This window comes from Bos mutus, chromosome X (assembly GCF_027580195.1).
Source record: "Bos mutus isolate GX-2022 chromosome X, NWIPB_WYAK_1.1, whole genome shotgun sequence".
Classification (NCBI taxonomy): Eukaryota; Metazoa; Chordata; class Mammalia; order Artiodactyla; family Bovidae; genus Bos; species Bos mutus.
Window position 1 is genome coordinate 3,194,416 of NC_091646.1, and position 72,089 is coordinate 3,266,504.

Sequence of the window (72,089 nt, forward strand, 5' to 3'; positions counted from 1 at the left end):
TTATATTTTTCAGCTTTTGTATGCTGAGTTCTTTGTCTCATAGTGCCTTTCCATCTTCAAAATAAAAAAATGGATAATTGAGTCTCCCTCATACTTTATGACTCTGACTCTGATTTTCCTGCTTTTGCATATAAGAACCCTCGTAGTTACATTGCCTTCCCACCCCATCCTGGTAATATCACTTTCATCCTGATATAAAAGTATAACATTTCCCTCTCAAAGTCACTTGATAAGCAACCTTAATTACCTAATTTAAGTTCAAGGGAATAGAAGTTGGATGTTTTGAGAGAACAACTATTCTGCCCACCACACTATAGAAAGTAGAATTACCCTTTGTTCATCAGAGATGCATATTTTCCCATATTTTTCATAAGTCTGTTCAATGTTCATAATAAGAAAATAAGGTGCCTTTTATTTCCATTTAAGTTATTATCAAGTTTAATTCTAAAGTGTCTGTACAATGTTGGTGTTATTCTCTCTGTAAGAAAGCAGAGACTGTTTATTAATTTTAATCACATTTGGATTTCATCATGTATAACTTTGTGCTCAACTTGCTAATATTTACTCATGTGCAGAGTATTTTTCTTTCCTTGGAAATGAAAATAAGTCAAAGGATGTTGACTGGATTATATTGATTTAATTATATTTTTCTTACTATAGTCAAATAAAATTTTTTAAAATAATAACTTAGAAGTCATATTGGGGGTTTTAATTATAAAAGTTTTTGCAAAAGAAAAGTCAAATGTTTGTCTTGGTCTATGGAAATGGAAATGGGCCGAATTTTTTGTTTCTTTGTTCTATTTTTATTTTCATGCTCTTATTAATGGTAATCTTATGTTATTCAAGCAAATGTAATTATTACTGGTGTTGCTGTTGATTTTTCATAGCGTTATAGTTCATACCATTACATACCATTTTTTCTTCCAGTTTTATTGAGATACAGCTGACATAGAGCACTGAATAAGTTTAGGGTATACAGCATAATGATTTGATTTACATACATTATGAAATGATAACCACAATATGTTTAGTGAACATTTATCATCTCATATAGATAAAAGATTAAAGAAATAGAAAAACATTTTCCTTGTGAAGTTCACTCTTAGGATTTACTCTCTTAACCATTTTCATACGTACCACACAGCAGTGGTAACTGCAATCATCATGTTGTAGGTTACATCCCTAAGTACTTGTTTATCTTATCCCTGGAAATTTGTGTTTTCTGATCACCTTCACCCAATTCCCACTCCTCGACCCCTCTTTCTGGAAACCACAAATATGATCTCTTTTTCTATGAGTTTGTTGGTTTGTTTTTGAAGAATCCATTAGTGATCTTTTAAAGGTAGAATTTTAAAAACTCCTGGACTAGGTTTACTTCAGTAAATATGGAGTTTGATCATTTAATAGAATTTTATATTCTACTTATAGTATAATGGGAAATATTCAAAATTGATTCACTGAAATATTTTTCTTAAGTTATTTCCTGCATTTTATTAATCCAAAGTATAAAATTTACTGATGTTATCAGTTTAACAATAATCTAAAAAATTTTTTTGTAAAATCAGGTATGTCTATAATCAATTACATTGAATGCATGATGATGAAAATAGATATGAGATATATGTTTAATCAATAAAGGTGTATTTCCTGATTTAGTGATATCACTCCAAAATGCTGAGCACCAAATGAATCATAAATCTGAGAAAGATCAAGTCACAGTTGAACATATATTACCAAAACACAAAGTACATAGAGGATGAAATAATAAAATAACTAAGTTAGAATCATTCAGCAATCTATTCAATAAATATATTTTGAGCATGTTATGCATGATGGGTATAATAGATCAAATAAGCAAATAAATCTAATGCAGTTTGGTATATGCCACTGTAGAAGATATGCAAACTCCTGAGAGTGTACATCTAAAGCATTCTAATTCCTAGAATATGAAAACACTGTAGAAGATATAATCCTCCAATTTTTTCTTCAATAAGTTCTATAAAGTTAAGTGAATTATATATGTATTAGCATACAAACACAACAATAAGAAATCAAATACTATACAGGATTTGGAATATAAATGCTAAAAAGATTTTGAAAAAAATAAAGGTCACTGGAGCAGTGAACTAAAAGAATTTGAGCAGGACCCTGATGAAAAAGTTGGCCTTCAGTGAGTGGAAGTGTAGTGCAAGAATATTATAGTCAGAGTATACAACATGGAATAGAGGAACAGCAACGAAAATGGCAGCTAAGGGGATGGGGAATAAGAAAGAGGCCCAGTGAAGACTAGAACAAGAATTTTGTGGAAGGGGATAGTATGTGATGAGCTTGATTTAAAAAAAAAATAGTGGGCCAATATTGTGAAGTGTTGGAGATTTTTGGTTTGTTCAGGTCATTTATAATGAGCTCTTGGGTCGACCATAAAAATACAGCTCTAAGATCTCGTACTACAGAGAATGTAATAGAAGATTCCAGGAGCACCTAAAGGTGGCTGCCAGTGAATGACTGAATGCCACAGTGATACTAAGGCAGATCCATTCCTATGAGATGTAGGACTAATCTCACAGGGCAACTTTGGTCTCAGGATACTGTATCAACCTGACCTTAATTTTCCTAAAACTGTGTTGCAGTCTGAGACTCTTCATAGCTAATTCTTTTCTTCAAAAAGGCCAGACTTGCAGTGAAGAGTAACAGTTCTTTCCCTCTTCTCTAGCTTCCTGTCTCAACTTCCCCATGCTCCCACAGGACTTTATGGCAACAAAATTTCTTGCCCTTTGGATAACATGACTTATAAATTCTTAACCTGGAAAGTGCAATAATGAAAATGAGATTTTATTAGGACTAAAATTGTAATGCTATACCAAAAGAAGTGAAAAGTAAAGCCCTGGAAATTGGGAAAGTATGGATTTATTTAAGAGCTATGTGAGATGATAGGAAATTCAAATTTGACAACACATATGGCAAGAAACCTGTGTTATGAAGATTCCCCAGGAGGAGGGCATGGCAACCCACTCCAGTGTTATTGCCTGGAGAATCCCCATGGACAGAGGAACCTGGCAGGCTACAGTCCATGGGGTTGCAGAGGCAGACCAGACTGAGCAACCAAGCACATCACAGATGGCAAGAAAACAATAAAACAGGTATGATGTAGAACTATTTGCTCTGATAAAAAGAAGCAATACATATATCCAATCAAGGATTTCCTTCCAAAATACATAACGAACTTCTTCAAATCAGTTTAATAAGACTGTTCAAGTCAGATTAGCTTGAACAGGTTCTTCCCTATAGATGATTCCAAATCTCCAATAAACATATTAATATGTAGTCAGCATCAATTAGTTATCAAAGGGATGCTAATTAAAATCTGAGGAACTATTAAATGCTTGTAATAATGCTGAATTTTTTTAATTTAAATTTATTTATTTTAGTTAGAGGCTAATTACTTTACAATATTGTATTGGTTTTTCCATACATCAACATGAATCCTCCACAGGTAAAAGCAGATAGATAGTATCAAGTTTTTGTTAAGATGTAAGACAATCTGATTTCCTGTATACTCCTGGTAGTGTAAACTGGTACATTCACTTTGGCAATGGCTAATATAGTTGACTATATGTAAACTCGCTAGTCCAGGATTTCCATTTCATTCCTGGTATATTAATTCTCATTGCTGTGTAGTTTCTATTATTTTAATATACTAAAGATTATGTATTCATTCTACTGTATGTATATAAAGGCATATAAAGTTTGAAACCAAGGGGAACTAATCTGTGAAGCTAAAAGTAAACACAGTGGTCATTCTTGGTTGAGTGTGCTCCAATGCTGTTGAAAATATTATATTTCTTGGTTTGAATGATGGTTATCCATTTATTCACTTTGAAAATTCATATAATTATATGCTTATGATTTATGCATCAATAAAATATTGTATGTTGTGTGTTATACATGCATATTGTACTTATATATAAAGGGAAATTTTAAGATAACAAAAAGTTATAGTCTTGTGGATTAGACAGTTAAGAATTTGCCCGCAATGCGGAAGACCCGGGTTCGATCCCTGGGTCAGGAAGATCCCATGGAGAGGGAATGGCATCCCACTCCAGTATTCTTGCCAGGAGAATTCCATGGACAGAGGGGCCTGGTGGGCTACAGTCCATGGGGTCGCAAAGAGTCGGACACACTTTCCAAACTAAAATGTTCACATTATTCTTGTTCTATCGATCTTACTGTATACAGTTTTACTGTTGGATTTGTTCAATGTTTTTTTATTTTATAGATTTATCAGGTTAAATAGGATTTGACTTTCCCATTATAGAGCAGAATCCTGAGCACTAGGATAATCTTCATATTCATTCATGGATCTCTCCTTAAACAGAAGATACCTTGGTCCCAAAAACTTTGGTCATTGCTCTTGTATCTCCATTTCTTGTATGAAGGATGCACCAATACACACATATTCCATGTTTGTGTGTGCTAGGTTGAAAATTATATGTATTTTTAACTTCCCAATATTATCACCTTAAATTTCCACTATTATGTTTTAATTAATAAGACTTTTAATTATTTAAAATTTTTATTAACAGGTGCTTACAGTTTGTTGACTTTTTTGAAAAAAATCAAGCGGTAAACTTTTATTACAAATTAGAAATGAGGTTTTTAAAAATATCAAACCTTGACCAAATATTAAACAATATTAAACAATTAAAAAACCTTTAAAGGTATATAAAGAAAAACCAGGCTCTTGGAAAAAAAAAAAAAAACACCTTTTTTATTAACAAAAAGAAATGTCTTTATCTAAAAATAATAAAAACTCCATGCTAAATAGATAATGCAGACAGTTCTAGTTATCTGTTCAATGGACAAAAAGCAAGAACTTATGATCTTCTGTTGCAATATTTTGTTCATTTCTAATTGCTGGAATTTGATGTTAATTACTTCTTGTAGAATGACTAAACTAAACGATGGTAGAGATGATAGACTGTCATTGACTCAGCTCCGTCCTGCTCAGTCTAGAAAGCAGACAGATTCTTAGCTTATGGGTCAGCTGCTGTTTCTTTCCCATCTCCTGGTTGAGTGTCTGTATCAGTAACTGAGGTTGTGGCAGTACCAAGGTTGAGGTGGCTGCTGACTTTGGGCCTCATCTTGATTTTCCTTATTTTCTTCATTGCTGTCCTCTCTGGTCTGTGTTTGGCGAGGACAGCCTCTGTAGAATTGTGATCTAGGTATAACCCCATAGTTTATTCTGTCTCACTGGTCTACCTTGTTCTCTTGCACCCTGGTTTTCAGCAGCCTCCATCACTTCTCCCTGCACAGGATGGTTGGAATGCTGTAGTCATTGTCCATAGGGTCTCCATACGTACTAAAGTGGGAACCTTCGCCTGCCATAGGGCCCTGGCATTCAGGAGCATTCTCCAATCTCTCATTCTCTTCCTCATTCTCACTGTTCTGCTAATTCTGTTGATAACTGGGTGGACATGGATAGCTTCCCTAATGGTTATGGTCTGCTATATTTACTGCCTGGTGATGGAACTCCACCAGGACCAGTAACATCTGCTGCCTCCACAACCTTTTCTCCTTCAACAACATCAGACTCCACACTCTCTCCATTTCCTACTCTGCAAAGCTACTTCCTGGGGCTATTTTTCTTTATGGGGTTTGCTGTACTAATATTGATACATTTTCCTTGGTGGCATTCCTGTTGGTGAAACCATATCTGTTTCTTACATTGAACCATTTAACAGTTCCTTCAACCTTCATTGTGATGACCTTGTCGCCACTGATATATGAGCCTGCCCAGGCCACTGCTTCTTGCATGACTGCCCATTTGACATGGTTTGTGTCCTCTGTGCTGAGGGCAGGGCAGCAGGCAGCTGTTGGGTCAGCCTCTCACTGTTCATGGTTGCGATGATGACTAGGACCAACTGTGGCAGCTGGGGTTCCTCCCGGTTTGTTATGATAACAAGGTGGCAATGTGGGCTGCTCAGGACTTTCTGGGGTCGTGCTCTTCAAATTTCAGTGAAACAGTTGTCACTACACTGTCATTCAAGGACTCGCCATTTGCCCTAATGAGCCATTTTCACATCTTTGCTATGAAGGTTCTAGATATAATTTAGATTCTGACAATGAGCTGCACCAGAAATAGACTTATAGAGCAGAAGAGTAAAAGAAGTTGTTTGTCTTTATTGCAGTAGGCAGCAACTGTTGATATTGCATTCACCAGACCTGCCTAATTGTAACAGTCAGCAAGAGTTCTTTCCTCCCTGTAAGTCACAAATGTCAGAGCTCCAGGGAAAGTGTGACATTTTCAGATGTTTCCTACACTGTCCTTACCAAATTTATTTTCAGTTCAGTTCAGTCACTCAGTCATGTCCGACTCTTTGCAACCCCATGAACTATAGCAGCCAGGCTTCCCTGTCCATCACCAACTCCAAAAGCTTGCTCAAACTCATGCCCATTGAGTCGGTCTCATCCTCTGCCATCCTGTTCTCCTCCTGCCTTCAATCTTGCCCAGCATCAGGGTCCTTCCAATGAGTCAGCTCTTCGCATCAGGTGGCCAAAGTATTGGAGTTTCAGCTTCAGCACCAGTCTTTCCAATGAATATTCAGGACTGATTCCCTTTAGGATAGACTGGTTGGATCTCCTTGCAGTCCAAGGGACTCTCAAGAGTCTTCTCCAACACCACAGTTCAAAAGCATCAATTCTTCAGCACTCAACTTTCTTTATAGTCCAATTCTCACATCCATACATGCTGCTGCTGCTACTAAGTCACTTCAGTCATGTCCAACTCCGTGTGACCCCATAGATGGCAGCCCACCAGGCTCCCCCGTCCCTGAGATTCTCCCGGCAAGAACACTGGCATGGGTTGCCATTTTATTCTCCAATGCATGCAAGTGAAAAGTGAAAGTGAAGTCACTCAGTCCTATCTGACTCTTAGTGACCCCATGGACTGCATCCTACCAGACTCCTCCGTCCATGGGGTTTTCCAGTCAAGAGTATTGGAGTGGGTTGTCATTGCCTTCTCTGATGACAACTGGTAAAACCATAGCTTTGACTAGACAGACCTTTGTTGGCAAAGTAACATCTCTGCTTTTTAATATACTGGTCTAGGTTGGTCATAGCTTTTCTTCCAAGGAGCTAGTGTGTTTTAATGTCATGGCTGCAGTCACTATCTGCAGTGATTTTGGAGCCCAAGAAAATAAAGTCTCTCACTGTTTCCATTGTTTCCCCATTTATTTGCCATGAAGTGATGGGACTGGATGCCATGATCTTCATTTTCTGAATGTTGAGTTTTAAGCCAAGATTTTCACTTTTCCTCTTTCACTTTCATCAAGAAGTTCTTTAGTTCTTCTTCACTTTCTGCCATAAGGGTGGTATCATCTACCTATCTGAGGTTATTGATATTTCTCTCCACAGTCTTGATTCCAGCTTGTGCTTCATCCAGCCTGGTATTTCACATGATATTCTCTGCATATAAGTTAAGTAAGCAGAGTGACAATATATAACCTTGATGTACTCCTTTCTCTATTTGGAACCAGTCTGTTGTTCCATGTCCAGTTCTAACTGTTGCTTCTTGACTTGCATACAGATTTCTCAGGAGGCAGGTCAGGTGTTCTGGTATTCCCATCTCTTTAAGAGTTTTGCACAGTTTATTGTGATCCACACAGTCAAAGGTTTTAGCATAGTCAATAAAGCAAATGTAGGTGTTTTTCTGGAACTCTCTTGCTTTTTCTATGATCCAGCGAATGTTGGCAATTTGATCTCTGGTTCCTCTGTCTTTTCTAAATCCAGCTTGAACATCTGGAAGTTCATGTACTGTTGAAGCCTGGCTTGGAGAATTTTGAGCATTACTGTGCTGCACTCAATATGCCAGCAAATTTGGAAAACTCAGCAGTGGCCACAGGACTGGAAAATGTCAGATTTCATTCTTATCCCAAAGAAAGGCAATGCCAAAGAATGCTCAAACTACAGCACAATTGCACTCATCTCACACGCTAGTAAAGTAATGCTCAAAATTCTCCAAGCCAGGCTTCAGCAATACGTGAACTGTGAACTTCCAGATGTTCAAGCTGGTTTTAGAAAAGACAGAGGAACCAGAGACCAAATTGCCAACATCCACTGGATCATCAAAAAAGCAAGAGAGTTCCAGAAAAACATCTATTTCTGCTTTATTGACTATGCCAAAGCCTTTGACTGTGTGGATCACAATAAACTGTGGAAAATTCTGAAATAGATTGGAATACCAGGCTACCTGACCTGCCTCTTGAGAAATTTGTATGCAGGTCAGGAAGCAACAATTAGAACTGGACATGGAACAACAGACTGGTTCCAAATAAGAAAAGAGTACGTCAAGGCTGTATATTGTCACCCTGCTTATTTAACTTATATGCAGAGTACATCATGAGAAACACTGGGCTGGAGGAAGCACAAGCTGGAATCAACATTGCCAGGAGAAATATCAATCACCTCAGATATGCAGATGACACCACCCTTATGGCAGAAAGTGAAGAGGAACTAAAAAGCCTCTTGATGAAGGTGAAAGTGGAGAGTGAAAAAGTTGGCTTAAAATTCAACATTCAGAAAATGAAGATCATGGCATCTGGACCCATCACTTCATGGGAAATAGATGGGGAAACAGTGGAAACAGTGTCAGACTTTATTATCAGGGGCTTCAAAATCACTGCAGATGGTGATTGCAGCCATGAAATTAAAAGACGCTTACTCCTTGGAAGAAAAGTTATGACCAACCTAGATAGCATATTCAAAAGCAGAGACATTACTTTGCCAACAAAGGTCCGTCTAGTCAAGGCTATGGTTTTTCCAGTGGTCATGTATGGATGTGAGAGTTGGACTGTGAAGAAAGCTGAGCACCGAAGAATTGATGCTTTTGAACTGTGGTGTTGGAGAAGACTCTTGAGAGTCCCTTGGACTGCAAGGAGATCCAACCAGTCCATTCTGAAGGAGATCAGCCCTGGGATTTCTTTGGAAGGGATGATGCCAAGGCTGAAACTCCAGTACTTTGGCCATCTCATGTGAAGAGTTGACTCATTGGAAAAGACTCTGATGCTGGGAGGGATTGGGGGCAGGAGGAGAAGGGGATGACAGAGGATGAGATGGCTGGATGGCATCACTGACTCGATGGACTCGAGTCTGAGTGAACTCCGGGAGTTGTTGATGCACAGGGAGGTCTGGCGTGCTGCGATTCATGGGGTCACAAAGTGTCAGACACGACTGAGCAACTGAACTGAACTTGCTAGCATGTGAGATAAGTGCCTCTGCCAGAGACTCCTGGACCCTCACAGTCTTGAGGGTGAGGGACCTTCACAAAACTTGACCCACTGGAGAAGGCAATGGCAAACCACTTCAGTATTCTTGCCTTGGGAACCCCATGAACAGTGTCAAAATTTGCTTTAGTAAATCTGAAATATGCTGGTGCTCTGCAACTGACTTCCAAGCCTAGCAATGGTTTTAAGCACTTAATTCCTTGTATTAAATCCCTTTTCAGAAGAAATACCTAGAATGATTTTTATATCCCATATCATGCTGATATAGTCTCAATATTATAATGTTGTAGGAAATAACTATTTTTAGCAAACATAACTACTCCAATTACATTTTCTTAGGTGAATTGTTGAATTCAGCAAGTACATGTGCTTTTATTGTTTTTAAAGTTCATTTTTACCCTTATATCAGCTTACATTGGGGCTTCCATGGTGTCTTAGTGGTAAAGTATCTGCATGCAATGCAGGAGCCACAGGAAACACGGGTTTGATCTCTGTGTCCTGAAGATCCTCTGGAGAAGGGAATGGCTACCCATTCCAGGATTCTTGCCTGGAGAATTCTATGGACAGAGCAGCCTAACGGGTTGCAGTCTGTGGGGTCACAAAGAGTCAGACACGACTGACTAATACTTTCACAGCTTATGTTAGGGCACATGTAAATTAAAATTATTCATTGATCATCTACAGCCATGCCTCTGAGTATTATAGGTTTAGTTTCAGACCACTATAAGAAAGCAAATAGTATAGTAAAGTGAGTCAAACAATTTTTTTGGCTTCCCAGTGCATATAAAAGTTATGTTCATACTGTACTGTAGTCTATTAGGTATACAATAGCATTATGTGTAAAAAATTTATATACCTTAATTATAAAGTAATGCTGAGGGGGAAGGATAAACTAAGAGTTTGGGATTAATATATACACACTACTGTATATAAAATAGATTACCAAGAAGGACCAACTGTATAGCACAGGGACCTATGCTCAGTTTTCCATAATAACCTATAATGAAAAAGATTATGAAAAGGAATATATTTAATAAAAATTATATGTATAATTGAATCACTTAGCTGTATATTTGAAAAATAACACAATGTTGTAAATTAACTATACTTCAATAAAAATAATACTGCTGTTGGAAAAATGGTCCTATACACTTACTTGAGGAAGGGTTGTCACAAACCTTCATTATGTAAAAAGCACTATCTATGAAGAGTGATAAAGCAAAGTACATTAAAACAAGATACGCCTGTTCTATCTTCTTAACATTGTTCTATGTCCTGGTGTTATAAGAATATTGTATAACATACTTTATGCTTACAATATATTATAAATTATAACCCTTGGTTTGGCAACTAAGACTTCTTTTGTTATAAGGACACTTGGATTAGGTAAAAGATTGTCTTATTTTATTCCACACTATAACCTGTCATATTGTAAGAATTGATTGCATTATAAACTTTACCATTTACTTAATAAACATAATTTCCTTCTATGTACAAAAATATATATTTGTTTGCAGAATTACAAAGAGGAATGCAAAGTGGTCTATTTCCCAATGCACACACAATCCAAATGACAAGGATAAGCATAGTCATGGCAAATTATAATGAGTTTAGCTTATGTTGAACTCAACATAGAAGTATTAAAAAATAGCAAACTATGATAGCATAACCAAAGGGTTTCTTTCTGCATCAAGAGTTTAATAAACCTTGACATTTGAATAGAAATGTTGTCTGCCCCTAATTTGAATTCAATCAAGGCTAACAAGGAAGAAGGACATTTTGGATATACAGAATAGCTAGAAAATAATATAAATGCATCAAAATAAAAGCACTCTTAGGTAATTAAAAATATTACATGATACTGGAGTATAAATTTTATGCTATCAGGATGAGTTTGAATTTTATTCTCTAGGCAATCAGAAGCCAACAAAAGAGAGTTCTCAGTGGAAAACATGATCAAAGTTGAATTTAGAATTTCAGTGGTAATAGGAATTACGGAATAGAGGGGAGAATAATAGGTGTTCTGAAAATACCAATATCCTTCCTTTTCCTTGTCCTTAATGTCCATTTTGCAAAGGTGATGCTGTGTCTTTGACATAACTGCTGGAGTGTAAGCGCTTGACATTAAACTTTTAAAATTATTGATTGTAATGTAAGTGTCTGATGTTAAGTTTTTGATTGCCAAGGAATCCATTTCAAAGGCATCCATCTCAAACATATTGTCAGCTATATGACATAGCTCAACTAAATGAAAAACAAGGCTGCCCCACCATGAGATTTTCCTTTTAGAAAACTTTGAGTAACCTAGGTTTACCGAGAGTGATCTCTATTTTTCCTTCCCATGCTCTAATTCCCACTCTTATGCTTAAATTCTCCAATAAAGAGTGAACATGTGAAGTCTTAGGCATCCCTCTTTTGGACACCAATAAAGGCAAAGCTCAAGGTTGGCATGCTTTCTCTCTCTTTCTCCATGACTTTGCTATGTGGCCCTTGAGTGTGCCATGTACCTTCCAGGACCTCTGTCTGAGTAATACATATCTTTTTTCCCAGAAGTTCCTTGATGGCTTTTTTGCTGATGTGCATCTTGCAATCAAAACAAGAACTGCAAGAGCCTGTCCAGCCACAACACTGACTTTGGTTGGGAAGCTATCTGTGGGAGATCCCATAAGTACATCAAACATTCTTAGCCAATAGTGTCACTATTGATATGCCGAGAATGACAGTAAAAACCTGGCTTATAACAAAAATGAGGTACTTAACAACTGAAGTTCTTCAGAAGTGAAAATGAAAGTGAAAGTGGCTTAGTCATGTCCGACTCTTTGCGACCCCATTGACTACACAGTCCATGGAATTCTTCAGGCCAGAATTCTTGAGTGGGTAGCCTTTCCCTTCTCCAGGGGATCTTCCCAACCCAGGGATCGAACCCAGGTCTCCAGGATTGTAGGCAGATTCTTTACCAGCTGAGCCAGAAGGGAAGTTCTTCAGACAAGGGTCCAAACCAATCTTTCAAAAGTTATATTTTTTTGAATTCTGCTATGTATAATAAGAAATATTAATGCATGACTTCATGAACTCATACCTGGTTAGTTACCTTAATATTATAATTTTAATGTTTTGTTTTTTCAAAAAAGCATGCCCATAATTTGTATAGTTGGTCTAAATTCTACCCATTTTTATATTTTGTCTAATGATATTGTTGATCAATTTACTTTTTGAATAAATTTGGCCTATTATCAAATCCCCAATAAGCAGTAAGAACTGAGAAATCCTCCAAGCTAAAGTGAAGCATTAGCAATAGGGTTTCAAACCTAAAATGGTTTATGACAGACCATTTTATATTTAAGAAAATCAATGTAAAAGTGTCTAGTAAAAGCTAGCTCATTACCTATATTTCTCCAATTTTTCAAGGACAAATATAATGTCTCTGATATTTTTCCCTTATTATTCTTTCTTTGGCTGTCTTTTTTGTCATTGAACAAATTTTGCTGGATCCCAAGGGATGAAAAGTTCATTTTAAAGTCAAATATATAAGCTGTAATTAGGTTCAGAACTTTATTTCTTTAATGAAAAAACTGAGGTCACAGTATAGTTCTGGTTTATCCTTATGGATAAAGATGTTAAGATCCCTTCTTATTAAGTTTTGTGCTTTTTTGATCACATTCAAGAAACAAACAAAAAATTCAATTATTTAATCACTGTGTCTTTTTCTATGATGGAGTAATGGAACCATCATATTATTCCTGTTTTTATTATCCATCTTCCTATGTTCTATTATGACTGAATAAATGACAAAGTTAAAAACAATACTTTTTGTTCAATACCTCTGAGTGTCTTTGAATGCCATACTTTTGCACCAAACTAAACATTACTTTGGCCACCTCATGCAAAGAGTTGACTCATTGGAAAAGACCCTGATGCTGGGAGGGATTGGGGGCAGGAGGAAAAGGGGACAACAGAGGCTGAGATGGCTGGATGGCATCACCGACTCGATGGACATGAGTTTGAGTGAACTCCGGGAGATGGTGATGGACAGGGAGACCTGGCGTGCTGCAATTCATGGGGTTGCAAAGAATTGGACACGACTGAGTGACTGAACTGAACTGAACTGAAACATTACTCTTAAAATTTATTATATTCCCAAAACAGGGAAGTTTCTCATAAGGAAATATTTAAAGAGTTCTAGTTTCTCAAATTACCCTTGGATTGACTAGTGAGTAAAAACCAATGTTCTTGACTCACTGGGTTTTAATTCTCTGTCAGAGTTATCTCCAGAGAACTGCATTTCTACATCTAGGGAGACTCTTGCTTGTCATTCTTAATTGAGAACAGCAGCCCAAGTAACACAACAGTGTAAAGAAAGAGCATCAGTAAAAACGTCATATCACTATGAATTAAAGTAAATGGATTTACTAGCTATCAGTGCATCTGTCAGGACATTGCCAGTCTTGACTCACATATCATATGTATGAACTGTTGATCATGGTTGATTTTTCCTGATACAATATGTACACCAACAATTATAGCAATTGCCTGCACAATGTAAAATCAGTTGGCAAAAGCTGTAATAAAAATTGTGTTATACTACTGTAAGTATGTGCATACAGATTAATTGGACAAAACAGCAATTATAGAAGGACAAAGAGAAGTTAATTATTTATTATATGATAAATAGAGCATACCAAATTGGAATGAAAAAAAATTATTATCCAGTCAAGTATCTTAGGATAAATAGTGATTTAGGAAACATACATTTAATTTCTATAACTGCATCTGTACGTTTACTTCATTTTTTTTTTTTTTTACTTCAATAGGTACTTGATGGACTAAAGCAGTACTTTAAAGCTAGGAGATACATGTCAGAATAACTTTTTCAGCTCTCTCAAAATATGCATTACAGCTGTATTCACTTGAAAAATTTGGGCAAACTAAAATATCAAACATAGAAGATGTTATATATTGGTACATCAAATTAAAAGACTGTAATGGAAAAGATATAAGAATAACACCTAATTTTATTGATATGAAAAAACATCATAATATGGTATTGAGAAAATTGACCAGGATACAAAATTACATGTGTAGTATACCAGAGGTGGGAAGTAAAAGAGAGAGAAGAATTAGAGAAAATATACCACAAAACAATAACAATTATTCCTAGATACTGGAATTAAAATAGATTTTCCTATTTCGTTTACTCTGTTACCTTTGCTTATCTATATTTTCTAATTCGTCTTCCCTTGGTACATACTTATTTTGCATTAATAATATTATCAAAGTTAGAAGAATGACTGAGTTATGTATTATGTGTTATATATAATAATTATACATAAATAGGGCTTCCCTGATAGCTCGGTTGGTAAAGAATCTGCTTGCAATGCAGGAGACTCCAGTTCAATTCCTGGGTCAGGAAGATCCCCTGGAGAAAGGATAGGCTACCCACCCCAGTATTCTTGGGCTTCCCTTGTGGCTAAGCTGGTAAAGAATCCACCTGCAATGAGGGAGACCTGGGTTTGATCCCTGGGTTGGGAAGATCCCCTGAAGGGAAAGGCTACCCACTCCAGTATTCTGGCCTGGAGGATTCCATGGACTGTACAGTCCGTGGGGTCACGAAGAGTGGGATGTGACTGAGCAACTTTCACTTTCATACATAAATAATGCATTAAATTATATTTAATGTGCAATTTCATATTATGTATTAGGGTTTCCCCAGTGACTCAGATGGTAAAGAATCTGCCTGCAATGCAGGAGACACAGGTTCAATCCCTGGGTTGGGAAGATCCCCTGGAGAAGGAAATGGCAACCCACTCCAGTATTCTTGCCTGGAGAATTCCATGGAGAGAGGAGCCTGGAGGGCTACAGTCCATGGGGTCACAAAGAGTCAGACAGAACTGAGCGACTAACACACTAATATTATATATTATTTATATTCTGTATTATATGTTATATATTTCTATACTACTGTAAATTTTATTCTGTGTTATATATTATAATTTCTAAATTGTATCATATAATTTATATAATTTCTATATTATATATAATATATGTAATTTCTACAACCAGTTCTATCTCACCTAACATAATTATTTTTACTTACCTTTCTTTTTACTGTGTCAGCATGATATAAATACAACCTGTTGAAAAGTGAAAATTGAAAAATCCAGTCAACTGTGCCTCTTTTCCACACATTTCTTTCTGTGAAGTGAATTAACTGAAAGATTGGATGACTTGTAGAAATAATGATAGAATACATTGAATGGTAAATGAAAACTATATCTGTCAAACTATAATCATTATAGATCTTTAGAATTGCAAAAGAATTTAGACATCATATACTATAATCCTATCTTCCAGGAAATGAGAAAACTGATTAATCAGTAGTCTTTTTGAAATATAGTATGGACTTTGAACATGTATTTCTCAAAAGACTGTATAAGAAACAGTGGAAACAACAAAACAAGCCATACAAATTAAGAAGCAAACCACTGAAACACCAGCTACAATGTTCTGGCAATTCTTTCCAGGTCTATGTAATTTTGGATTAAACTAAACTGTCCCTTTAGAGATAGGGTATAAATCAGACCTAAGGAGTTGTTTTCAAAAGGAAAGGCTGATCATCTTTTTCTCCATGGCTTATCCTCATTCTTAAACTTGTACAAAAATTTCTGAGCCTCATAGAAAAACTGTCTTCACTGATACGGTGGTCAGATTTCCAACAAATTAAAATTCTCAAGTAATTCACTTGGAACTAAGGCAATGGGGAAAAAGAAAAGATCCACAAGTTCCAAAATCTTATGGAAGAAGACTCTGCCCATAAAACAGAAAGAAGCACAATGTACTGAAATTTCATTGAGGTGGTAGATTGAAGGCAGAATCACCATGATGATATCACAGGCATGCAGAATTAGAATAGAAAGTAAAATCAATATAGAAAGTTTTGTTGTTATAAAACAATTGTCACAGTGGTAAAGAATCTGCCTGCAATACAGGAGACAAGGGTTCCATCCCTGATCTGGGAGGATCCCACATGCCAAGGAGCAACTGAGCCTGTGTACCACAACTACTGAGTCTGTGCTCTTAGTGCCCAGGAACTGCAACTACTGAAGCCCAGGCACCCTAGAGCCTGTGCTCCACAATAAGAGAAACCACCTCAATAGAGTAGCCCCTGCTTTCTGCAACTAGAAAATAGCCCATACAGCAATGAAGACCCAACACAGCCAAATTAATTAATTAAAAAAATTGTCTATTACCATTCAAACTGCATCCATTTTTGTAATCAAAATTTATGATTATTTTTAAATTTTATTTATTTATTTATTTATTTATTTATTTATGTTGTTGTTCAGTTGCCCAGTCATGTCCAACTCTTTGTGACCCTATGGGCTGAAACAGAGGCCTCTCTGTCCCTCTGCATCTCCTGAAGTTTGCCCAAGTTCATGCCCTTTGCATCAGTGATGCCATCCAGCCATCTCATCCTCTGATACCCTCTTCTCCTTCTGCCCTCAATCTTTCCCAGCATCAGGGACTTTTCCAATGAGTCAGCTGTTCACATTAGATGACCAAAACACTGGAGTTTCAGCTTCAACATCAGTCCTTCCAACAAGTATTCAGGGGTGATTTCCCTTAAGATTGACTGGTTTGATCTCCTAGCTGTCCAAGGGACTCTCAGGAGTCTTCTTCAGCACCACAGTTTGAAGGCATCAGTTCTTCGATGCTATGCCTTCTTTATAGTCCAGCTCACACAACTATATGTGACCACTGGGAAGACCAGAGCCTTGACTATAGAGACTTTTGTTGGCAGAGTAATGTCTCTGCTTTTCAACATAATGTTTATGTTTGTCACAGTTTTCCTGTCAAGAAGCAATTGTCTTGTAATTTCATGACTGCAGTCATCATCTGCAGTGATTTTAGAGCCCAAAAAGAGGAAATCTGTCACTACTTCCACCTTTTCCCTCTCTATTTGCCATGAAGTAATGGGGCCAGATGCCATGATCTTCTTTTTTTTTTTTTAATATTTAGTTTTAAGCTAGCTCTTTCACTTTCCTCCTTCACCCTCATCAAGAGGCTCTTTAGTTCCTCTTCCTTTTTTTGCCATTAGAGTGGTAGTATCTGCATATCTGAGGTTGTAGATATTTCTCCCACCTATCTTGATTCTAGCTTGTAACTCATCCAGCCCAGCATTTCTCATGATGTGCTCAGTGTATAGATTAAACAAACAGAGTGACAGCAGACAGCCCTGTCGTACTCCTTTCTCAATCTTGAACCAATCAGTTGTTCCATACAGGGTTCTAACTGTTGCTTCTTGACCTGCATATGGGTTTCTCAAGAGACAGGTAATATGGTCTGGTATTTCCATCTCTTTCAGAGCTTTCCACAGTTTATTATGATACACACAGTCAAAGGCTTTGGCATAGTAGATGAAAGATAAGTGGATGTTTTCCTGAAATTCCCTAGCTTTCTGTATGATACAGCGAATGTTGGCAATTTGATCTCTGGTTCCTCTTCCTTTTATAAACTGAGCTTGGACATCTGGAAGTTCTTGGTTTGCATAATGCTGAAGCCTAGCATGCAAGATTTTAAGCATGACCTTACTAGCATGGGAGATGTGTGCAATTGTCCAATAGTTAGTACATTCTTTAGTACTACCCTTCTTGGGAATTGGGATAAGGATTGATCTTTTCCAGTCCTGTGGCCACTGCTAGGCCTTTCAGATTTGCTAACATATTGAATCCAACACCTTGATGGCATCATGCTTTAGGGTTTTGAATATTTCCACTGGAATTCCATCACATCCACTAGCTTTATTAACAGCAATGTTTCCTAAGGCCCACTTGAATTTGCTCTCTGGAATGTCGGGCTCTGGGTGGCTGACCACACCATTGAAGTAATCGGGTTCTTTAAGATCTTTTATTTATACCTGATTTATATTCTCACTAGACTTTCTTTCATATGATAACTTCCCCATTATTTTGTTTTATCTCTCAGTTTATATTTATGTCTTCAATTTTTTTTCAAGATAAGTAGATAGCTTATTTTCAAATTTCTTACATATTACAACTTCATTTCTGTTGTCGTCATTCATTAAAGCAACTTGGTTGGTAGAACTGCTTGTGCTCCAAATTTTATCGGCTCACATTCTCTGAATATTTCTTTGTCTTGCCCAGAATGTTTCAAGAGAATAAATCTGATGACAGCTTGATTCTTATTTTTTTTGGTTTGAACCAATTTGCTTTTCAGGTCTTAATGCATAAACAATTGTTTTGTAAATATTTGAAATATTTTATTTTTCCCATATGTGTCCATATGTGGGCCATTTTCTCTTGAATCCATGGGTGTATGGTGATTGTGGCTTATTGATTGTAAAGTATTTTTGAGCACTGTTGAAGTAATTCTTGTATGAAAACAAATAAATTAGGATGTAGCCTTTAGCCATTGAACGATGATCATTTTTTCTGGGAAGGATTGATGCAAGGTTAGAACCCTATTTTTATCAGTTGCATGTGTGAGTCATCAACTCATTACATGTGCCTAGTGACAAAGGATAGTGAGGAAAAATGTTTATTTTTAGTTTTTATTCATGTAAAGCTCAAACTGGGAGTTTCTTCTCACATTATCTTCATTATTACTACCGTATATCATCTCCACTGCATCAGAAAATATTTTCTCTTAGGCATTTTTAGCTTTTGAAGTTTAAAGATTGACTTTGGAAAGAAGGTGCTGTACTGAGGCTCTGTAAATATTTAGAGTTTACTGTTTTAGGTTGAGACTAATTCAGTGATTTGATGTTGCAGGTATGAATCTGTCTGATATCCAGTTAGTGTCTGTCTGTCTTATAATGTGTCAGGGTAGATAAGTAGGCCCATTATAAAGACTGAAACATTAAAAATGTCAATATTAATAAAGTCCAGAAACTGAACATATGTCATTATTATGTGTATTCTGTATACCCTAATTTGTATGAGTCTGATAGAAGATGGATGATGGGAACTGGTTGCAAAAATCTACAAGTTAATGAAATTAAACTGTATTGTTTGTGATGGATGAAGTCTCAGTTACCAGGTGTTTAATAATAATATAGATAATGCAAACACTGAAAAGGGATTCTGGTTTAATTATGTATTTTCTGTGTAGCTTTACTAATGAATTTAATTGGTCTCTGGGAGATAGCACAACTGAAATGTCAAAAAGCACTTTTTAGCCTCCCAATCCAAAGTAGAATGGCACTTTAAATAACAATCCTGAGTAATAGTAAAAGAAATAATATTAGAAAGATTTATTGAGATAAATATATGCAATTGTAACTGAAGCATCATATCATATAATTCTGTACATCATCTGTGTATATAAACTATGAGAATTAATTATTTGTATTTACTTTTCTTGATAATTCCCTGTTTTGAGTTTGATATATTAACACTTAAAAAAAATATCAGGAGTATGCTGTTTGCTGTCCTCTAAGCCATATGCTTTTTAAACATCCCTATTAATAATTTTTACTTTTTTAAGTTTGATATATGCCAGCTATCTTGGTTGTTTTGGGTTGCTGTAACAAAAATTCCATGGAAACACTTATTTCTTTTTTTTTTTTTTCTTGTTCCTGATTTTATTTTATTTTTTAACTTTACAATATTGTATTGGTTTTGCCATATATCAAAATGAATCCGCCACAGGTATACATGTGTTCCCCATCCTGAACCCTCCTCCTTCCTCCCTCCCCATACCATCCTTCTTATAGTTCCAGGTTAATTGTCTGGTGACGGTTAACTTCCTGGTTCACAGATGGCCGTCTTCTTGCTATATCCTTACATGTTGAAGAGGGAGAACTCTGGTCTTTTCAGTCTCTTATAAGGGAGCACTGTTCCCATTTTTGAGGGTTCCGCCCTCATGACTTAATTACCTCCCAAATGTTCCAGCTCCAAATACAAGCACACTGGGGACTTAGGCTTAAACATATGAATATTGGGTGAAAACAAACATTCAGAGCATAGCACCAGCAAACTAAGGTATTTCATAAATTATGATTGCTATATTACTTTTTTCTAAAATTTATACATAAATGTTGGGACAAATGTAGAGGTTTTTCTCTACTTACATGCCAATATTGGAAATTTTATCCATATTTTCACCATGATTTGGGCAATAGAGGATTTTTCCCCTACCTTCTTAAATGTTGTCTGTGCATGAGGCTTGAAGGAATATTGATGCTTTCTGGGTTAGACTTTGTATGAGAGATGATTACTGAAAATCTGACAGACTGATTTTTAAAAATTCAGCAGATACATCAACATGAATCCACCACAGGTGTACATGTGTTCCCCCAAAAAAATAAATTAAAAAAATAAAATAAAATAAATTAAATAAAGAGAGTTGGAACTGGAAAAAAAAATTCAGCAGATAGAAACACCAAGCAAAAATCAGTGGTATATATATATTTTTTTTATTCATTTTTGGTTGTGCTGGGTCTTTGTTGCTGTGTGGGCTTTTCTCTAGTGGTGAGCTGGAGTTACTATCTAATTGTAGTGAATGAGTTTCTCATTGCAGTGGCTTCTCTTGTTGCGGAGTGGGGACTCTATGGTGTGTGGGCTCAGTAGTTGCAGCTCCTAGGCTCTAGAGCATAGGCTCAGTAGTTGTGGCACACAGGCTTAGCTGCTCAGCAACACGTGGGATCCTCCCGATACAAGGATCGAACCCATATCTCCTTCCTTAGCAGGCAGACTCTCCACCACTGAGCCACCAGGGAAGCCCCAAGTCAGTGATCTTTTACATGCAATAAAATATTGCCACATTTGTGCTATAGAAGGCTTTCCTGGTGGCTCAGCTGGTAAAGAACCTGCCTGCAGTGTGGGAGACCTGGGTTCGATCCCTGGGTTGGGAAGATCCCCTGGAGCAGGGAAAGGCTACCCACTTCAGTATTCTGGCCTGGAGAATTCCATGGACTGTACAGTCCATGGGGTTGCAAAGAGCCAGACACGATTGAGCAACTTTTACTTTCACTTTGAGCTATAGAAAGGACCTGCCTGATATAGAGAACAGACTTGTGGACACAGGCGAGAAAGGAGAGGGTGGGACAAATTCAGAGAGTAGCATTGAAACATATACATTATCATATGTAAAATTAGATAACTAGTGAAAATTTACTGTATGATGCAGAGAGCTCAAACCCAGTGTTCCCTGGTGGGATAGGGTGAGAGGTATGAGGAAGGTTCAAGAGGGATGGGACACACATATACCTATGGCCTGATTCATGCTGATATATGGCAGAAACCAACACAATATTGTAAAGCCATTATCCTCCAATTGCAGAGGAAGGTAAACTTCCAAACTCATTCTATGAGGCCACCATCACCCTAATACCAAAACCTGACAAAGATCCCACAAAAAAAGAAAACTACAGGCCAATATCACTGATGAACATAGATGCAAAAATTCCTTAACAAAATTCTAGCAATCAGAATCCAACAACACATTAAAAAGATCATACACCATGACCAAGTGGGCTTTATCCCAGGGATGCTAGGATTCTTCAATATCTGCAAATCAATCAATGTAATACACCACATTAACAAATTGAAAAATAAAAACCATATGATTATCTCAATAGATGCAGAGAAAGCCTTTGACAAAATTCAACATCCAAAAATAAACAAAATTTTTTAAAAGTAAGTGTCTGCCTTACTGAGACACTGATATCTGAGTTGAAAGGGAATGGACAGATCTGCTTTCATGGGATACAAATACATTCCAAACACACGTTACTCAGAAATGCAGTTATTAAAACACTGAGCCAATTTTGTATCAGGACAATAGTCCAGTTTTTTACAAAGCAAGTCCACTCATTCTGTGATAGAAAAGGTTGAGAATGAAAATCTGGCTTGGCTAAGACTTGTCTAATGCCGCCTTCCTTAGTATGCACATCACATCCTGCCAGCTGTAGCAGGGAGCAAACAGTTATCACACAAACGAGCATCCTTGAAGCCAGAATAAAAACGCTGCTACTCTCCATCTAAACTAGTTTTATAAACGGAAGATAAAATAAATAGGGACAAGAAAAAAGACAGACGGAGAATGAGGAAAGGGGAGAATGAAATAACCCTTTTCTAAGAAGGCAACAACCAATAGAATCTTTTTTTTTTTTTTTTTTACCATTTTCTACTAGAAAAAATAAAATAAGTGTTATCTCAACCACTAAACAGAAGAGCCAATGACTAGGGTTCCAAGCTGTGAAAGGAAGTAGCAACTTATACCAGGTACAAATTCCTTTCTGTCTCCTCTTTAATTTTTCTAAACCATGATTTCTCTATTAAAATCCTAGTACTGACTTCCAGAGATCTGGTGTCTGTCCTCTACCTGTTCCTGAGTGAAAAAGCCCTTGGGGAAACTTCATTACTAATGACCTTCAGGATATTTATTGGAAAGGAGAGGAGGCAGTGCAATAAAAGGAGGCAGTCTCTACTTCTATTTTCTTGAGCAGAGGTCTGTGGAACATTAGGATGCAGCTGACAAAACTGCAGCTGTTGCCTATCTATGAACTCGTGTCCCAAATTAGTAAAAATTAGCTGTTTTGCAATTATAGAAACAGCTGTTCTGCTTATTTAGGAATACTGTTGCAATAGCTTTTATAAAACCTATCACCATATGTTTTGTTCTGTACAATAGGTGAAAGTGGCTGAGGGTACTCAGACATGCTACAACTTAACATATTGTTTTTGTTTTCTGAATACGTTACATGTATTTCATTCACAGTTTTTCAGCACTGAGTTTCTTTAGTGGCAGTTGTTTTTCTTACAAAAAAATCGGTGTCTTTCCCTTTTTCTACTGTATATATTTAACAATGTATGCTTTTTCCATTTCCTGTACCTATTGGGATTTGAATGTGGAAGGCATTCTTGAATTTATTCATTTTACTGTGCTTCATTTATAAAATTCTTAGATAGTGAATAATTTATTAAAATTCTTAATTTGAGAGATTTTTTTTTTTTTTTGAAAAACCCATCTTTCGGTTTATTGAAGGAGGAAAAGGGGGTAAGATGGGGGGGCAATAAAATGCTTTTGCTTCATTTATAAAGAGCTAGATTTCAGGAGGCCCCTTCTCAAGGAGGAGGGGGCCACCTCTCCCTCAACTACAAGCAGCAGCAAAGCCAAGCCAAGGAGGGGAGAGGGAAACCAGAGGGGTCAGGGGACCCCAAACACCCCCTCGGACAGAAGGTTTCTCCCCCCACCCTCAATGCATCTACCCCAGGGGACCCATCTGGGATAAGGAAGTGGGTATGTACACAGGTGAGGGAGGCACAGGCCTGGGTAGGGGAGGGAATAATTTATCCGCAGCAGCGGTGGGTGGCAAGGGGTGGAGGGGGGCGGGGGTGGATGGGCAGTAGACTGGTGGCAGTGGTGGCCTAGGGGTCCCGTTCTTTCTTAACCTTGATGTCTCCAGCAAGGATGGTGGCGATCTCTCCCTGCATGAAGGCCCAGGGGACAGAGGAGCCCACTAGCGGGCACTTGTCTCCACTGGGGCAGTAAACCTCTCCAGCAGGGCCCTGAGCCTTGATGAATTCGCGGGAGCAGGGAAAACAAAACTTATGTCCCGGCACTGAGGGGCACTGGACAAAGTGGGTGTCTTCCAGACGCTCCCGGCAGAGAGTGCAGCACAGGGGGGCCCCAGGGGTTGCCCGGGCGCCACTACCACCCCCGCTAACAGCTTCCGCCCCTGCTGTGGGGCTCACTTCTGCCTCACCGTTGCGGGCCACTAGACGATGCTGGGCTGGAGGCGGGGCCGTGGAGGAGGCGGCGGGGCTGGCACCCCCGGAGCGCACAGGGCCCCCACTCCCGGCAGGGTCCTTGGGGGAGTGGCCCAGGGCCTCGGCCACGTTCTTCAGGGCAGCAATGGGGGAGGGCACACCAGGGGTATCAGCGGACAATGGGCCACCGGGTGCCACCCAGTGCCGCTGCTGCTGCTCTCTGTGGTCATCTTCCCAGCTGCCTCGCCCCCTCGGGCTCAGGAGGCCTTGCGACGGCGTGGAGTGGGAGCCAGATTCCGGTATGGGGCTCGTGGGGGAGGGCCGCAGAGGGCTGCAGGGGCCGGCTCTGGATACTGCTGGGGCAGGGCCTCCGCGGGAGCTGGCTCGCGGAAGCTGTGGACCCCATCCGTTAGCAGCTCCCCCAGCTGGCGCCATTCCCCAGAGCCGTGCGGCGTTCATATTCGCAGTACTTTGAAGCCTGATGAGGCCAGCGCCTTGCCCGGCTCGCGCGCGAAGCATCGTGAAACATCTGGCGGCGGCGGCCAGGACTCCCGCGTACGTTGCCAGAACCACAGGGTATTCGGTGAAGAGCTTCAGCTCGAACTGTAGCCTGGCGGGCGGGCAGTAGCATCGAAGGCGAACACACGTCCCCACCAGCCCATGATCCTTCTTGAAACGGACATTGAAAGGCGCGCGGGCGGACAGCGCCAGCAGTTGTTCCCGGACGGCTTTGGGGCGCCCGTGCCATTCCTCTGCCCGGCCCCTCATGGCCTCGTTCAGTTCTGCAAGACAGTCCGCATTCCTCTGTTGCTTCTCCTTCTCGAAATCGGGCAAAGCTGGGCGGGCAGGACTCAAGCGGGTGCCAGCGTCAGGCCTCGGCTTCCCAGGCCAGACACTGCAGCTGCTAGCAGCCAGGGGCACCAAGCCGGGCATGGAGCCAAGCAGGACCCTTCGCGCCCCCTCCGCCACAGCCTCTTCACGGCCCAGCCCATTGGCCAGGCGGGACCCCAGGGTGTACTCCAGGGCGGGCGAGGGCAGGGGGAGGCGGCCCGACGATGTAGCCCTGTCATAGCGGTCCTGGCGGAGACAGCGCCGCCTGTCCCCGCGGCTGGGGCTGGGCCTGTGGAGGCGGCAACTGAGGGCCCTGTCTGTGGCGGCAGCCAGGTCCTAGTGGCCGGGTGGTTGAGGCGGGGCCCAGGCGAGCGACGCCCTCGGGAGCACGTGGCTGTGCTTGAGCTGGCGGGCGGCATCAATGAGCAGCTCGATGCGATCCGCGCCCCCAAAGTTCACGCATCCGCGGCACTAATTTGATAATTTGATATTTGATTAATTTGATATTCATTTTTTTCTTAGCTCTCTTCTTATTTCTCATATTTAACTTGATTTGTATACTTAATTTCGCTCAAGCCTTCACTTTCTGTATTAGATTTAGGTTTAGATTTAGTAAATTTAGATTTAGATTTAGTAAATCTGCATTTACTAAAATGGAATCTAAAAAAAAATGATACAAATGAACTTATTTACAAAACAGGAACAGACTTAGAGAACAAAGAACTTATCATCACCAGAGGGGAATGGTGGGGTAGAGGGATAGATAGGGAGTTTGGGACTGACAAGAAAAGAATTGTAAATTACTATATTGTGCACTTGTAACGTATATGATGTTGTATACTACACATCAATAAAAAAGAAAGTGAAAAAAATTAATAAAGTTATGCTTCCTCTCACAATGAGTGGCTATTTTATGTTAAAATGTCTTTGAATTGAGCTTAATAAGATCCCTGTTTTCAAAAGTGGGATTTCAAACACAGTCATGATAGCTCACCCAAGTACTAATATAAAAAATTTATAGTAATTTAATGCATTATTATGAATGATCCATCTTAAAGAGTCTAACATCATGTTTGCAGTGTAACTGTTTTGATTCATATGACTGTAGAGAGATTTATACCATATATAAAGGAGGGCAATCCATTTAATGTGTGAATAAAATTAAGAATAAAATTCTATGTGAGGGAAATTCTCTAGTGGACCAGTGGGTAGGACTCTTGTGCTTTTACTACCATGGCCCAGGTTAGATCCCTGGTCAGGGAACTAAGATGCTACAAACCACGGGGCACAGCCACACAAAAAATTATGTGTGTTTTGTGATAGGACTATGAAGTGAGGTTTTTGTTTTTATATTTGTCTTTGTAACTCAAGAATGAAAGTCAATATTCATTTTGCTACAAATTTTGTGCATACATAGGACTTATTTAGATGCATACAACTTTTAAAATACACTTAGGCTATTATCACCAAGAAACCAGTCAGTACAAGCAGTGCAGCATTAGTTTTTTTTAGTTCATTGTGATCAATTAATGTTTTCAACACAATGATTGCTAAATAAAGTAGCAGTATCCCCATAGAGGTGGCTTTTACAATTGAATTATGCATGTGCTATAGTCCTTTCTCCCAATAAGAAACAGAGAATTTATAAATTTTAAATGTAAAACATAATTTGATAAATAAACATCTCATATTTGGTGTATTTAAAGGAAGCAGCACCTAGCATATGTGTGTAATAGAAAGATATAGCATTCCACGTGACTGTTTTATTGTTCTTGGACTGTTCATTTATTCTTGCACTGTTCATTTATTTATTTTTGAATTATCTGCCTTAATGAAAGATAGTGATGGCTCATATAAAATTGGATGATGGATGTTGTTCATTCACATTGTATTTGGTGCTGGAAGGGCCTTTTATTCTTCTGTTCAAATATGGATTCTGGGAATTCCTGACAATGCAGTCCAAAAACCAATCTCACAGAGAAGAAAAAAAAAAAATCAGTAGATAGCTTCTGCATCTTTTGTTTTTCACTCAGCCTCTTCTCTTGCCCTTTCCTTTATGCAGGACCTGATTTCATGTCCAGTACAAGAGAATCTCACAATTTGTACAATACCACATATACTGCTCTAATTGCCATTACATTTCTGTCAACTAGTCAGGAAACCTCAGTTGTAACATTTCAGGTAATAAGGATCATTATCTTCCTTTGGACTCCTTTGAACCTTTCTGACTACAAGTCAATTGTTCTATGTTGAGAAAAGTCAGATTGCATAGCATATTAAAGTGCTTTGGTTCTAAAATCAGAAAAACCTAGTTATGAGTATTAACTCTCAAAGATACACAAGTTGCTTACTTTCTGTGAGCTGAGTTTCTTCTACACAAAATGGGAGTAATAACAGCATTACCTCCTATGGTTGTGGCAATTCACTGAGCTAATGTACCCACAAAAGCTAAGCTCAAGTGACTTAAGAATAGTTCAGTTCAGTCGCTCAGTCATGTCCGACTCTTTGCGACCCCATGAACTGCAGCGCGCCAGACCTCCCTGTCCATCACCAACTCCCGGAGTTCACTCAAACTCATGTGCATCAAGTCGGTGATGCCATCCAGCCATCTGATCCTCTGTTGTCCCCTTCTCCTCCTGCCCCCAATCCCTCCCAGCATCAGGGTCTTTTCCAATGAGTCAACTCTTCGCATGAGGTGGCTAAAGTATTGGAGTTTCAGCCTCAGCATCAGTCCTTCCAGTGAACACCCAGGACTGGTCTCCTTTAGGATGGACTGGTTGGATCTCCTTGCAGTGCAAGGTACTCACAAGAGTCTTCTCCAACACCACAGTTCAAAAGCATCAATTCTTCAGCACTCGGCTTTCTACACAGTCCAGCTCTCACATCTGTACATGATCACTGGAAAAACCATAGCCTTGACTATACAGACCTTTGTTGGCAAAGTAATATCTCTGCTTTTTAATATGCTATCTAGATTGGTCATAACTTTCCCTTCAAGGAGTAAGCGTCTTTTAATTTCATGGCTGCAATCACCATCTGCAGTGATTTTGGAGCCCAGAAAAATAAACTCTGACACCATTTCCACTGTTTCCCCATCTATTTGGCATGAAGTGATGAGACCAGATGCCATGATCTTCGTTTTCTGAATGTTGAGCTTTAAGCCAACTTTTTCATTCTCTTCTTTCACTTTCATCAAGAGGGTATTTAGTTCCTCTTCACTTTCTGCCTTAAGGGTGGTGTCATCTGCATATCTGAGATTATTGATATTTCTCCCGGCAATCTTGATTCCAGCTTGTGCTTCTTCCAGCCCAGCGTTTCTCATGATGTACTCTGCATAGAAGTTAAATAAGAAGGGTGACAATATACAGCTTTGACGTACTCCTTTTCCTATTTGGAACCAGTCTGTTGTTCCATGTCCAGTTCTAACAGCTCCTTCCCGACCTGCATACATGTTTCTCAAGAGGCAGGTCAGGTGGTCTGGTATTCCCATCTCTTTCAGATTTTTCCAGTTTATTGTGATCCACACAGTCAAAGGCTTTGGCATAGTCAGTAAAGCAGAAATAGATGTTTTTCTGAAATTCTCTTGCTTTTTCCATGATCCAGCAGATGTTGGCAATTTGATCTCTGGTTCCTCTGCCTTTTCTAAAACCAGCTTGAACATCTGGAAGTTCATGGTTCATGTACTGCTGAAGCCTGGCTTGGAGAATTTTGAGCATTACTTTACTAGCGTGTGAGATGAGTGCAATTGTGTGGTAGTTTGAGAATTCTTTGGCACTGCCTTTCTTTGGGAATGGAATGAAAACTGACCTTTTCTAGTCCTGTGGCCACTGCTGAGTTTTCCAAATTTGCTGGCATATTGAGTGCAACACTTTCACAGCATCATCTTTCAGGATTTATAATAGCTGAACTGGAATTCCATCACCTCCACTAGCTTTGTTGGTAGTGACGCTTTCTAAGGCCCACTTGACTTCACATTCCAGGATGTCTGGCTCTAGGTGAGTGATCACACCATTGTGATTATCTGGGTCATGAAGATCTTTTTTGTATAGTTCTTCTGTGTATTCTTGCCACGTCTTCTTAATATCTTCTGCTTCTTTTAGGTCCATACCATTTCTGTCCTTTATCGAGTCCATCTTCGCATGAAATGTTCCCTAGGTATCTCTAATTTTCTTGAAGAGATCACTAGTCTTTCCCATTCTGTTGTTTTCCTCTTTTTTTTTTTTTGCATTGATCACTGAGGAAGGCTTTCTTATCTCTCCTTGCTATTCTTTGGAACTCTGCATTCAAATGGGAATATTTTTCCTTTTCTCCTTTGTTTTTCACATCTCTTCTTTTCACAGCTATTTGTAAGGCCTCCCCAGACAGCCATTTTGCTTTTTTGCATTTCTTTTTCTTGGGGATGGTCTTGATCCCTGTCTCCTGTACAATGTCATGAACCTTCATCCATAGTTCATCAGGCACTCTATCAGATCTAGTCCCTTAAATCTATTTCTCACATTCACTGTATAGTCATAAGGGATTTGATTTAGGTCATATCTGAATGGTGCAGTGGTTTTCCCCACTTTCTTCAATTTAAGTTTGAATTTGACAATAAGAAGTTCATGATCTGAGCTACAGTCAGCTCCCAGTCTTGTTTTTGCTGACTGTATAGAGCTTCTCCATCTTTGGTTGCAAAGAATATAATCAATCTGGTTTCGGTGCTGACAATGAAAATAGTTACAACCCAATAAATGTTAGCTATTTTTATTATTATTAACTCTCACCTACAAATCCTAATTCTAGCTTTCATATTGTGGCAAAGTTAACAAAATCCTGAATGAAATCATGTATAAACGTGTTGATAAAAATTTGCAATTAAGGTTGGTCTTCAGAGCGTTCATAATGGAGATAATCTAAATTTTCTGCATGCAATCAAAAAGTCATCTATAGGATATATATTTGCATATCTATATACATATGCCCATATATACAAAGGTACTTACAAATACCAGAACGAGAGGATATAATAAAGTGGAAAAGTCAAGAGAATATATTGTTGGGGGACAGAGTGAGGCACTCCACCCATGGCAAAGGTCATGAGGAAGGAGGCTCGACATACGCAAAGGTGGGATCGAGCCTCAGGAGTCCCCCTGGAAATCCTCGAGCATCTACCCCCATAACCAGAGCCTGCCTGCTTTACTACATTGTGCTCCCACCTACACCTCTGACTTTACAGGGGCTGTCCCCCACCACCTCTTTCAGAGAAGGAGTTAACCTAGAGCTCCAGTTAATAAAAACTCGTGGGCGTGACAAGAGTGTTTTAACCTACAAACTCCTCTGAAGTTTCTCTAGCCTGCCTGACAGGCTTGTCTGGCCACATGTGATTGCTCACAGCCTCCCAACCGTGAGAGGCACGAGATGCTTTAAACCCTCTAAAAACAGGTTCTTTAGAGAAGTTAGAAAACTATTAGTATAAGTATAGTGGGCTGATTAGAAATTGTATTGATGAAGGGTTTTTCATTTGTTGAGCCAATGTTTGTTGCTAAGTCTCCACATCCCCTGCCCTTACACACATTAATGAATATATAGAAGAAATAAGTATTAACCTTTGATATTAATCACGTTAGACCTTAGGCTAAGTAAATTCTTTCCTTAACTAAAACCCACTACACCCTCACCCTATAGGAATGTAACTTTATTTGGGTGGCGTCTGTTTTGAGAATAATCACCCCTGGAGAAATAAGTGTCCTGGTTGACTGACCACTGTCACAAGGAGAGGGTCATAAATTGTCAGCAGGCCCCCTGGCCAGAAGATGATGTAACACCCCTAAGACCTCTGTATACATTTGTATGAAGCACCTGACTTTGATAAAAGTCAGGACTGCTGACCCTGCGTGACTTTTGCATAACATCTCAATGTATAAAAGTAGACCATGGAAAATAAAGAATTGGGATCAGTTTCTCAAAATACTGGTCTCCCCATGTTGCTCTCTCTCTCACTCTGGCTGAGTCTCCATCTGGAAGCGCGGAACCCGCCATGCTTACTAATTATGCCTGGGCTTCTAAGATCCGACCAGGGAGGCCTCAGTGTCTCCTCTCCTTCGGGAGAACAGAAGAACGCCTGCGGCCTACGTAAGTGGTGCAAACTTCTTGTCTTGAAGTTTTATTGGTCTCCCGCATAAACCAAGCTACTCAGCCTCTTTTCTCCGCTGAATTTTCCTACTGAGCTATCCTCATTCTATTACTCTTTACATCTCTAATTAATATCTAATTGAAGCTATTGTATCCTGATCCTCGCCGACGCCGTCCCCGCTTCAAATACCCTGGATCAGCCAGGGCTGGACCCTGGCAATATACCATCCCGTATCTATGAATTTTAGTCTTCTTTGACATTAATTTATTGAGAAATAGCTAAATATCTGTGAAGTTTTCCTGTACCTTGACTTCATTTGCTTGAAATCTAGGTTCTCTTGGCTACTGATCAATTTGTGCTCTTTATTACTAATTTGATGTATACATTCCAACTGAAGTTTAACTGAATAATAAAGCATATATACTAGTTGCACTTTTAACAGTGGTTTTTAATGAATTGGTCACAGTATGTTAATAATCAGGACAATTGCAGACCTCCAGGTAGGGTGATGGAGGAGCTTTGTGAGATCTGTAAGAAGTTTTTCAATTAATATCATGTAAGTCATTGGAAGGACTGATGCTAAAGCTGAAACTCCAATACTTTGGCCACCTCATGCAAGGAGTTGACTCATTGGTAAAGACTCTGATGCTGGGAGGGATTGAGGGCAGAAGGAGTAGGGGATGACAGAGGATGAGATGGCTGGATGGCATCATTGACTCAATGCACATGGGTTTGAGTGAACTCTGCGAGTTGGTGATGGACAGGGAGGCCTGCAGAAGGAGAAGGGGATGACAGAGGATGAGATGGCTGGATGGCATCATGGACTCAATGCACATGGGTTTGAGTGAACTCCGTGAGTTGGTGATGGACAGGGAGGCCTGGCAGGCTGCAATTCATGGGATCGCAAAGAATGGGACATGACTGAGAGACTGAACTGAAACAATGGACCAATACACTTATATACATGGTCACATATACCTATTTTATCTGTAGGTGTGCCATCTTAATATGTTAAATTGCTTAAATAACATATAGTAAGGTAGAAGTAATGCTAGTATATTTCTTATCAAACAATTGGAAATATTCAAAAGAAGATCATCAATTTTTTATTTTTATTTTTACTGTTTCAGATGACAAAAATTTTGGAATATTGAAGAATGGTATAAAATAGAGAGATTTAATAGCTTCATGTTTTGGTAACTATGTCTGATAGATGCTCTTCTGTTCTCTGTTTTAATGCCATAAAAAATAGGCAGAAAAGCTGAATTATGACATTTGGGGGACCCATTTTATTCTTTAAAAAACTTGCAATATCAGGTAAAATATTTCGTCTGATAGCTCATGCAAGTTTAGCTAATAAAAGTGTAATGAAGAACTCACTAGGCTGAATGGACTTTCACAGTCTATATTATTGATCAATAGGAAGTAAAATAGTGAAATTAGTTTTATCTTTGAGGAAGCCAAAGTTGAAAACATGGGACATATTTCACTTCCTTGAAAGGAGAAAAGTGATGTAAGAATAAAGAAGAATTTATATATTGAGAATATTATTGTTTAACTTATATGTTACCTGATTCTTTTGAAAAAATAAATAGATGCAATGGAAGTGCTTATGCATCCTGAAAATGAACAAGTATGATGTTTTTTCAATATTGTTTCATGCACATTTATGAAAAAGGCATTGTATCTCTTGAATGGAAATTGTTGTTTTTTCAGATTTGCTTTTGGAAAGAACTTGAAAGTTCTTCTGGTAGATTTTCTTCCATGACTTAAGTGATCCATTGCTCTACATGCAGTATATATATTGGTTAATTTTCCTAAGCATGTACTGCTTTTCATAATGAAGTCACTCAGTTTATCTACCAAATTCAGTGTAACTTTTTAATCCATTATAATTGTAAAAATTCCAATTAACTTGTAGATAACTTAAAATATTCTCTAAAATTCAATTGCCTAGAATTTTGCAAGATATATTACCTGTATACTGAGGTGATATGTCTTCTAGTAAATAATCATATTGTGGTGCAGAAATTCGGCAATAGAGATTGTCCTGCTAGGTTCCCCATGTTTGAAGAATTATATTTATTCTTTCCTTTACATATATTGGACAATCCCTTTGATGCAGACACAAACTACTTGTGCAGTATAAGGGGAAAGCATAGCCCTCACAAAGTTGAGTATTTTGGACAAATTTATTGAAGCAAATGTTCCCATTTCCATGTTCCACCTCTTCATCATTTAAGTATGAATTAAGTTTAAGTAAAAAGTATGTTTGTACTTAAAACATAAAGTAAGTTTGCCCCATATGGGCTGAAAGATTACATTATCTATTTGTTAAACGTGAAGCTGGGCTTAAAATAGGGTACATTGCTGAGAATCATGAATCAACTTCTGACTGGTCTACTTTCTCACACTGAAAATTAACATTCTATTTCACTACTCTAACGGTAATATTTATGTTAATAAAAACAACAACTGGCTTTTCCCCGTGATCACAATTCTTATTCAAGAAGGATTAAAGAAGAGTTCCCTTAATTTTCATATTGCTTGTATCTATTTTGTATAATAGAGGAGAGTCCTATAATACAGCTTAAATGAGACCTAGGAGAGAAATTAATTGGGCTTGCTGAGTACCTTGTAAAACATAGATAGAAATCTAAGACTCAAAGATCCATATCAATGACATATTTCCATGTAGAAGGCTCCATGTTATAAGTTTTGCCAGTCAAAGAAAGAAATGACATTGGAATAATTTTTAAATGACTAATAAATTTATTAGTAATCATTTCTCAATCACTCGATATAATTATACTATTGTGAAAGTAAATAAGTGTAGGGCTATTTTTCTGCACACCAATCTACATATAGGAAAATCTGAAAAGCATTGATGTTCAAGGAAGAATGCAGTATTCATCACTGGTTTTTAAGTATTTCCACTGTTGATGATAATATACGAACCCTATCATTTGTCTGAGTATTTGAAAATAATTCTGTATATAATGTTATAAAAGTGACAGAGATAGAATTGCTATAGTTTTTGAAAAAGGAAAGTAATGATGCTGGCAAAGACATGGAGAACCTGGAACCTTCATATATTGCCAGTGAATCCTCAATAAGTTCAACACAGAATTTACATATGACTCAGCAGTTTCACTTCTTCTTTCCTATGTTGGAGTCTTAACCACCATTACCTCCAAATGTGATCTTATTTCAAGAAACAGTCTACACAGGTAACCAAGTTAAAAATGAGGCCATTAGGGTGGACCTGAATCCAGTATGACTGGTGCCCTTATGAGAAGGAGAAACATGGACATGGACATGCACATAGGGAAAATGACATGTGAAGATGAAGGCAGAGATAGGAGTGATGCTTCTATAAGCTAAGGAATGCCACAGATTACCAGAAAGCCACCAGAAACTAAAGTAGTCATGGAATAGATGTTTCTATTTTTCAAAAGAAAACAACTCTGGTAACATCTTGATCTCTGACTTCTAGCCTTCAAAACTGACAACACATTTTTTTTTATTTGCTGGAGCCATACAATTTTTAATACTTTTTTACAGTACAGCAACCCTAGAAAACTCACACAGCACCCAAGAATTTAAAACATATATTCAAACAAAAGCTTGCATAGAATGTTCAGAGCAGCAGTATCTACCATAACCAAAAGGTAGTAAGTGTCAGTAAACCAATGAATGGCTTAAAAAGATGTGGTATATCTACACAATGGAATTTTATTCAGTCATAGAAAGAAATTAAATACTGATACATGCTAGAATATGGATGAACTTTCAAAGTGTTATTATGTTAAGTAAAGGAAGCCAGGCACAAAAGGTCACATGTATGATTCCATTTGTGTGAAATATCCAGAATAAGCAAATCCATAGAGACAGAAAGCAAATTAGTGACCACCAAGGTTGGAGGGAGGAATGAATGCAAAATGTCTGCTTAATGAGTATAGTTTTTGTTTTTGTTTTTTTTTGGGGGGGGGGCGGATAAAATTATTCTGGAATGTGATAATAGTTGCATAACATTGGAAAATACTAAAAGTCACTTGGATTGTACACTTTAATATTGTGAATCTTATGTGAATTTTACCTCAATTAAATAGTGAGAGCTATATTTCAGGCATGGGAATCTGAATTTTATTGTTTTTCTGAGGCAGGAAATAATATAGATATTGCAATTCAAAAATCAAGGTTTTAGCACTGCAATTTAGGGAGACAATCATCCTTTTACTAGTAAACTGAGATAATTTTATATGAAAGTCATTGAAGAAAAACATTGAATCCCCTAGTGTCATTTTTATTATCATTTTTCTCATCTTAAGAGCAATTATAAAATAGAAGTATGAAAAATTATGTTTATGGGTTTCTCATTTCAGTTGACTTAGTATTATTTATGACTTTTTTGTGAGATGACCTTTGTTTTCTATGTAATATGTATGACAGAATATTTATTTTATAGCTCAGATGAGTCATAAGAAAGTGAACAACAGGAATTTATTACATTTAATTGCTGGGCCCTTAGCTATTCTTGCCTAAAAATCACTCTATTCGAAATCCAAGTTTTGTCAGTGGTATGGATTGTCAGTAAGTTTCTTGAGTTAGTCAACTCCTACTATGTATCTAATTCATGATTGAATTAAGTCATCCCTGAACTAAAGTGTGTGTATGAAAAACTACCACACACTATCACACCTTATTATTCATCTTTAGCTTGAATACTTCCAGTGAAGGGAAACTCATTAGCTCTTGAAAAAAATCCTTATTATTTTTGATAGTTTAGGCTATCAGAAAGTTTTCCCCCTTCAAATTCTATTAATTTGTCATAGTTCTGTTATGTAAGATAATATGGAATGCATGTAATCTTTATTTCATACATAATTAGGAGTGAGAAGCAGTCTGAATTTTTTACTAACTTCTTACCTACTTCATTACTCCATTACATCCTAGAAATATATTCAGAAACGCTGCACGCCACCCTACTTGCTGCATTTCCCTTCAAGTATTCCTCTATGCCACTTGACAAGGAGATGCCTACCTCCTTCATAGATTTTCTCTGTACTTGCTAAGACATATGCTGCATCCTTACTGTTCCGTGTAAAGTGAGATGTGTACTTTGAGTCCATTTCTATGCAAAAGTCTGAGGAGTTTTCTCAGTTATCTTCAAAATGAATTGGACCCTTTGATAGCAGGGAGGGAGGAATACTAAATTATTCAAAAATTAAATGTGTGATATTACGCAACCAGATAAATAATTATAAGAAAAGAATTGGGGCTCGTGAAATTGTTTTTAGTCATTAAATACCAAGCATTGCTTTATAGCATTCTGTTTCAATTATTTAATAAATCTATTGGGAAAATTTTTAAATAGTATATAAAGACTGGATTTGAAATAATATTATTGTATCATGAGTGTAGAGTAGATGGTGATATAAATGATAGAAATGCTGTGTTTATAGTTTATTGTGTCAGCAAATTTCCTAATAGACCTCAGCAACTTCTCAGAGTTGTTCTAGCAATCATTCCGATTTTACAAAACCTTCTCCTAGCACTTGATGAATTCCAAAATTGGTTTTATCATTGTCATTGTCATTGGCTTGTTGGTTGCTAACTAATATGAGACATATGCATTTGGATTTATATGCTATTGAATCATGGCATTAGAAGAAACCCTAAAATTCCACCTTGTACTTTTGCTTGCTCCTAGACATCAGATAGAACAAAAGTAATCTTCAGAAACAGAGGATTCAAGGAAAAAGATTTAGTGAAAAATCACAAACATACATTGGTTTTGATTTTTAATAGATTCATACATTGTTAACTCTGTTTTATCCACAGGCATTTATCCAATTACATAGAAATTCTCTTCTCCACAGATAATCCAAAGCAAGGACAGTTCATTAATGGTAGCCAAATTTGGTTGTAAAAAAGCAGGAGGTAGTTTTCAATGTAGATTTAATTGACTAAAGTCTCCTTTGTGACAGCTTGATACAAAATTTAATAATATTTCATACACTTTTCTTATTATTCATTGTTGGCATTTTAATAATGTCTTTTGTTTCCTGTCTCTCCCATGTACCTTTAGACTCAATTAAATGCATTCATCAGCCTATTCACCTTAGGGTTTACTCTTTCAGTTTCATGCTTTTTTAGCTGGGAGCTTATGAACTATCATTTATAATTTTGTTTATATTCTCTTCACTATGCTGCTGAGCTTTGTTTACAGCTTTCAGTAGTTTCTACACCTACTCAACACTTCATGCTCTTACTGTTTCTTTTCACCATCTTTATCAGTAATTTACCATAAGTGTCATCACTTTCAAATGAGACATGTATTAGGATAAGTGTAATTTCTATCTTGTTGTTTCTATAGTTACTCAATAATTTTTATCAATAATCACAATAATCAATGCCATAACTATAACTTATAATTTTTGATCATGCTAAAAAATCTACATAGTTCCTCATGTTCTATAAGCTAGTTGATGACTTTAAAAGAAATCAAACTCTGTATCCAAAATTCTTTAAACTTTTTATTTGAAGCTAAACATGGGATTTCTTACTCAGCAGAAAGGCATTACAATACTCATTTGTTTCTTTCATTATTCCATTAAAATTTATTTAGTGTCTTCTATAGTTCAGATACTGTACAATACAATAAAGATTTATTGTGAGCAAAACAGACATAGTCCCTGTAATCACACATGTCATCTTTTGCTTGGAAATAAACAAGAAATATATGTGGGATATAATAAATATTAAGATTCAAATATGCTGATGGTAGTATATAGGAGGACTATGTAAGTTTTAGATTATAGAATGAATTTACAGTCATGAGTGTATAATTTGTATACAGTAGTAGGCTAAAAATTAGCCATGTAAATATGTGTGTATGTGTGGATTTGTGTTGCCTTGCATTTATCAAATTGCTCCTTCTAAACCAAAAAACCATAAACTAAAAACTCACCAATAATAGCTAAAGCACACTACAGCTAATCCAGAAAGTTTCCAAATTTTCATGAACTGAGTATGATTGTACTATGTAGTTTTGCATCAGTGAAGCTTCATTTTATTGCATTCTATTTGCATTGTTTTCCCCTCTGTACAAACCTTCACTGATTCTAGTAGTAGTAGTGTCTTACATTTATATAATGCTTTCAAGAATTTCAGAATATTTTAATATCTCTGATCTCATTTTACTCTTAAAGTAACCTTCGTATATGGTAGATTGTGTTATCTCCATTTGATAAATGAGGAAATAGCAACTCAGGAGACTTATAGGGAGGACCAAATAAATTGATGGTGGAATTGAGATTTGGTTACTCACATGCATTGAGTATTCATGTACCTAGGGTAGCTTTAGATGTATGCTTTCCATAATGTGCAAAGCCCATAACTCTTCCCCTTGGAGAGTTCTTATTAGAAGAGTTAGATTTTTTCCTTTTTTTGAAATGAGAATCTTCCATGACCTGGAGCTCATAGTACTTCTGTGGCCAGAGAGTGAAGATGATCCTTAATCTCATCACAGCTAAGATACAAGTATATTAGCAGCTGCTGATATCCTCATCATTGTACATACATGCATGATTTTCTGTGTTCTCTTCTTTGATTTGGGCTTCCCAGGTGGCTCAGTGATAAAGAATCTGCCTGCCAATAAAGGAGATGTGGATTTGATCCCTGGGTAGGCAAGATTCCGTGGAGAAGGAAATGGCAACTGACTCCAGTATTCTTCCCTGGGAAATCCCATGGACAGAGGAGCTTGGTGGGCTACAGTCCATGGGGTCGCAAAAGAGTCAGATGCAACTTAGCAACTAAACAACAACAGCAACAATATCCTTTCCTTCATTAAACTATCTGGATCAGGGTTTACAGTCAAACAATAAATGTTACCAAAGCATGAGTATACTACTGATTCATAGAAAGCTAAGGATAGCTTTTTAAAAAAATGAGAACTGACAGTAGAGGACAATGCCCCTTTTAGAAGCTGCAATAAAACAAAGAGGATGAGAAGAAACCCATATCAACAGAGAGAGTTAATGCTTTTACATTTAAGAAGAGACCCCTTCTGTACCCATGTTACTAGCAATACTAAGTTTGTGCTTAAGCAGAAACAGTCTACCAGTGTTAACACCTTGGACTGTGAAGGTAAAGCTGAAGGCCAAGGCAAAGTGAAGGTTAACAAAATTAAATCCTGATGAATCAAATATCTTCTTACTATTTTTAATGCAAATAAAATAAATTAACAATAAATATTAAAATGTTTGTAATAAGAGAAAATTCTGCACCATAAGGTGGAACAACCCCAAATACATAGAATTTGTCAGCATTCAACATGAATGACATACATTTACTATGGTTGATAATTCTAGTTGCCATGAAGGTCATTTAGTGTGTCTATTCTCAAGAAAATGTAATGCATAACAATTTTGAGGCTACTCCTTTCATTCTTAAGGGAGAATCCTTAGATAATTTATGTTGATTTAATTATCACTTATATGTGCCCTAGAATTGGAATTATCCAGGGTTACCTAACACCATTGACATATTCCATCACCACTTGTAATTTTAAGTAACAACTTTATAGGAAATTACTCTGCCCAAAAGGAACTTAGATGGGATATGATACAACAGGCTTTCTTTCTTCTGCTACAATGACCTTTCAGCCTATATAAGACTAATGCACTTGTTTCAATTTCTTTAGTATAGAAATAGAAATAGGAAAATTTAATATCAAAATTATGATGGGATGGGGAGAAAAAGAAAGTATGCATTTTTACTTCCCCTTCAGTTCAATGTCATTGTTCAGTCGCTCAGTCATGTCCAACTCTTTGCAATCCCATGCACTGCAGTATGTCAGGCTTCCCTGTCCAAGTTCCCTAAGTTCATAAGGGAAGATATCTAATAATTTATGCTTTCTCAGTGAAAGCCTTTCCCATGAATACTTTCTCCGCTCCAACTGTGGCTCTCCTCCTTTCAGTGTTGTACTCATATCTTCAAAGCATTCTTTTATTCAAGTATTTCAGTCATAAACACTATCCCTATCCTTGAGAAAATCCTGCCCCTTTCCAGAGGCAGAAAAGAATGTCTCTGATCCTGACCAAATCCTACAGTTTGAGGTTTTAATCGTGTCTTACTCTGTTCCAGCTACTGTAACAAAATAACACAGACTGGGTGGCTTATAAACAACAGAAATTCTTTGCTCACAGCTCTAAAGGCTGAAAGTCTGAGGTCAAGGTGCCAGAGTAATTGGGTGAAGGCCTTTTTCCAGGTTCCAGACCTGTCATTGTGTCCTTGCATAGCTGAAGGAGCTAGAGAGCTCAGAGGGTCCCCTTTTATAGAAGCACAAATCCCATTTATAAGGACTCTACTCTCATGACCTAATCACCTCCCAAAGACCCCGCTTCCAAATACCATCATATTGGGCATTAAGATTTCAGTATATAAATTTTGTAGGGACACGGACATCCAAACCATAGCAAGCAGTAATCCCATATTCCTCAGATGGCTTTAGCTGGATGGGAATTAGTAGTTCTTTCTGAGATTCTCAGTGATTATTTTATTTTCAGTACCTCAAGCAGTGAAAATTCTTAGCCGGATAGTTATTTTATTATTTGGCCTATTAAATGTGTACATCTCTGAAGGTAAACATTTTTTTCTTTCTTTTTGTAAGAAATAGCCCAATCTTATAACATGTTGAAGAAAAAAATATCCTATAAGCAAGATTTTGGTTCTGTCATGAAGTAAATGTCTCTCTTACAGAGCTAGGAAATAACTTTTTTGCCTGAAGTAATCAGAAAAGTGTCATACAAGTTTCTTTATTTCCTCGGGGAATGCTGCTAGCCTCAACTCAGTGTTTTTCATAAAACTGAGGAGTGGCAAGTAGAGTTCTTTGCGATCGTTCTTACCACACATCATCTCTAAAACTCAAGTACCTATAACAATAAAGAAGAATCAGCAAATCTATGTTATGCCTAATTTTACAGACCAGTTCAGTTCAGTTGCTCAGTCGTGTCCTACTCTTTGTGACCCTATGAATCACAACAGACCAGGCCTCCCTGTCCATCACCAACCCCCAGAGTCCACCCAAACCCATGTCCATTGAGTAGGTGATGCCATCCAACATCTCATCCTCTGTCATCCCCTTCTCCTCCTGCCCTCAATCTTTCCCAGCATCAGGGTCTTTTCCAATGAATCAGCTCTTCGCATCAGGTGGCCAAAGTATTGGAGTTTCAGCTTCAGCATCAGTCCTTCCAATGAACACCCAGGACTGATCTTGTTTAGGATGGATTGGTTGGATCTCCTTGCAGTCCAAGGGACTCTCAAGAGTCTTCTCCAACACCACAGTTCAAAAGCATCAACTCTTCGGTGCTCAGCTTTCTTTGTAGCCCAACTCTCACACCCATACATGACCACTGGAAAAGCCATAGCCTTGACCAGATGGACCTTTGTTGGCAAAGTAATGTCTCTGCGATGGCACACGAGCACACATGGCTGCGACAGCGCACGAGCATGGCCGAGAGGAGCTACCCCACGCCTGAGGTCAGGGGTGGCTGCCAGGAAGAGCTACCCCACCTCCAAGGTAAGGAGCAGCAGCTGCAGTTTGCTGGAGCAGCCGAGAAGAGATACCCCACATTGAAGGTAAGAGAAAGCCAAGTAAGACGGTAGGCACTGAGAGAGGGCATCAGAGGACAGACAGACTGAAACCACAATCACAGACAACTAGCCAGTCTGATCACATGGACCACAGCCTTGTCTAACTCAATGAAACTAAGCCATGCCATGTGGGGCCACCCAAGAGGGAGGGGTCATGGTGGGGAGGTCTGACAGAATGTGGTCCACTGGAGAAGGGAATGGCAAACCACTTCAATATTCTTGCCTTAGGAACCATTTTACAGATAGACTCACCTAATTAAGTCCTTAGATTAACTCTAAGGACTGTTAGGGCTAGAAAGTTTTTCAAGAGATAATCAAGTCCCAAATTATCTTTAGATATAAAAATGCTGAGGCTTAATGAAGAAGTGACTTGTCCAGTTGTCTCAGCCAGAAAATTTTATATTTCACAAGCATATGCTAAATTGTAAGTCCTGAATTTACTACCAGGAGCCCATTTCATCCAAACTATATTCTCACCTCTGTTAGCTAACTGTAGAAGTGTGCTTAAATTTCTTATTTAATCAGTAAGTTGTGACTGCAACTATTTTGCAACCCCATGGACTATAGTCCGCCAGGTTCCTCTGTCCATGGGATTTCCTAGGCAAGAATACTGGAGTGGGTTGCATTTCCTTCTCCAGGGGATCTTCCCAACCCATTGATCAAAGGTATGTCTCCTGCATTGGCAGGCAGTTTCTTTACCATTGAGCCACCAGGGAAGCCCCAGTGTGCTTAAATAAACAGTTTTAAATGAATGGTCCCACAGCACTACCATAAATTACTTGACACTTAATATTTTATAGCTAAACACACATTTTCCATATTCCACATATACTTAAGGGTAAAAATGTTGAGAAGTTTTCAAGATGGACATTAAGTGAATTAAAGATATGCTGATGAGCAATGATTTTAAAAATCATCTAGAGAATGGGAAAATAATGGGAACATTTGAATTTATTACGTATTTTCATTCTATAGAATAGCGATTACCAGAAGAAAGTACAAATTTATTTCTTCCATTGTATGTGATTTAAATTTAGTTTACAGAAATTTATGCTTTAAATCTTACCTATCTGGAAACAAATACAAAATTAACCCATGAATTATATAATTATAATGAGTGCTCATTTAATACCCATGGTGACTGTGATGAAACTTAAAAATATTTAGAAAAAATAGAATTTTTATGTTTAGAATGTGATCTCAGAGCCTTGATCAATGATCAAGATAGAGAATAAAGAGGGAATAAAAGACATTCTATTCTTTAGAACAAAAGAGAACCATATGGCTATATGTTAGGAAGGTAGTCAGTTTGCCAAAGAGCTGTATTATTTGCTGAAGGAAATACCTTTTTAAGTTCATTCTTCACAACTTAAATTAATGGAGTTTATATACAAGAGCTCATAATAAATTCCATTTTGGAAGAGCAATAATTTCATGTGGCCATTTTCTTAGTATTTTTGTTATGGTAAAATATTGTTCTAAAAATATAAGCCAGGCTTAGGTGACTAAAAAGAAAAAAAAGTAGAGTAATCTTGTAAGTAGTAGGACATATCCATTGCAAATTTGAAACTGGACTTTAAAACAAACATTAAAGAAATTCATGAAATTCTAAAAAGATTAAACTCATGCAAAGGTGGTAACTGTAAAAAATAATTTTAATATACTACCTTATGAATATGTATCTTGCACTACAATCTCTCAGTCTCTCATCCTTTCTGTCTCTGTCTCTCTCCACTCTCCTTTTTTTTCTCTTTTTTTGAATATTCACTAGGTTAAACTGGGTTTTTTAAAGGGTTTTGGCATATCTTTTTAATATCTTCACTGCTGCATGTAGGCTTCCTCTAGTTGCAGAGAGCAGCGGCTACTCTCTAGTTGCAATGCATGGGCTTCTTATTGTGGTGGCTTCTCTTGTTACAAGAACACAGATTCTAGGGCACACTGGCTTCAGTAGTTAGTGCACATGGGCTCAGAGGTTGTGGTACACAGGCTTAGTTATCCCGTGGCGTGTAGGATCTTACCAGAAAAGGGATCAAACCAGTGTCCTCTGCATTGCAAGGTGGATTCTTAACCACTGGGCCACCAGGAAAGGCTTTTATATATCTTTTTAAACTTGAAATCATTAGGGAAATTTGGTGTTTTCATGCAGTGCATTTAAACCTCAAAAAAAAATATTAGAGCTGCAAATCTATAAAGGAAAAAGAGACAAATATATGCAGTATGTAAAAAAAGTTATAAGAAAATTTGAACTTGGAAGGCATGATAGAAATAGGAAACCAATAAAAAGAAAAAGATTGGTTGATTAGAGTTAGTTCCTGAAGATTAAATGCTGTATTAGAATTATTTCATTTACATCCTTCCAACATGGTTATGTGTGTCCAAAAAAAGTAACATAGTTTGGTTTCCATGTAAGATGTATAAGGCAGAAGGACTACTGCTATCATAATTAACAAATAAGAAAATTCAGATAATCTAAAATATCATTTATTTTCTTGATCTCATCAAAGAGTTGATGACACAGGGCAAACATGGAAAATAGGGCAGAGGTCTGAATTCCAAAGAGACACAAACCTTTCCCAAAAAAAGGGACCCAGGACAGAAAGTCTATCCCCTGAGGGAGAGCAATCCTGCTCAGGGGCTGGAAATGTAGGTTGTAGGTAGAAGAGAGGGCTGACTACAAAGTAGCAGAGAGACCAACTTGTGATTATGAAAGTGTTCTAAATCTTGACTATGTTAGAGGTTGCATTATTATATGTGCTTGTCAAGATTCATAGAATTATATCTAAGAAGAGTGAGCTTTAGTACATGTAAATTATACTTCAATAAACTGAGTTTTGATAAAATGTACTAAAATAATTTTAATACTATTATAATATGAGTTGTAAAATGTTATAATAGTATTAATAATTATTTATTATTAAAATAAGAATTAAGAGGCTGAAGAGTGAAGAAAAATAAGAATGAAAAGTGAAAAGCTGGCTTAAACTAAACATTCAGAAAACTAAGGTCATGGCATCCAGTCCCATCACTTCATGGCACATAGACAAGGAAACAATGGAAACAGTGAGAGACTTTATTTGGGGGGCTCAAAAACCACTGCAGATGGTGACTGCAGCCATGAAATTAAAAGACACTTGCTCCTTGGAAGAAAAGCTATGACCAACCTAGACAGCATATTAAAAAGCAGAGACATTATTTTGCCAACAAACGTCCGTCTAGTCAAAGCTATGGTTTTTCCAGTAGTCACGTATGGATGTCAGGGTTGGACTGTAAAGAAAGCTGGGCAGCAAAGAATTGATGCTTTTGAACTGTGGTGTTGGAGAAGACTCATAAGAGTTCCTTGGATTGCAAGGAGATCCAACAAGTCAATCCTAAAGAAAGTAAGTTCTGAATATTCATTGGAAGGACTGATGCTAAAGCTGAAATTCCAATATTTTGGCCACCTGACCTGAAGAACTGACTCATTGGAAAAGACCCTGATGCTGGGAAACATTGAAGGCAGGAGGAGAAAGGGATGACAGAAGATGAGATGGTTGGATGGTATCGCCGACTCTATGGACATGAGTTTGAGTAAGCTCCAGGAGTTGGTGATGGACAGGGAAGCCCGGCATGCTGCAGTCCATGGGGTTGCAAAGAGTTGGACATGACTGAGCAACTGAACTGAACTGAAAGCTCACTCTTTTTAGATATAATTCAATGAATTTTGGCAAACACATATAATAATGCAACTTCTAACAAACTTTGAAGAGGTTTCAGCAAATACCGTGTGTGTGTATAAAATGAGTTAATTCTTAGAAATCATAAATTTTAATTTTGTTTTATATAGTAAAGAGATTGGAATATACATTCTTGATTGGGAAATTAGTTCAACTGATGTTTGATAAGCAACTTACATTAACAAAGCTGTTTACCATTTATCAAGTGCTTCCATCTCTCATTAAATACACAACTGGGATATGTTTACAACAGAGGATATTGTATTGTACCAGGATCTTAATTTTAAAAAGTGACTGAATGATGGCATAAGCTAATTCCATTGAAAGAAAAATTTAAAAACAGTTTCCTAAGAAATGACAGACACAGCGGACCATGCAGGAGCACACAAGACTTATCATATGAAGGAGTCAGTAAGTAGAGGAATTGGGATTCTGCCGTATGACTATGACGTGACTCACGATGTGACCTTATGATGTGACTAGGTGGAGACGTCTCTTATTGCAGCAGTCCCCATATTTTTTGGCATTGGGGACCGATTTTGTAGAAGACAATTTTCCATGGACTGGTGTGGGAGGGGTGGTTTCGGGGTGATTCAAACACATCCCATTTGTTGTGCACTTTATTTCTATTGGAGAAGGAATGGGCAACCCACTCCAGTCAGTATTCTTGCCTGGAAAATCCCATGGACAGAGGAGCCTGGCGAGCTATAGTCCATGAAGTCACAAAGAATTGGACATGACTGATTGACTAACACACTTATTTCTATTATAATTACATCAGCTCCACCTCAAAGTGAAGATATTAACAATTTTGGTCATTAAATCTGGCACTGTGACCTAGTGAACTTATGGAGAGGTTGGGAATAATTGATGTCAAATAGCCAATACAGAACTTAGAAACATGTTTAATACAGACAGCTGTTATTTCTACTTAAACTGAGGCTTACACACATTAAACCATTTGCTTAGAAACAGACACAAAACCAAGAGCAGAGCCACTTTTGAGACCTCTTCAACAAGTTTCAAGTTATCCGCCCCAGAGACACACATACAAATCTACATGTAATAAGAACAAGCATTTTGATAAAATTAATTTTAAAAATGCAAGTATACTAGGCACTATTTGAGATCCTGGAAATGAAATACTGAAAAAAATCTCATTTTGCATTGCAGGCAATAACTAAATTGACAATAAAGGACTCAGTTTCAGGGAACATGTAATCTTTACATTACCAACACTATGTTTGCCCCAACCAGTCTAAGAAGCTCAGATAAAAATATTCATTGTTTAAAATGCATCTAGGGACTTCCCTGGCAGTCTAGTGGGTGAAACTCAGTGCTTCCATTATGGGGTGCATGGGTTTGAATACTGGGTGGGGAACTGTGATCTCACATGCCATACAGTCAAATAAATAAAAATAAAATCCATCTATTTCAAAATCATATAGGTATCTTCTTTTTTCTATAAGAAGAGGAAATAACTTTTAGATCATTTATAATAATGACAATGACTAGTTTTTATAGTTTTTTAGTTTTTATATGCCTGGGCCAACAGGCACTCTTATAAATACTATAGTTATAATACCTCCCTTAATCCTCACAAAAATTCTCTGAGTTATATACTGTTATTTTAGGCTTTTTATAGATGTGAACCAAGAGGGATAAAATATTATTTAAATAGATATAGAGTTGAGATTTGAACCCAGGAACTCTGTATCAGTCCTTATTCTTAACTATTACATTAAATGGCAGTTATAGAATTCTCAAACAATATAAACTTGGGGTCACTGAGAATCAATACAATGAAACTTGAAAAGTAATGTCCCAAGGCAACTTAAATCTATTGTTTATTTTAGAGAAGATGAAGACATTAAGCCCCACAAAAATCTCTCAATGGGATGATAGATTGAGCACTAACAAATAGTGTGCATGCTTTGAGAGGTAATATGGCTTGGTGGAAAGAAAACAGGGCTTTGGGTAACATAAATTGTATTCCAGATTCTCATTTATTAGGTCTATGGTTTTACAAGCTACTCTAGTCAAGTGGGCCTTAGGAAGCATCACAACGAACAAAGCTAGTGGAGGTGATGGAATTGCAGTTGAGCTATTTCAAATCCTGAAAGATGATGCTGTGAAAGTGCTACACTCAATATGTCAGCAAATTTGGAACACTCAGCAGTGGCCACAGGACTGGAAAAAGTCAGTTTTCATTCCAGTCCCAAAGAAAGGCAATGCCAAAGAATGCTCAAACTACCGCGCAATTGCACTCATCTCACACGCTAGTAAAGTAATGCTGACAATTCTCCAAGCCAGGCTTCAGCAATATGTGAACCGTGAACTTCCAGGTGTTCAAGCTGGTTTTAGAAAAGGCAGAGGAACCAGAGATCAAATTGCCAACATCCGCTGGATCATCGAAAAAAGCAAGAAAGTTACAGAAAAACATCTATTTCTGCTTTATTGACTATACCAAAGCCTTTGACTGTGTGGGTCACAGTAAACTGTGGAAAATTCTGAAAGAGATGGGAATACCAGACCACCTGACCTGCCTCTTGAGAAACCTGTATGCAGGGCAGGAAGCAACAGTTAGAACTGGACATGGAACAACAGACTGGTTCCAAATAGGAAAAGGAGTACATCAAGGCTGTTTATTGTCACCCTGCTTATTTAACTTCTATGCAGAGTACATCATGAGAAACGCTGGCCTGGAAGAAGCACAAGCTGAAATCAAGATTGCCAGGAGAAATATCCATAACCTCAGATATGCAGATGACACCACCCTTATGGCAGAAAGTGAAGAAGAACTAAAGAGCCTCTTGATGAAAGTGAAAGAGGAGAGTGAAAAAGTTGGCTTAAAACTCAACATTCAGAAATCTAAGATCATGGCATTTGGTCACGTCACTTCATGGCAAATAGATGGGGAAACTGAGGGAACAGTGGCTGACTTTACTTTTGGGGGCTCCAAAATCACTGCAGATGGTGACTGCAGCCATGAAATTTAAAGACACTTACTCCTTGAAAGCAAAGTTATGACCAACCTAGACAGCACATTAAAAAGCAGAGACATTACTTTGCCAACAAAGGTCCATCTAGTCAAGGCTATGGTTTTCCAGTGGTCATGTATTGGTGTGAGAGTTGGACTACAAAGAAAGCTGAGCGCCAAAGAATTGATGCTTTTGAACTGTGGTGTTGGAGAAGACTCTTGAGAGTCCCTTGGACTGCAAGGAGATCCAACCAGTCCATCCTAAAAGAGATCAGTCCTGGGTGTTCATTGGAAGGACTGATGTTGAGGCTGAAACTCCAATACTTTGGCCACCTGATGTGAAGAGCTGACTCATTGGAAAAGACCCTGACGCTGGGAAAGATTGAGGGCAGGAGGAGAAGGGGATGACAGAGGATGAGATGTTGGATGGCATCACCGACTCAATGGACATAGGTTTGGGTGGTCTCCAGGAGTTGGTGATGGAGAGGAAGGTCTGGCGGGCTGCGTTTCATGGGGTCACAAAGAGTTGGACACGACTGAGCAACTGAAATGAATTGAACAGATGTCTGAGAGAGTTATATCCTCTGCTTTGCTCTTTTTTCTCAAGATTGCTTTGGCATTTGGGTTCTTTGTGGTTCGAAATAAATTTTAGTATTATTTGTCCTAGTTTTGTAAAAAATGTTCTGAATATTTTGATAAGAATTACATTAAAACTGTAGATTGCTTGGGTAGTATGGCCATGTTGCTGCTACTGCTGCTAAGTCGTTTCAGTCGTGTCCGACTCTGTGTGACCCCAGAGATGGCAGCCCACCAGGCTCCCCCGTTCCTGGGATTCTCCAGGCAAGAACACTGGAGTGGGTTGCCATTTCCTTCTCCAGTATGGCCATATTAATACTATTACTTCTTCCAGTCTAAGAGCATGAGATATCTTTTCCCTTATCACTTTTAGTTTCCTTCATCAATGTTTTATAGTTTTCAGTATATGGTTTTTTCACCTCGGTTAAGTTTATTCTTAGAGTCTTTTTTGGATGCATGTATAAATAAGATTTTTTTTTTACTTCCTCTTCCTGATATTTCATTACTAGTTCAGAGAAATGCAAAAGGTTTCTCTAAATTAATCTTGTATTGTGCAGCCTTGATGAATTTATTTATTCATTCTCATATTTTCTGGCTTCTTCATGGCTTCTAGATGGCCACCTTTTTGCTGTGTTCTCACATGCTCTTTTCTCATTGTGTGTGTGTGTGTGTGTGTGTATGTGTGTGCACATGTATGCACTGGAATTGTAAGAGAAAAGGAGAAAGGAGAGGAGAGGAGAAGAGACAGGGAGACACACACACACACAAAGAGGAAGCTAGGTCTTTGATGTTTCTTCTTATAAGGACACTAATCCTCTCACGAGTGTCCCAGACTTATGATCTTGTCTAATCTTACCTAACATTACCTCCCTAAATTCCCATCTCCAAATACCAAAAATTGTGAGTTAATGATTCAAAATATGAATTTTGAAGGGAAATATTCCACCCATAAAAAACCAAAAGCCAAAATCTTTTCATCACTTTTTTCTTATTTGTGTGTTAAAACATAGAGCTTTTGACATAAATATTTCAGTTGATGAACTATGACAGGATATTTTGAAGCTTGAATTATTTTAAATATATTTTTATTTACATATTTTACTTTGTGTATTGACTTCTAAAATAATTTTATTAGAATGAATCATCACTTTGAAAATCAGGATGACTCTTCAGCAGAAAACTACTTAAATGCTGTGTCTGTAGAGATTTGGAGCTCAAAATACATCAATATGGATTTTAAATCTATATGAAAACAGAATATATGGCTTTAAAAAACGTATTTATTTGGCTGTAGTTGTGGCATGTGGGATCTTTGTTGCATCACACAGGATCTTTTGTTGTGGTACACAGACTCTCTAGTCATGGCACATCAGCTCTGGAGCATATGGGTGCAGTGGTTGTGGCACAAGAGCTCTGCAGCATGTGGGATCTGAGTTCCCCCAGCAGGGATCAAACCCACATCCCCTGTACTGCAAGACAGATTCCCAACCACTGGAGCACCAGGGAAGTCCCATCTGTGTCTTAATCATTTGTTTTCCAGAGTTACAGGGTATCTACATTCCTGTTTGTATTTACTTTGGTGAGTATATATCAAGCATAAGCAGATATGTAGAATATGCCTATAGATGACCTCCATTTCCCCACATATTTAATGTAATATCTGGTTGTTTACTCTCTTTACTAGAGACTTTACATTTTCAGAGTCATTGTTGCTTGATTATTTTTCTCATCATGGAAAACTGATACATGATTTTTACTTGTTCTTCCTAAAAGTTAATTGATCTATAATACTGATATGGAGACTGACAACTGATCATAGAAATAATGGTCATTGGTCAAAATAACAAACAAATAACCTAGAAACCCAATTTTAGCAGAAACACCATTTAAAACTTTGTGGATTTTTAAATAGCTCTTAAAATAAACTATAAACACATTAATTTGAATTTGAAAACCAGTTTCTTTCCAGAAAATATGTAATTTTTCTCTTGAATCACTTTTCAACATCAGAAAGCCACTCGATGTATACCAGGCATATATTAGGATTGATTGGCTTGAAAAGTAGTTAGTTTGGTACTTTTAAATAGATGCAGTTATTTATAGAAGATGAACTTCCACTTTCCTTGTGTTATGAAAGAAGCTGAAGTGCCATTGAAAACCACTCGATGGCCTTGGATAGAAACCATCATAGGAGCAAAGCTGAGGGAAGTTGGCCTGTGACCAGTGTCTGAGCCAGTTTTGCTGCTGTTAGGAAATATCTCTTGGAAGCCAGTGATGGTAGATGCAGATGCGGTTCATTGGAAACAATCCATGGCATACTTTGATCAGTGGTTTTAAATGGTTGCTGATTTCAAAGTGCCTCCTCTCCTAAAAAAAAAAAAAAAAAAAAGAGATTGGTTGGCACTAAAGAGCAAGGCTACAGCTCATCCAAGAGAAGACCAAAGGGATCCACACTGAAAAGCTGCTGATGGGAGAAGATCCCTAAAAGACCTTGATCCATATTCAATCTTTTTTTTTTTTTTTAGATGTCCATCAAAATATCAGATTCTCAGAATTTCAACTATGGAATGTATGATTACAATTGGAGAGAGATGGCCAGATTTCCTAAAATAAATGAATAAATAAAAAATATACCTAAAAATAAATGAATAAATAAAAGCGGAGCAGAGGAAGATGAAAAATTGCTGAGTAGACGAGGTCAGTCAGTGCTTATTTGAATTCAGGACTGAATTATATCTCATATCATTAATGTATATTCTAGGATTAGTGACATCTCATTGAGAAAGGATATCACTCTTTTTATATACAAATGTCATGAATAAATAATACAAAAGTTTACAAAGTAAGAAAATGTTCTGTGAATTTTGCTTGTGTGGCTAATAGAGATTGCAGATATGGTAAATGAGAGACTTAGAAAAAATGTTTACTTTTAAGCTACCCATATGGTTTTGCTTCTTTTAATCGATATAGACATATGAGATGGCTGATCCACGTTAAGTAGGCCACCTGGAACTGCTGAACAGTTTTACTTGCTTTTCTTTCCTTTTTCTGAACAAAGTAAATCAATAAAAATGAGCATAAAATCAGAGAAGATAGCTTCATTACCATAGTATCCAAGTTTAGAACCCAAGGAAATAGAAATACATTTTTATCTGTGTGTGTTTGTATATACGTACAGTTGTCCCTTGGTATCTGTGGGGGATTCTTTCAGGACTCCCCGAGGATACCAAAATCCATGATTACTCGAGTCTCTTGCATAAAATGGTGAAGTATTTGCATATAACCTAGACACATTCTCCTGTATACATTAAATCATCTCTAAATTACTTATAATACCTAATACAATGTAAACGCTATGTAAGTATTTGTAAATACAATGTAAATGCTATGTAAATATTTGCCAGTGTACTGCAACTGAAATTTTTGTTTTTTGGAATTTTCTGGAATTTTTAAGAAGTATTTTGATCCACAGTTGATTGGATCCATGATTGTGGAACCTGTAGATAGAGCCAACTGCATGCATATATTTGTACATATATAAATGTATATATACATCATTAAATATATACATTTATATTTCCAATGTTGAAAAATAAATATTAAGCATTCAATTTGAGTCATAAGTGACAGCAATATGAAGCTCCTTTCAATTCCTAAAAGAGTTTTAAAATATACATTTCATAGCTATATTAACCTTATATAAGGAAGAAGGGAATTAATGGGGATGAGTTGGCAAAGGAGATGAGGAAAGTGGCAGCTGTACAATTTTAATATTTTTCAAAGTATGAAGAGGTAAACGTCACCTCATTTACTAATATCCATTTATTTATTCAGAAATATTTATTGAGTACTTAAGATATGCTGTTTACTGGTCTGGCATTGATGACACAACAACAAACAAATGGAGAATTTCCTCATTTTCATGAAGCTTAAATTTTATGAAGATAAATAAATACTGAATATTTTAATATATGTGAGATAATGACGAAGAAAGATAAGGCAGGAAAAAGGAAACAGATTGCCAATGGAAGGTATGGGAATTGGGAGTGCAAGTTTTGCGAGAGTAAATAGGAAGTCCTTTCTGAAAAGGTGACATTTGAGAAGCTACTTGAAGTGAGAGAGCAAATCCTAAAGCAATGTGAGAAAAAGTGACATAGGCAAAGAATGCATTATGTGCAATGGCCCTGAAGAGCTGGCTAGGTATATTCAAGGGATTTCAAGGAGGCTAGTGACTGGTGTCAAGTGAACAATAGAAAGAATGGTAAAAGATCAGGTAATACAGGTAGTGGAAGACCAGACTATGTAGGACACTAAACACAAAAACATAAACTTTGTGTTTTGTTCTGAGTTAATTTGTAATGCATTGGGGATTCTGTGTAAAATAGCAATATGATATGTATTTCATAGAAGCAACTTTGGCTGCTGTGTGGAGAATGGTAAATAGATGGGATAGACTTTGTTCTTTTTTTATTTTTCAAGATGGTTTTGCCTATAAAGGACCTTGAAATTTCCAGTGAATTTAAGATTAGATTCTCTGTTGCTGCAAAAAGTTCAGCTGGAATTTATATAGGAATTTAAATAAATTTTTAGATTGCTTTCAGCTGTATTGAAATATTTTTAAAAATATTTATTTATTTGCCTGCTTCAGGTCTTAGTGGTAGCATGTGGGCTCATATTTTTAGTTCTGGCATGTGAACTCCATTCATACTGTTTTACCTTTTCATACTGTTCATGGGGTTCTCAAGGCAAGAATACTAAAGTGGTTTGCCATTCCATTCTCCAGTGGACCACATTCTGTCTGAAAAGGCAAAATGATAGGATACTTAAAGAGGAACTCCCCAGGTCAGTAGGGGCCCAACATGCTCCTGGAGATCAGTGGAGAAATAACTCCAGAAAGAATGAAGGGATGGAGCCAAAGCAAAAACAATACCCAGTTGTGGATGTGACTGGTGATAGAAGCAAGGTCCGATGCTGTAAAGAGAAATATTGCATAGGAACATGGAATGTCAGGTCCATGAATCAAGGCAAATTGGAAGTGGTCAAACAAGAGATGGCAAGAGTGAACGTTGACATTCTAGGAATCAGCAAACTAAAATGGACTGGAATGGGTGAATTTAACTCAGATGACCATTATATCTACTACAGCAGGGAGGAATCCCTCAGAAGAAATGGAGTAGCCATCATGGTCAATAAAAGAGTCTGAAATGCAGTACTTGGAGGCAATCTCAAAAAAGACAGAATGATCTCTGCTCGTTTTGAAGGCAAACCATTCAATATCACAGTAATCTAAGTCTATGCCACAACAGTAACACTGAAGAAGCTGAAGTGGAACAGTTCTATGAAGACCTACAAGACCTTTTAGAACTAACACCCAAAAAAGATGTCCTTTTGATTATAGGGGACTGGAATGCAAAAGTAGGAAGTCAGGAAACACCTGGAGTAACAGGCAAATTTGGCCTTGGAATACGGAATGAAGTAGGGCAAAGACGAATAGTTTTGCCAAGAAAATGCACTAGTCATAGCAAACACCCTCTTCCAACAATGCAAGAGAACACTCTACATATGGACATCACCAGATGGTCAACACCAAAATCATATTGATTACATTCTTTGCAGCCAAAGATGGAGAAGCTCTATACAGTCAGCAAAAACAAGACCAGGAGCTGACTGTGGCTCAGATCATGAACTCATTATTGCCAAATTCAGACTTAAAATTGCGGAAAGTAGGGAAAACCACTAGACCATTCAGGTATGACCTAAATCAAATCCCTTATGATTATACAGTGGAAGTGAGAAATAGATTTAAGGGACTAGATCTGATAGATAGAGTGCCTGATGAACTATGGACGGAGGTTCGTGACATTGTAGAGGAGATGGATCAAGACCATTCCCATAGAAAAGAAATGCAAAAAAACAAAATGGCTGTCTGAGGAGGCCTTACAAATAGCTGTGAAAAGAAGAGAAGCAAAAAGCAAAGGAGAAAAGGAAAGATATAAGCATCTGAATGCAGAGTTCCAAAGAATAGCAAGAAGAGATAAGAAAGCCTTCCTCAGCGATCAATGCAAAGAAATAGAGGAAAACAACAGAATGGGAAAGACTAGAGATCTCTTCAAGAAAATTCAAGATACCAAGGGAACATTTCATGTAAAGATGGGCTCGATAAAGGACAGAAATGGTACAGACCTAACAGAAGCAGAAGATACTAAGAAGAGGTGGCAGGAATACACAGAAGAACTATACAAAAAAGATCTTCACGACCAAGATAATCACGATGGTGTGATCACTCACCTAGAGCCAGACATCCTGGAATGTGAAGTCAAGTGGGCCTTAGAAAGCATCACTACGAACAAAGCTCATGGAGGTGATGGATTTCCAGTTGAGCTATTTTAAATCCTGAAAGATGATGCTGTGAAAGTGTTGCACTCAATATGCCAGCAAATTTGGAAAACTCAGCAGTGGCCACAGGACTGGAAAAGGTCAGTTTTCATTCCAATCCCAAAGAAAGGCAGTGTCAAAGAATGTTCAAACTACTGCACAATTGCACTCATCTCACACGCTAGTAAAGTAATGCTGAAAATTTTCCAAGCCAGTCTTCGGCTATACATGAACTGTAAACTTCCAGGTGTTCAAGCTGGTTTTAGAAAAGACAGAGGAACCAGAAATAAAATTGCCAACATCCAATGGATCATCGAAGAAGCAAGAGAATTTCAGAAAAACATCTATTTCTGCTTTATTGAATATGCCAAAGCCTTTGACTGTGTGGATCACAATAAACTGTGGAAAATTCTGAAGGAGATGGGAACACCAGACCACCTGATCTGCCTCTTGAGAAATTAGTATGCAGGTCAGGAAGCAACAGTTAGAACTGGACATGGAACAACAGATTGGTTCCAAATAGGAATAGAAGTACGTCAAGGCTGTATATTGTCACCCTTCTTATTTAACTTATATGCAGAGTACATCATGAGAAACACTGGGCCGGAAGAAGCACAAGCTGGAATCAAGATTGCCAGGAGAAATATCCATAACCTCAGATATGCAGATCACACCACCCTTATGGCAGAAAGGGAAGAGGAACTAAAAAGCCTCTTGAAAAAGCTGAAAGAGGAGAATGAACAAGTTGGCTTAAAACTCAACATTCAGAAAACGAAGATCATGGCATCTGGTCCCATCACTTCATGGGAAATAGATGGGGAAACAGTGGAAACAGTGTCAGGCTTTATTTTGGGGGGCTCCAAAATCACTGCAGATGGTGACTGCAGCCATGAAATTTAAAGACACTTACTCCTTGGAAGCCAAGTTATGACCAACCTAGACAGCACATTAAAAAGCAGAGACATTACTTTGCCAACAAAGGTCTGTCTGGTCAAGGGTATGGTTTTTCCAGTGGTCATGTATGGATGTGAGATTTGGACTGTGAAGAAAGCTGAGTGCTGAAGAGTCAATGCTTTTGAACTGTGGTATTGGAGAAGACTCTTGAGAGTCCCTTGGACTTCAAGGAGATCCAACCAGTCCATTCTGAAGGAGATCAGCCCTGGGATTTCTTTGGAAGGAATGATGCTAAAGCTGAAACTCCAGTACTTTGGCCACCTCATGCGACGTGTTGACTCATTGGAAAAGACTCTGATGCTGGGAGGGATTGGGGGCAGGAGGAGAAGGGGACAACAGAGGATGAGATGGCTGGATGGCATCACTGACTCGATGGGCATGAGTCTGAGTGAACTCCAGGAGTTGGTGATGGACAGGGAGGCCTGGCGTGCTGTGATTCATGGGGTCACAAAGAGCCGGACATGACTGAGCGACTGAACTGAACTGTGAACTCCTAGTTGCAGCATGCAGGATCTAATTCTCTGTCCAGGGGTTGAACCTGGACCTCCTGCACTGGGAGCACAGCGTCTTGGCTACTGGGCCACCAGGGAAGTCCCTTTATTGACATCTTAATAATATTAAATCTCCCAGTCCATGAACATATAATATGTTTATATTTATTTAGGACTTTGTTGTTTGTAGTGGAAAATTCTTACACTTAAACTTTTTAAAGTATCTTTTAAAAAAGATATGATTATAAATAGATTTAAAAGTTTTTTTTTCTTTCTGATTATTCATTGGTATTGTGTACAAATATAACTGATTTGTGTATATTCTTCCTGTATCCAATAGCTTTGTTGAAATTGTTTATTATATCTACTACATTGTGTGTGATCTTTAGTTTTCTATATATATGATCATTACTTCTATAAACAGACAGTTTAATTATTTATTTTTGATCTGAATCTTATTTTTCATGTTATTACTTTATGGCTTTGGCTAGAACTTCGAGTAAAATGTTGAACAGAAGTGGCAAAAGTGGACACTGTCCTTTTTTCTGACCTTAGGGGGAAATATTTCAGTCTTTCTCCATTGAATATGATGTTAGCTGTTTTTTATAGATGCCCTTTGTGAGGTTAAAAAAGTATCCTTCTATTCACAATGTTTTAAGTGTTTTTTTTACAATTTAAATGTGTAGGATCTTGTCAAATGCATTTTTTTCCTAATTTTATTTTATTTTTAAACTTTACATAATTGTATTAGTTTTGCCAAATATCAAAATGAATCCGCCACAGGTATACATGTGTTCCCCATCCCGAACCCTCCTCCCTCCTCCCTCCCCATACCATCCCCCTGGGCCGTCCCAGTGCACCAGCCCCAAGCCTCCAGCATCGTGCATTGAACCTGGACTTTTGTGTGTCTTTTGAGATGATTTTTAAATTTGTTCTGTTAATACAGTATATTACATTGATTTTGCTTTGTATGTTGAACCACACTTGCATTTCTTGGTTAATCCCAATTGTTCATGGTGTTAAGTCTTTTTCATATCCTTAATTTGGTTTGCTAGCATTTTCTTGAGGATTTTGCAATTCAACAGGATATTGGTCTTTGGTTTCCTTTTCCTATGATGGTATCAGGCAATTAGTGGCCCGGTAGAATGAATTAGGAAATATCCTGCTCGCCTCTATTTTGTGAAAGAGTTTCCAAAGGCTGTTTTTTTTTTTTCCTTCAAACATTTGGTAGAATTAACCAGTGAAGTTGTATGGAACTGAACTAAAAAATTAACAATGTGCTTTAGAGTGAAAAACACAGAGTAAGACATTTTTCTTATTTAAAATGATACATTTTAATAAAAATGATAAATTCTGTACAATTATTAACATTTTTTACATAATACCTCTAGAATTTGGGGTTGCCTGTCCTTTACAGAGATAATGAAGTGGCATGAAATACAATTATTGACTGTAACAGAATATCACCCAATGTCTGATAAATTTTCTTTTTGCTCTCATTTTAGGGGTATTTCATATATACTGAGAAGTTGTATACAATTTTAGAGGACTAAAAGAAATGAAATAAATACCAACTCACAAAGCTGGCATTCAATATGATTTTGCTAAAAGGTTGATTTGTGACTGAACCCAGGTTCAGCTGCTTGCCACTCAAATGTCAGTAGAAAAGAAAGGTGCTTTAATCAGAAACCAGCAATCTGGGGAGAAGGTGGACTCATGTGCAAAGACCAATTTCAAAGATTCTGCTCAGCCTTGACAGTTTGTGAAATGAAAAGTGGAAGGAAGACTCTCAGTGAATCATCAAGGCAGGAGGTTGAGTTCTGCATCCTTCTCCATTGTGTGCAGATTGATTCTCTCTTCAGATGTTATCTTGTCTCCATGATTTGCCTTGTAGGATTCCTTAGTGGGGCTATTGCAGTCACTAGACAGCTAGTCGTTTAAAAAAAATTATTTATTTTTGATTGGTTGATGATTGGTTTGCAATATTGTTTTGATGTCTGTCATACATCAACATGACTTAACCCTAGGTGTACATATGTCCCCTCCAACACAGGAAACTCAAACTGGGGCTCTCTAATAATCTAGAGGGCTGGGAATGGGCAGGAGGTGGGAGGCAGATTCAAGAGCTAATCATTTTTAAACTGCTTAATTCTCTATTCTTTCATTTTATCTAGGAAAAGAATCAACAGGTTAGACAACACATGGCATGTATTCAGGAGAGCGTAAGTCCAGAGTTAGTTTCAATGGCTTAGTGATCTCATTCGTATAATTAGGCTCTTTTAAGGTTAGAGGGGAACAGAAATGGACAAACCAAAAAGGCACTTTTGGATATGCCAATAAGCTATCCAAAAAATACTCAGCATAACCTCAATTTTTCTGAAATTTCCATTTATCATGGTCTTCAATCTTATACTCACTAATCAGTCAATCAGCAACATCATTCTAGCCAGCCTACATTATTTCTACTTAAACACAAGTAATTCATGCATTTTTGCATAGAAACACATTAATTTGGTAATATACCTCTAAATGACTCAAAAAAAAAAAATAGAGAATAGCAGTGACTGTCCCTATTCAACTAGCTTCTAAATTCTGTTAGATCTTAATAAATCTGTGAATTAATGAAAAGATATGCTAATAAATCTGTGAAATATTAAAGCCAGACATGCAAATCTTTGTTCCTGGCCCTGAAGTCATAGAAAGACGAATAATAGCTGCAGAGGGCATTAAACCATGTTTAAGAGGAAGCTGCTATTTGAGGCATGCAACAAAAGATTTACACTTACCACTTCATAATTCCTGTTCAAAACCTAATCCAAAGAGTGGAGTAAAAAGTAAATCAAAGGAATTTAAGTTTATTGCTTAATGTAAGTATTACTGTAACCAAAAGGAGGGGGCAGGCTGTTCTCTGATCAAAAGCCAATAAAGAGACAAGATTGATAGAAAGGAAAGTTTGCTTTACTTCAAATGCCAGCATGGTGGGCAGGGGAGGGGGGACTCCTATCCAAAGGCTGACTTCTCCCGCACTAACAATCTGTGGACAAGAGTTTTATAGATGGAGGGAGGGGGGTTAAGGGGTACATGCAGAAACAGTACAGTCATCTCTGACAGTCAACTTGAAATTGGTCATGTGGTGGTATGACCAACATCATCTTGATTGCTTAAGGTAGAGTTAATCTCTAGTTCGAGGGGTGGTTTGTTGCTATATCTTTGAGGCCAGTTCTCAGGACTGTGGCTACTTTTGTCATGGCTACAGTCTGGTCTTCATGTAGTTAACTTCTTCCAACTGCTGAAGATTTCAGTATCTATAAGACAGCTCAGGATATGGCTCAGAATATTATCTATAGTCCTTGAGAAGGAACTAAAGTCCTTGACTACGCTTACTGACTAAACTATTATTTGGTCTCCTTTGTTTTCCTTTGTTTCTGCATTTTCTCTGTTCTCTTATTAAAACTATTCTTTGGCTAAAGTTTTTCCACAAACAAAAGTCAGGCTGAGGATATGGTCGAGGGGTGGGCGGGCAAGGACCATAGTGTCTTGCTCTGTTTCATTAACACACTCAATTTTTTCTTCTACCGTCTATCTTTTTCCTTTCCTAACCTCTAATATAGAGGAGTGGATATAAATGTATGATGTTTTCCTTAAACTTCCCCTTTGTACCTAGCTCCATTCTGTGTTCAAACACTATGCCACAATTGCTAGAATAAACCACTTTGACTTGGTCCAACCAACCCTTAACAAAATTTGTAAACCAGGAGGTTTATTTTCATTGTCTTGTCAACTTGCTTTCTATCCTTGACTTCTCATTCAATTCTTAATTTTTTTGTCATCATGTCACCTGATTGTACCTTAAAGCTAACGAATAAAAGTTTCTGCCAATATCTGTTTGCTGTAGATAAAGCTGGAAAGTTTAAGCATTTTTGCTGCTTAAAAGTAATTTTCTATGTCTCATAAGGTATTTCACTTCAAATTAGATAAAAAATTATATGTCAGTTTCTGTGTTAAGATGTTATTTGTGATAGTAACTGAGACATATTGGCAGTTTATCAAAGAAAACACCTTTCACCAGGGGTTCTTATTTAGGGTTCACAGATCTCTTATAAAATTCAGAATGTTCATAAACCTGGGTGGTGGGAACAAATAAAATCTCCATTTTCTCTGCAAAGGCACTGATAAATAGCATTTTCTTCTATTGTAAAAATTGACAACAGTCTAACACATTATTAGGACTGGGATTGCCTCAGTGACAGAAAGATGAATATTGTTCACGTTCATTGAAGTTGTTACAGATAAATGCCACTGATGTTCATCACTTATTAAAAATTCTGATACAATAAGTCCCCTACAATACGAATCTTCAAGTTGCGAACTTTCAGATGTGAATGTATGTTTGCATGTTCAGCTATGTAACTTTGTTCACGTGTCTGGCATACATTGTTATGTACATGCATGCTCTACAAGTGGTTGGGATTTTGTGTACTGTATTATACAGCATGGTTACTGTGCAAAGAAGGAGCAGGCTAATGAAAAAATGATGAAACTGGAGGCCCACAGAAAGGATGAAGAGAGAGAAGAGGAAGAAGTAACTGAAGAATGAAAGAGAATCATGACACAGGAAATGGCAAGGGGCTTTTCTTTATCTGAGGAGACACTGTTAATTTTTGAGGTACAGGACCCAAATGTAGAATGGTTAATGAAGGTTGCAGCAGCCGTTCAGAATGCAGCCCAGTGCTACCATGTCACCTATGATGAGCAAAATGAACAACTGCCCAGTTATCATTTGCTTTTTCAAGACGGTAGATAGAATTAAATACAGCAAAGAACCAGAATCTAGGCCATGAAAATCAGGTGCCAGTGAAATTGGACCTTGGCTTCTGTCTACTATTGCTGACAATCAGTTAGCTATATCATTTCCCATCTCTTCTATGGCCTCCATTCAAAAACCCTTCTTGCCTGTTCACAAGATGCCAGCCACTGTATGCCAGCTGTTATATTATCAGTTTAGTTCAGTCGCACAGTCGTATCCACCTCTTTGCGACCCCATGGACGGTGGCATGCCAGGCTTCCGTGTCGATCACCAATTCCCAGACCTTGCTCAAACTCAGGTCCATCGAGTCGGTGATGTCATCCGACCATCTCATCCTCTGTCATCCCCTTCTCCTCCAGCCGTCGATCTTTCCCAGCATCAGGGCCTTTTCCAGGGAGTCAGTTCTTCGCATCAGGTGGCCAGAGTGTTGGAGTTTCAGCTTCAGCATCAGGCCTTCCAATGAATGTTCAGAACTTACTTCGTGTAGGACTGACTGCTTGGAGCTGCTTGCAGTCCAAGGAACTCTCACGAGTCTTCTCCAACACTCAACTGTTCAAAAGCATCAATTCTTTGCTGCCCAGCTTTCTTTACAGTCCAACCCTGACATCCGTACGTGGCTACCTGAGCAACCACAGCTTTGACTAGACAAAGCATTACTGTCTCTGCTTTCTAACATGCTCTCTAGGTTGGTCATAGCTTCTCTTCCACGGGGCAAGTGTCTTTTAATTTCATGGCTGCAGTCACCATCTGCAGTGGTTTCGGAGCCCAAGCAAATAAAGTCTCTCACTGTTTCCATTGTTTCCACATCTGTTTGCCACGAAGTGATGGGGACCGGGTGCCGTGATCTTAGTTTTCTGAGTGTTGAATTTTAAGCCAACTGTTTCACGCTCTTCTTTGACCTTCATCAGGGAGGCTCTTTGGTTCCTCCTCCCTTTCTGCCTTAAGGGCGGTGTCATCTGCGTATCTGAGGTTATTGATATTTCTCCCGGCAGTCTTGATTCCAGCTTGTGCTTCATCCAGCCTGGCATTTCGCAAGATGTACTCTGCCTTTAAGTTAAATAAGGAGGGTGACAGTATACAGCCGTGACTTAATCCTTTCCCAATTTGGAACCAGTCCATTGTTCCACGTCCAGTTCAAACTTGCTGCTTGACCTGCACACAGATTTCTCAGGAGGCAGGGCAGGTGGTCTGGTATTCCATCTCTTTCACAATTGTCCACAGTCTGTTGTGATCCACACAGTCAAAGGATGTAGTTACACTGTACTACTCTACTCTCAAGGTACTGTAAAATTAAGAGTTTGCTTTGTATGCATTGCGTGAAAATTATTATCGCTGATTCACGGTACAGAACTATACAGCTTGATTGTGTTAGTAGGGTATCTAGGCTAACTCTGTTGTCCTTATGAACAAGTTGGACTTACGAAATCACCCTTGGAATGGAACTCACTCTCGTATGTAGGGGGCTGACTTTAGTAGATTCACTGTTACAGGTTTTCAAGCAAGTTAGTTGCTATGTATGCATTATCATTATGTCACACCTTGGAATATTTTGATAAGGATGTCAATAAATATCTTCCATTGCCATTCCATGTATTTTATTTATGCATTTGTACATTCTTGCCCTCGCACTCTCTGTCTCTCTCTCTCTCTCTCACACACACACACACACGTGCATGCGCACGCACACACACACACACACACACACACTCAAGCATGGGTGCATGCACTCAAACAAATGTGCTCTCGGGTAGAAGTCTAACACAGGCACAATGACTCCTCTCTGGTCCCCGGGAAAGCTTCCTGTGGTCGCCCGGGGACCTTCTGTGTCCTGAGGCCCGCTCCCACCCTGCCTGGCCTCAGGGCTGCACCGCCGGGCCTTTTACTCCAAGGCTGGTTAGCAATCACCTCCGAGAGAAAGTCTCCCCCGCACCGAGCCCAGGCAGCTTCCGACCGACCGAGGCTTATTCAGGCAGCCTGGTGAGCCAGGAGAGCTCCCTGAGGGTCGGCCGAGGTGGGCCTGGCCCACCACAGGTGCGTCATGGCCGTTTCCCCGACTTGGATCCTGGCGTCTCCAGGGTGACCACCCAGCAAAGTGCCTGGTGGGGGACACAGTGCATCTTGGACATTTACAGGGTTTTGTCCCCAGCTCCCAGCCAGGTTTGTGGGTGGGGTTTCCAGGCGCAGAGCTGCCACGTGCGCGTAGGGCCCCGCCCCCGCGCTCAGCGCCTGCAGCCGCGTGCCACGCCGGCTGACGTGCATTGACGTGCGTGACGTGCGTAACCCACGTAACACGTAACCCGGGGACGTATGTTTCCCAGCAGCTGCGGTCGGACCCTCGTGGCAGCTGGGGCGGCAAAAGCCGGATCCTTCCGTCCACAGGGGCCTCACCTCCAGGGTCTCCCAGCCGTACAGTGGCTCAGAGGTACTTAAATGTTTCTTTTGTTAGTTTCGCCACGCTTCTCTTGGGGTCCGCTGGTCCCCCGCTCCTGGGAAAGCTGGGGGGAGGAGTAGAGGCCGGCTCTAGTTGTCTGCGCCTGAGGCTGGCCGTGTGGGCTTGGAGTTTGGCACGGCGTTGGTTTTAGCATCTCCTCAAGTCACCGCTTGTTTACCGTGGCGGTCGGGTTTTCAAAACTCCATATCTGAAACGGTATTTAGAAACCAGGAGCAACGACGTGACCGCAGAACTTTCTCCCGAATTCGTGCGCGGCCTCTGTAAGGTAGCGCTTTCAGGAGAGCTGAGCTTGTGTGGTAGGCTGGTGTTTGGAAAGTTGTTCTCTTAGGCGTGCCAGTGGGTGGCTGTCTTCAAAAGCTTCCCGGCGAGGTCTTCGCCCAGGCGCCGTTGGGACCTCCCTGGCCCGTCGCGCTGGCCCAGCCGCCATGCTACAGAGGGTCGCCACGTCCCCTGCGCATGTGCGCATGGCGAAGGCAGCCAACGCAGGGACAGCCCAGATAATGAAACCCACAGGGGCAAAGAGAAGCGTTCCAGTGGAAATCCTTGTGCTTGCTGGGTACCCCATGTGGTCCCGATATAATAATTAGGAGCAGGCGTGTCAGCAGATAAGTTGCCCCTGCTTACAAAAACCACTACTCACGGATGTTGCTAAAAAGGAAAGTTGCCTTTAGTCACAAACCCAGTAATCTGGGGAGGTGGCGGGCACATCCTCCCTCCCCCAAAACCACCTCTGAAACTTGTCTGCTCACCGTGGGAAGTTTTTAAAGAGAAACCGGGAAGTGATCTCCGTCCATCATTGGAACTAGGGGATCAGAGTTGTCACCACCCTCTCTGCAGGCTTGTCAGCTCCTGGTGATGTTCTGGACATTGTCTGGGTCACACAGTTTGGTCGCATAATTTGTTTAGGTTAGTGAAGGGAAGCTAGGAAGGCGATCTGGTCATCTGTTCATTTCTACTTCTTTATGGAAAGAACCAACATGGTAGACAAGGTATTGGGTGAATCATGCTCAGTCGTGTCCACCTCTTTGCGACCCCATGGACGGTGGCATGCCAGGCTTCCCTGTCCATCAGCAACTCCAAGACCTTGCTCAAACTCAGGTCTATCGGGTCGGTGATGCCATCCGACCATCTCATCCTCTGTCATCCCCTTCTCCTCCAGCCGTCGATCTTTCCCAGCATCAGGGCCTTTTCCAGGGAGTCAGTTCTTCGCATCAGGTGGCCAGAGTGTTGGAGTTTCAGCTTCAGCATCAGGCCTTCCAATGAATGTTCAGAACTTACTTCGTGTAGGACTGACTGGATGGATCTCCTTGCAGTCCAAGGACCTCTCACGAGTCTTCTCCAACACTCAACTGTTCAAAAGCATCAATTCTTTGCTGCCCAGCTTTCTTTACAGTCCAACCCTGACATCCGTGACGTGGCCACTGGAGCAACCGCAGCTTTGACTAGACAAAGCAGTACTGTCTCTTGCTTTCTAACATGCTCTCTAGGTTGGTCATAGCTTCTCTTCCACGGGGCACGTGTCTTTTAATTTCATGGCTGCAGTCACCATCTGCAGTGGTTTCGGAGCCCAAGCAAATAAAGTCTCTCACTGTTTCCATTGTTTCCACATCTGTTTGCCACGAAAGTGATGGGGACCGGTGCCGTGATCTTAGTTTTCTGAGTGTTGAATTTTAAGCCAACTGTTTCACGCTCTTCTTTGACCTTCATCAGGGAGGCTCTTTGGTTCCTCCTCCCTTTCTGCCTTAAGGGCGGTGTCATCTGCGTATCTGAGGTTATTGATATTTCTCCCGGCAGTCTTGATTCCAGCTTGTGCTTCATCCAGCCTGGCATTTCGCAAGATGTACTCTGCCTTTAAGTTAAATAAGGAGGGTGACAGTATACAGCCGTGACTTAATCCTTTCCCAATTTGGAACCAGTCCATTGTTCCACGTCCAGTTCAAACTTGCTGCTTGACCTGCACACAGATTTCTCAGGAGGCAGGGCAGGTGGTCTGGTATTCCCATCTCTTTCACAATTGTCCACAGTCTGTTGTGATCCACACAGTCAAAGGATGTAGTTACACTGTACTACTCTACTCTCCAAGGTACTGTAAAATTAAGAGTTTGCTTTGTATGCATTGCGTGAAGATTATTATACGCCGATTACGGTACAGAACTATACAGCTTGATTGTGTTAGTAGGGTATCTAGGCTAACTCTGTTGTCCTTATGAACAAGTTGGACTTACGAAATCACCCTTGGAATGGAACTCACTCTCGTATGTAGGGGGCTGACTTTAGTAGATTCACTGTTACAGGTTTTCAAGCAAGTTAGTTGCTATGTATGCATTATCATTATGTCACACCTTGGAATATTTTGATAAGGATGTCAATAAATATCTTCCATTGCCATTCCATGTATTTTATTTATGCATTTGTACATTCTTGCCCTCGCACTCTCTGTCTCTCTCTCTCTCTCACACACACACACACACACGTGCATGCGCACGCACACACACACACACACACACACACACACACACACACTCAAGCATGGGCGCATGCACTCAAACAAATGTGCTCTCGGGTAGAAGTCTAACACAGGCACAATGACTCCTCTCTGGTCCCCGGGAAAGCTTCCTGTGGTCGCCCGGGGACCTTCTGTGTCCTGAGGCCCGCTCCCACCCTGCCTGGCCTCAGGGCTGCACCGCCGGGCCTTTTACTCCAAGGCTGGTTAGCAATCACCTCCGAGAGAAAGTCTCCCCCGCACCGAGCCCAGGCAGCTTCCGACCGACCGAGGCTTATTCAGGCAGCCTGGTGAGCCAGGAGAGCTCCCTGAGGGTCGGCCGAGGTGGGCCTGGCCCACCACAGGTGCGTCATGGCCGTTTCCCCCGACTTGGATCCTGGCGTCTCCAGGGTGACCACCCAGCAAAGTGCCTGGTGGGGGACACAGTGCATCTTGGACATTTACAGGGTTTTGTCCCCAGCTCCCAGCCAGGTTTGTGGGTGGGGTTTCCAGGCGCAGAGCTGCCACGTGCGCGTAGGGCCCCGCCCCCGCGCTCAGCGCCTGCAGCCGCGTGCCACGCCGGCTGACGTGCATTGACGTGCGTGACGTGCGTAACCCACGTAACACGTAACCCGGGGACGTATGTTTCCCAGCAGCTGCGGTCGGACCCTCGTGGCAGCTGGGGCGGCAAAAGCCGGATCCTTCCGTCCACAGGGGCCTCACCTCCAGGGTCTCCCAGCCGTACAGTGGCTCAGAGGTACTTAAATGTTTCTTTTGTTAGTTTCGCCACGCTTCTCTTGGGGTCCGCTGGTCCCCCGCTCCTGGGAAAGCTGGGGGGAGGAGTAGAGGCCGGCTCTAGTTGTCTGCGCCTGAGGCTGGCCGTGTGGGCTTGGAGTTTGGCACGGCGTTGGTTTTAGCATCTCCTCAAGTCACCGCTTGTTTACCGTGGCGGTCGGGTTTTCAAAACTCCATATCTGAAACGGTATTTAGAAACCAGGAGCAACGACGTGACCGCAGAACTTTCTCCCGAATTCGTGCGCGGCCTCTGTAAGGTAGCGCTTTCAGGAGAGCTGAGCTTGTGGTAGGCTGGTGTTTGGAAAGTTGTTCTCTTAGGCGTGCCAGTGGAGTGGCTGTCTTCAAAAGCTTCCCGGGCGAGGTCTTCGCCCAGACGCGTTGGGACCTCCCTGGCCCCGTGCGCTGGCCCGGCCGCCATGCTACAGAGGGTCGCCACGTCCCTGCGCATGTGCGCATGGCGAAGGCAGCCAACGCAGGGACAGCCCAGATAATGAAACCCACAGGGGGCAAAGAGAAGCGTTCCAGTGGAAATCCCTGTGCTTGCTGGGTACCCCATGTGGTCCCCGATATAATAATTAGGAGCAGGCGTGTCAGCAGATAAGTTGCCCCCTGCTTACAAAACCACTACTCACGGATGTTGCTAAAAAGGAAAGTTGCCTTTAGTCACAAACCCAGCAATCTGGGGAGGTGGCGGGCGCATCCTCCCTCCCCCCCAAAACCACCTCTGAAACTTGTCTGCTCACCGTGGAAGTTTTTAAAGAGAAACCGGGAAGTGATCTCCGTCCATCATTGGAACTAGGGGATCAGAGTTGTCACCACCCCTCTCTGCAGGCTTGTCAGCTCCTGGTGATGTTCTGGACATTGTCTGGGTCACACAGTTTGGTCGCATAATTTGTTTAGGTTAGTGAAGGGGAAGCTAGGGAAGCGATCTGGTCATCTGTTCATTTCTACTTCTTTATGGAAAGAACCAACACGGTAGACAAGGTATTGGGTGAATCATGCTCAGTCGTGTCCACCTCTTTGCGACCCCATGGACGGTGGCATGCCAGGCTTCCCTGTCCATCAGCAACTCCAAGACCTTGCTCAAACTCAGGTCTATCGGGTCGGTGATGCCATCCGACCATCTCATCCTCTGTCATCCCCTTCTCCTCCAGCCGTCGATCTTTCCCAGCATCAGGGCCTTTTCCAGGGAGTCAGTTCTTCGCATCAGGTGGCCAGAGTGTTGGAGTTTCAGCTTCAGCATCAGGCCTTCCAATGAATGTTCAGAACTTACTTCGTGTAGGACTGACTGGATGGATCTCCTTGCAGTCCAAGGACCTCTCACGAGTCTTCTCCAACACTCAACTGTTCAAAAGCATCAATTCTTTGCTGCCCAGCTTTCTTTACAGTCCAACCCTGACATCCGTACGTGGCCACTGGAGCAACCGCAGCTTTGACTAGACAAAGCAGTACTGTCTCTTGCTTTCTAACATGCTCTCTAGGTTGGTCATAGCTTCTCTTCCACGGGGCACGTGTCTTTTAATTTCATGGCTGCAGTCACCATCTGCAGTGGTTTCGGAGCCCAAGCAAATAAAGTCTCTCACTGTTTCCATTGTTTCCACATCTGTTTGCCACGAAGTGATGGGGACCGGGTGCCGTGATCTTAGTTTTCTGAGTGTTGAATTTTAAGCCAACTGTTTCACGCTCTTCTTTGACCTTCATCAGGGAGGCTCTTTGGTTCCTCCTCCCTTTCTGCCTTAAGGGCGTGTGTCGCTCTGCGTATCTGAGGTTATTGATATTTCTCGGCAGTCTTGATTCCAGCTTGTGCTTCATCCAGCCTGGCATTTCACGCAAGATGTACTCTGCCTTTAAGTTAAATAAGGAGGGTGACAGTATACAGCCGTGACTTAATCCTTTCCCAATTTGGAACCAGTCCATTGTTCCACGTCCAGTTCAAACTTGCTGCTTGACCTGCACACAGATTTCTCAGGAGGCAGGGCAGGTGGTCTGGTATTCCCATCTCTTTCACAATTGTCCACAGTCTGTTGTGATCCACACAGTCAAAGGATGTAGTTACACTGTACTACTCTACTCTCCAAGGTACTGTAAAATTAAGAGTTTGCTTTGTATGCATTGCGTGAAAATTATTATACGCCGATTACGGTACAGAACTATACAGCTTGATTGTGTTAGTAGGGTATCTAGGCTAACTCTGTTGTCCTTATGAACAAGTTGGACTTACGAAATCACCCTTGGAATGGAACTCACTCTCGTATGTAGGGGGCTGACTTTAGTAGATTCACTGTTACAGGTTTTCAAGCAAGTTAGTTGCTATGTATGCATTATCATTATGTCACACCTTGGAATATTTTGATAAGGATGTCAATAAATATCTTCCATTGCCATTCCATGTATTTTATTTATGCATTTGTACATTCTTGCCCTCGCACTCTCTGTCTCTCTCTCTCTCTCACACACACACACACACACGCACGCACGCCGCACACACACACACACACACACTCAAGCATGGGCGCATGCACTCAAACAAATGTGCTCTCGGGTAGAAGTCTAACACAGGCACAATGATTCCTCTCTGGTCCCCGAAAGCTTCCTGTGGTCGCCGGGACCTTCTGTGTCCTGAGGCCCGCTCCCACCCTGCCTGGCCTCAGGGCTGCACCGGCCTTTTTACTCCAAGGCTGGTTAGCAATCACCTCCGAGAGAAAGTCTCCCCGCACCGAGCCCAGGCAGCTTCCGACCGACCGAGGCTTATTCAGACAGCCTGGTGAGCCAGGAGAGCTCCTGAGGGTCGGCCGAGGTGGGCCTGGCCCACCACAGGTGCGTCATGGCCGTTTCCCCGACTTGGATCCTGGCGTCTCCAGGGTGACCACCCAGCAAAGTGCCTGGTGGGGGACACAGTGCATCTTGGACATTTACAGGGTTTTGTCCCCAGCTCCCAGCCAGGTTTGTGGGTGGGGTTTCCAGGCGCAGAGCTGCCACGTGCGCGTAGGGCCCCGCCCCACGCTCAGCGCCTGCAGCCCGCGTGCGGCGCCTGCAGCCGCGTGCGTGCCACCGGCTGACGATGCATTGACGCGGCGTGGCGTCGTAACCCACGTAACACGTAACCCGGGGACGTATGTTTCCCAGCAGCTGCGGTCGGACCCTCGTGGCAGCTGGGGCGGCAAAAGCCGGATCCTTCCGTCCACAGGGGCCTCACCTCCAGGGTCTCCCAGCCGTACAGTGGCTCAGAGGTACTTAAATGTTTCTTTTGTTAGTTTCGCCACGCTTCTCTTGGGGTCCGCTGGTCCCCCGCTCCTGGGAAAGCTGGGGGGAGGAGTAGAGGCCGGCTCTAGTTGTCTGCGCCTGAGGCTGGCCGTGTGGGCTTGGAGTTTGGCACGGCGTTGGTTTTAGCATCTCCTCAAGTCACCGCTTGTTTACCGTGGCGGTCGGGTTTTCAAAACTCCATATCTGAAACGGTATTTAGAAACCAGGAGCAACGACGTGACCGCAGAACTTTCTCCCGACCGCGGCGCGCCCTCTGTAAGGTAGCGCTTTCAGGAGAGCTGAGCTTGTGGTAGGCTGGTGTTTGGAAAGTTGTTCTCTTAGGCGTGCCAGTGGAGTGGCTGTCTTCAAAAGCTTCTCGGGCGAGGTCTTCGCCCAGACGCGTTGGGACCTCCCTGGCCCCGTGCGCTGGCCCGGCCGCCATGCTACAGAGGGTCGCCACGTCCCTGCGCATGTGCGCATGGCGGCGGCAGACCAACGCGAGGGACAGCCCAGATAATGAAACCCACAGGGGGCAAAGAGAAGCGTTCCAGTGGAAATCCCTGTGCTTGCTGGGTACCCCATGTGGTCCCCGATATAATAATTAGGAGCAGGCGTGTCAGCAGATAAGTTGCCCCCTGCTTACAAAACCACTACTCACGGATGTTGCTAAAAAGGAAAGTTGCCTTTAGTCACAAACCCAGCAATCTGGGGAGGTGGCGGGCGCATCCTCCCTCCCCCCCAAAACCACCTCTGAAACTTGTCTGCTCACCGTGGAAGTTTTTAAAGAGAAACCGGGAAGTGATCTCCGTCCATCATTGGAACTAGGGGATCAGAGTTGTCACCACCCCTCTCTGCAGGCTTGTCAGCTCCTGGTGATGTTCTGGACATTGTCTGGGTCACACAGTTTGGTCGCATAATTTGTTTAGGTTAGTGAAGGGGAAGCTAGGGAAGCGATCTGGTCATCTGTTCATTTCTACTTCTTTATGGAAAGAACCAACACGGTAGACAAGGTATTGGGTGAATCATGCTCAGTCGTGTCCACCTCTTTGCGACCCCATGGATTGTAGTTTGCCAAGCTCCTGTTTCCAGTGGGTTTCCCTGGCAAGCATACTGGATTGGTTTGACGTTTCCTTCTCCAGGGATCTTGTCCACCCAGGAATCCAACCCACGTCTCTTCTGTGTCCTTTAGTGGCATCTGGATTCCTTATTACTGCAGTCACTTGGAACCCTGTTTTGTGTGATTGAAGATTACAATGATTGGCTTGGGCAGGATTTGAGTACAGCATTGGGGTGGCTGTTTTAAATTGTTGTTAAAATACATCTTTTCTAAAGTGATTAAAAAGAGGAAGCTTCCTGCTGAAGGCAGTTTCCTGCAAAGATCTGCTAACATTACTATCACATTGAAGAGTGTGTGTGGATTGGCTGGGCTTAGAAACCACCACTCTTTACAAGTGTTTTGAAATAAATTTTCCTTCCTTGGGAAGTTGAGGTACATGTGAGGGAGGAGTGGCCCTTTATCTGGAAGCTCGTAGACTGGTTCTTGCAAGGTGGGGAAAGAGATAAAAGCCTGAACACCTCCTCAGCTGAGCCCTGTAAAGCGGGGGAG

At 39.8% G+C, this 72,089-nt stretch overlaps 2 pseudogenes; both read right to left on the reverse strand.

Annotated features, from left to right (window-relative positions):
- Nucleotides 1–4,949: 4,949 nt before the first annotated feature.
- Nucleotides 4,950–5,814, reverse strand: LOC102273062 (Y-box-binding protein 1 pseudogene; annotated as a pseudogene).
- Nucleotides 5,815–23,335: 17,521 nt separating this feature from the next.
- On the reverse strand, nucleotides 23,336–41,473 carry LOC138986433 (interferon regulatory factor 2-binding protein 1-like; annotated as a pseudogene).
- Between the last annotated feature and the right edge of the window lie 30,616 nt (nucleotides 41,474–72,089).